This window comes from Gossypium arboreum, chromosome 5 (genome assembly GCF_025698485.1).
Source record: "Gossypium arboreum isolate Shixiya-1 chromosome 5, ASM2569848v2, whole genome shotgun sequence".
NCBI lineage: Eukaryota > Viridiplantae > Streptophyta > Magnoliopsida > Malvales > Malvaceae > Gossypium > Gossypium arboreum.
In genome coordinates this window covers 35,810,821-35,872,321 of record NC_069074.1, presented here as the reverse complement: position 1 = coordinate 35,872,321, position 61,501 = coordinate 35,810,821, and the positions used below count along the sequence as shown (strand labels likewise).

Sequence of the window (61,501 nt, the reverse complement as noted above, 5' to 3'; positions counted from 1 at the left end):
AGTAGGATGATGATATTATTGTTGCAAAGCTTAGTTGTTATTTTAAAAACTAGCAAAACTGAGTGTTGAGATGAAGTGTATATATTTGAAACCCAAATTTGAAAAGTTGGTAGCTGATTACTATCCAGGGATGCAAAGTTTCTTTTTAAATCTTCCACACTACTAATCCGATCTATCACAATGAACCTAGGGTAACTTTTTTGTTGTTTTTCGATCTATATTACTTGAACTCTTTATTTTATTCGAATATGGATATAGGGATATATTTCTTCAGTAACTTTCTAAAGATATTCTAAATACTTAGAAAAACTCAGAAAAAAACCATGAAAACATCTATATAACACACTTTCTATATCTAACACTTGCACCCGAGTTTGAGTAACATAAAATCAGGAATACTTACTACTACATTCCTTCACATTTATTTGGATGTATAACCTCTTTTTTTGTTATTAATTAACTTGTCAAAAGAAATTATGTGATCAAATAAAAAACCTACTCTTAATTTAGTAATTTAGTGACTAATGATGTAATTACTCGATATTTTATTAGAGAATTATATCAATAGCATTGTTGATCTCAAGCTTATGGAGTTGCTCAGGATAATGAAAATCAAATAACAAAAGTTCATTATAAGACATATCCAAATCAGCTTTGGGCTTTATTTTTTAATCTAATTTATTAGGGTTCTTTTGGGTTACATTTTTTCCCATTAACTTTGTATTCGTTAATTATGCCAATGTTACTATTTTTCTTACTTAATCTTAAATAATTTCAATATTAGTCCTAAAGTTTGTATTTATTCTGTTCTAGTTACTCGTTATTAAATTGGAAATGAAAGTATTTTTTAATTAGTATAATAACACATTTAGTCTTTAATACTTACATATTTTTATCAACTTGATTCTAATTTTAAAATTTTAATAAATTTAACCATTCACATTTATAAATTTTATTAATTTGATTCTTAAACTTTTTAACCAAAACTTTCAACTTTTAAAACAAATATAAATTTGTAAAACCTAAAAAGAAAGAAAAAAACATTTTCAATTGTGCAAATATAATATACTTGTAATATAAATGGAGGATGAGGCTGGTGATAAAGTTGATAGAGGGTCTCAAATTGTAGCAAAAAGTTAAAAGTAGGCATGGGCGGCGGAGTAGTTCATGGAAATTGAGGATTGGACTCCTTCACTCTCCTCGAAATGCAAAGCATTTGCACTTCAACATCAATGTAATGCACGTATATAGTACAAAGCATGTGAAGCCTTCTTTTTCTTTACCTGAACCAAAGAAGAAAAAATGCATACGTATGTAGTACGAGTCTAGGAAAGGAAACTACAGAAGACTTAGATCCATTCTTCCGTAACTTGAAGCTACCATCAACAATCAACTAGCCATATCACTCATTTAAAAACCTATAAAACTCCATCGAATTCACTCTTGTTTACCCGTCCCCCGGTCCCGAAAAAGAGCATGATAGTCGAAATAACAGGCCTAAACGAAGTGTCATTAATCAGAAAGCTTACTATGCTATGCTAGTGCATTGAAGAACATATCAACATTAAACTCGAGATATGCAAACAAATAACAATATATGCAGAAAATTGCGTAAGAACTATAAAGAATCATCATTAGTATATATTGAAGTGCAATCGCTAAGCTAATACAATGAAGAACGTATCGACATTAAACTCAAGATATACAAACGAATAACCATAAATGCAACAAATTGTGTAAGAACCGGAAAGAATCATCACTAGTATACATCAAAAGTGCAACCACTATTCTATTGCAATGAAGAATATGTCAACATTAAAATCGAGAAATGGAAATGAATAACAACATATGCAACAAATTGCGTAAGTATGAAAAGAATCATCATTAGTATACATCAAAAGTGCAACCGCTATGCTAGTGCAAATGAAAAGAATCATCATTAATATACATCAAAAGTGCAACTGCTATGCTAGTGCAACGAAAAACAAATCAACATTAAACTTAAGATATGCAAATGAATAACATATGCAGCAAAATCATACGAGAACAAATCAAGTAGACTCATCTCTAAAGGACAAAAGAAAGTAATATAATAAACTCAAGATATGCAAACAAATAACATTCGAGGCAAACAAATAATTTATTATATTATTTCAAATCACTTTCTTTATTTAAAAATATATATAATGCACTATAAAATTAAACACTTTTAGGAGCATGTTAAGGAGACAAGTAATACTGAAAAATAAAATATATTTTTAATAATGGTATAAATATAACATAAAATTAGAAAAAGAAAACTTTTTCTTTTTTCATTAAATTAAAAGAAATATATAGAAAGTGACAATATAAAATAGGCTTTCATGTATGAATATCATTGAAAATTGTCCTTCACATTAATTAAGGGTTCCAATGGTTGGCTTATTTGTGAATAAATTAAAAAGTAGTAAGTTTATTTCAGTGTTAATCAGCTATGTCCGAATTGGGGCTGAGCAGCTGATCCTTTCTACAATTTAAAAATAAAATAAAATATTATAATTTTATTTTACATCAATATTAATATAGTTGTTAACCCGAATTTAACAACTTATTATTCAAGGATAACAGTAGACAACTCAACTTATAAATAAATTTTTATTAGAAAAGTTCCTACTGCCTTGAGTTTTGCAGAAAACACCCCAGAAATTACAAGAGATTATTAAAACATTAAAGTTGGCATTAGTTAGTAATTAATTAAGTTAAAAATCAGATTGTTCGGTTTATTTTATTGTTTCTGTTGGCCTGAGTGATTGGTTCCGTTTATTTTACTGTAATTACCACCAGGAGTACTAGCCCGACCTGAACAAGGAGTAGGTGCTCCATATGCCCTTGAAGGAGGACTTCTTGGCTGATACTGCGGACTAGTTCCCCAAGAGGCAGGATTTCCTTCTTCCCAATTATCCTGGGTGGACTCATTGGTGCATAAGGATTCCATGCCCTGTCACGCATAGGTGTTCTCATGCCATCATGGAATGGTGTTGCTCCAGGATCTCTCATAGGAGTCATGTATGGATGTAAAGGAGTTCGTGAAGGGTGCATAGGTGTTTCACTTCCCATAACATATTGAGATGTATCACGAGTGGGTGTTGAAATAACCACATTATCAGATATAAAATTGCGATCAATTGTAGCAATCTTCATTTGAGACTGCAACTCAACTCATAACTGATTGACCTTTAATATCTACAACACGTCCACGGTAACCCTTAAAAGGACCCTGTCGAATTTTCACAGTAGTACCGATCAAAGCATCATGCCCTCCTCTTCCCCCTCCGTGTCTCCCGCCGGAATCAAATGGAGGATCTCCCCTAGCAAATCTCCTTGGTGATGGTGGTACACGTGGTGGAGTCTTGAAGCTACTAAATCTTGAGAAAGAATCACCATTTCTGTTCCCATTGGAACGTGATCCTCCCACTATACAACAAGAATCAGCTTTAACACATATAAACCCAGCATTCTCAAGGTGATGTCGATCATACACGAACACAACTCCCTTGTATATGTGCTCTACAGGACCTTGTTTCCCTTTACAAGGACCCTCAAGGATCCTAACTACGTCTTTCACAGAAACAGGATTCCTATATCTGTCTTGCAAATTAAATTTTTTGTGAAGCTTGCATTTGATTTCCCTCAATTTGACAAGAGAAGCCTCTGGCCGCTCTGGAACACCCTGAAGAACCTGAAATGCTTCACTTTCTACACGTATAATTACTCCAAAGCTATTGTTATCTAATAGCACAAGGTCATGAAGCTCATAGTCTCCAATTTTTGTAACACCAGTAGCTACTTCAGAGCTCTCAACAACATCATCAGCAAAAACACGGATATGTTCTTTGGTTGTCTCAGATAAAATGATGAGAACATGCTACTCAACCTTGACAACCATACCGGTTGCACCTTCCTTCGTCCCAGAAACAACCTTCACGTGATTCCCGGGCTCAAAGGACTTACACAACTCTTTGTCGTTAACAGCAAGAGTTTTAGGAAGGCCTTTCATTTCTGGTCTAATATGGACATTCTCTTCCTCAACCTTTTCAACCCATCCCTTTAAATTTTTCAGATCCCCTTGACAACAATCACTGCATCACCCTTCATGAAATGGGTTTTCTTTCTGTTTGCAAACAAAGTTGATAAACCAACGATTTCACCTTCTCCATTATTGCTAGGTGACCGAAACTTTTCGAGTTCATCAAACGTTGTTTTTATGTCCTGAGCACTAATTGACTTCATCGACACCGTTTTGTATAAGAACCCATCTTTAAACAACATGCCTCCAATATTCTCAAAGTAATCACCAGTGATCGAATTTCGTTTGCGCTCTACACGAATATGAAGAGCCCTAGCTTCATCAACATTCATAAAACGAGGAGGAGGGACGAAAGCTTTCTTCTTTGCAACTTCTCTTCCTTCCAATTTATTAGCAAGTGCCTGTAAGTCAATCCTAGGAATCAATTTCACAGTGACTCTCTGCCGCACATTATCCACATCAACCACTTGAGCAAGATCCCCCTTGTATGTCCCAACCTTCATTCTGACCCAGGTATCTCTAGAAAGATGAACCGCTTTGCTTTCCGCTGATAAAACATCAGTCATTTCTCTTATTGGAACAAGCATAATCTTTGCTGCAAATAGGGTACACAGACCTTTGACAGCCTCTCTCACATGGGCTTCCTTGTCTGCTTCGACATAAATATAATTTTTAAGGTGATCAAGGGCAATCACAGACCTGATTTGTAGTTCAGATCCTTTATCAATGTATTTCTGCATGAGGCAAGCTGCAGTTTCTCGTTCACGACAACTCGCACATTTCACCATCCACAGCTTTGGATCTCTTACTGAAGGCAAAAGTGCTTGCTGCTCCACGTCAGTTGTCTCCTCATCATATTCTGTGTGACTTGATCTTGCATACCTAGCATGAATGCTTCTCTCAAGAGCTTCAATATCTTCTTGTTCGTCCTCCCGGACTAGTAATGAGTGACGGTGCATCCTTCTACCAGCGTCTTCTTCTGGTAGATCAGCTCCAGTCTCAACTATGAAATCGTCCTCTCCCTCATCTTCTTCCTCTTCCTCATCGCTATCGACTTGAGCTTCAAGATCAAAAAACTGAGAGGCAACACGAGGAGCCTTGCTATTCTTTTTCCCACAACCGCCATAAAGCTCATCGTCATCCTCTTCGTCGTCCTCATCGTCCTCCTCTGCCACGTCATCGATGAAAACAGATCTCCGCCGCTTCTTACTTGAAGTGCCACGGCCTCTCCCTACGTCTTCGTCCTTGTCGTAATCCTCATCGTCCAAAAATTGGTCCTCATCTTCGTACTCTTCGTCTTCAATGTCGTCATCTTCCTCACCTCTTCCTCTGGACATTGCAGCAACTAGATTGAGGCTCTAAAAGTCTTTTTTATTCGTCAACAAATTTTTCCCTCCACAACTTTTAATTCGTTGAATTAAGTGTATTATATGGTTGATATTTAATCAAATTTGTTGAGGAATTATATAGTAGTATGTACTTTGAATTAGATCATGATTCTAATTATTGAGTATCAAGAATTTATATTTATTATTTTATATTAATTATTTGTAAAATTTAATTTAAATATATAATTTATATTTTAAGTATTATTAAAATATAATCATTACAATTTTAAATATATAATGTTTTTATTTGAAATAAATTAAAAAAAAAAACTTAAGAGTCAACCAAGATATAGAAAAAATAGGAATGTTTTTTATAGAATTTTTTTCTATCACGACCACTATCTAAACCAACATTTCATTATATTTAAAGTGATAGCTTATCAGTTAGAAATTTATACACCAATGATGGTCTAGAGATTTACAAGTTTAAAGTGTAGAGGAGAAAGTTGAGAAGCATGCCCAACTTAAAAACAAAATGCAAATTACATAAATATATTTAAATAGGTGTATAATTTTGAAATTTATTTTATTTAAATTGAGATATGTAATTGACTTACTAAAGTATTAAGAGTTATTTTATTGGTTCTAACAATATTAGAAGCAATAAAATTACACGATACTGATTAATCTGAATATGATATAAAAAATAATTAAAATATTATGTAACTCACAACATGAATATATGTATTTATCAATGGAAATAGTTAATATTATCCTTAATTATTTTTATTTGCTCAATTTTAAATATTACAGATGCTAAATAAATATTAATTATATAGAAATTTATATAAATATGTAAAATTTGGATTTATCATATATATATTAGTATTTTTTTTACTTATGTGATACACATTTAATAATATGTATAATTAAATTACATTTATTTAATTTTTAAAATATTTTTAAATTTTGTAATGTTTCACTGAAAGTATAATTATGAAATTAAAACATATAATTGATATTATAATGAATATAAAAATGCTAGTTTTAATTTATCAAGCTTGTAATGAAATAATATTTAAGATAAATTTTACATATTTATTCCTAAATCATTTAATGAAAATCTCATTGAAAATCTTATTAAACATTTTCAAGACTTTAAAAATACTCACATGTTCTACATGTTTTTGAGATTATCTAAAGTTAATTTAAAGTGTTTTAAGATTATTTTAAAGCAATTCAATGATTGAGAATCGATACTCATCACTAAAGTACCAATACCTTGGGAAGCTAGTAGCCATAAGTAATTCTAAAGGGTTAAAGTATTGATACCTATTGTTAAGGTACCGATACTTGACCCAAAAATATTGATATATTGTTTCATGGTATTGAAACCATAGTGTTTCTAATGGTTACTAACCTCTATATTTCTCAAAAGTATCGATACTCCCTTTAGTGGTATTGATAATACAAGTTGCAAGACATATTTACAATAAGAATTTTCACATTACAATGGCTATATTGTGTCCCTAACAACTAAAAATAGCTACAAATCAATTTCTTGATATATAAAAAACTCAAGAACACTACAAGGGATAAGAGATGAACATCTAAGTAACAAATCAAGTGAATAAACGTTAGTTCTTCATTCTCTTGTACATATATTTGTGAGAGCTTTTATTATTAGATCTTTGTATTACTTTTATTCCATCTTTTAGAGAGCTAAACTCATAAAAATTAAATAAGTTTTAGTTTATCCTTTAAAACTACGTAGAAGAGGTATCTATCTTATCATGAGTAAGAAAAAAATAGGGATTATAAAGGTTATACATTGTCCTTGAAAGGTAATCATTCAAAATAGTGAATTGGAAAAATCCTCTGCAAGTGGGAGTATGATAGTGGAGGTTAGCAATTAAGATTAAATCACTATAGACCATTGTGTGAAGTTATTTTAAATTTCTCCCATCTTTTTTTGAGATTTTTTTTATATGTCAATTCACCCTCTCCTTTTGGTATCTTTTATCTTAACAATTGGTTCCTTCAAAAGTTTTATCATGAGGAGAAAAGATTTTTAACCACCCAAATATTGTTTTCAAAATAGTTTTTGATGGGCTAAACAAGCTAGGGAGAACGTCAATCTATTGTGAGACCTCCATTTTTCAATGGTCAGATCTACTATTATTAAAAGACAATTATGAAGCTCTTCATTTAAGCAAATGATTATTTTGCTTGAAAAATAATCCTTAATGGTGATTTGGAAGTGCCCAAGGATAAAGATGATTAGGATGCAAATGGCAAGAAGAAGGTTTTACTTAATGCAAAGGTCATACACACTCTTTTATGTATTGGATCCAAATAAGTACAATTGAGAATCCCAATGTCAAAGTGCAATGGAAGTTTAGGATAAGTTCGCCACCACGAACTAGCCTAATCAAGGAATCAAAGTTTGATTTATCTACTTTTAACTATGAGAAGAAGTTAAAGAATGGAAAACAAAAATAAAAAAATGTAAGTGTTGCTTTGAAATCCTCCATCTATGATGATGATGATAGTCAAGAAATTCAATAAGTTCACTAAGACGAAACATGACAAAAGGCTTCAAAAGGGAAAGAGTAACAAAGTTGTGTACTACATTTGTAAAAAGTTGGGTCATACCAAACATAATTGTCCAATGATAAAGAAAAAAACCAAGATGAATGTAACACCCCAAACCCGGCCCAGAAGTTATGGCCGGATCCGACGTGTCACATTGAAGTTTTTAAGAAAACCCATGCCTCTTTCAACGTCCTTCTTAGTGTTTTAAAAGATAGTCTTTGCTAAGTTAATAAAGTGAATGGAAGCTGTGCACCAGGTAGGTATCCGAAACAGAGGAGGTGATCCTAGAAGGCTGCTTAAGTACCAAGCTCTTGATTGGATCCAATCCTAGACATGCCCACAACCATTGCCACACTTTGGTGCTGGGTTAGGTTTTGAGAAAAATGAGTTGGAATTCATTTAAGTAGATATTTTTGATAAACCGATTAATTGTATCGTTGCGTTATTTTGAAAACAATTATCATTTTGGAAGCGCGCCCTAGGTCTAACTCATATTATTATCAGAAAAATATAGGGTATAAGATAAAATAATCCTAGAAAATAATTAAAATGGCCTTATTACAACCCAAAACCAAATAATAATATTAATAAGATAAAACTTATAAAGAAATAAATCGGCTACTTATTGCAATTAAAAGAAATAGAAACAGTAGTGTGGCCATTTCCGAGTCCCTCGCAGCTCCAAACCATCTAAGCTTAGGGATTACCTGCACAATTAGAAACGGGGTGAGTTTACGAAAACTTAGTGTGTAACCCCAATAACAAACGAACAGTAAATAACACGGTAGCAGTACAATCTGGGCCAAAACCCTATTTAGTCTTGACATATACTGGGCCGAAGCCTTTCCATAAATCATATCACTGGCTGAAGCCTTTACTGTAAGCGGTATGGCCCATAGGCCCATTTCAATATCACATGTAATATCAATGAATGAATGCAAGCCCATTTGGGGAGACTACTCAGCCCACCATCCGCTACTCTCCACCCGTACCAACCAACACACCATGTGGGGAATAACTCAACCCACCCAACCAAACTCTCCAATCGGCAAAGATAGTCATGATCATATAACTGGAGGCCTAGCCTCTTTTACTAACTGGGGCAAAGCCCTTTTTGATAAACTAGGGCAAAGCCCTTTTCGGTAAACTGGGGCATAACCCTTTTAGCACCTCCTCCATTTATAAAACCCAACCCATGCAACATGTCATGTATGCAGAATGTCATGCCCATATTTGAATCAAACAATCACAGTCAAGTCATTCATATCACCAACATATATTTACAATCAAATCCATCAACCACACAGTCCAAGTCAGTCACTTGCCCACAAGGGCAAAACAATCATTTTTCATATTATAAGGGTAATTTCGTAATTTTACCAAATATCATGGTTTTCCATGTTCATTAACAATTATCAATATTTTCGAGTGTTTAAACAATGATCTTTAACCCACTTTATCAAATTCGGGCTTTTGGGCCCAAAACCCCTAATGGGCCATACGAATGCTGATTTAGCCCACTAAGCCTGCTTAATCCAAATTTTACAACAGTACTAACCGTGTTAACATGCAACTTTTCCAAATTCCATTTTCTATCAATTTTACCCGAATAGGCCCAAAAGCCCATTTGGCCCAATTCCTGCCCATTGAGGCCCAACTCACCATCATGCACAAAATTGAGTTCTTACCCGTTCCATCGATCCAAACACCGATCTTATCGTATTATCGCATCTATACCCACACGCAACATTACGAGTTCCCGAAATGCCGATATTTTAGCATTTCGGCTTCTCAGCAGATATTAATCTAAGCTACTACGATGGTTAGTACACACCTGTTATGGGTTGAAGTTGAAAAGTTTCCATAATCAATCACCTACGATAACCACCACCTGTCACTCAAACTTAACTAACCCAATATCAATATATGTAAATCCTAAGCACATCAGTCATACGGAACATAAGGGCATATTCGTCATTTTACCATACAAGGGTATTACGGTCACTTTACCCTACAGGGCTTTACTGGTCTTTTTACCTATTAGGGTATTTTAGTCATTTCATCCTACAAGGGTGTTTTGGTAAATCTACAAACCAAGGGTATTTCAGTAATTTTGTAAACCAATGGTATTTTTATAATTTTTAGAAAGTCAAGGGTATTTCTGTAATTTTGTAAATCAGGGGTATTTTAGTAATTTTACAAATTGAGGGTATTTCGGTAATTTCACAAACCAGTGGTATTTCGGTAATTTTACAAACTAGGGGTATTTTGGTAATTTTACAAACTAGGGGTATTTTGGTAATTCTATCCTACAGGGGTATTTCAATAATTTCACAATCGAGGGTAAAACGATAATTTTGTAAACTGAGGGTAAAATGGTAATTTTGTAAATCGAGGGTAAAACGGTAATTCTGTAATTCGAGGGTAAAATGGTAATTCTATAAATCAAGGGTAAAACGATAATTTTGTAAATCGAGGGTGAAACGGTAATTCTATATGTAACAGCCTAATTTTCAGTGGTGTCGGAACAGTGATTCGAGATCAATAAATCCGACAAATGAGTAGGAAATATTATTAATTTAGTGAGTATAAGTTAAATGTGAAGTTAGGAAAAATTTTGAAATAGTGAAATGTACAAAAAATATATATATTAAAATAATTAGAATTGAAAACGAGGTATCGAGACCTCAGGAATTTTAATCGAGCCATAAATATTTATAAAAATATTTATGGAGTGTTAATAAGTTAGTATTAAAGTTTCACAAGAAATTTTAAAGTCTTGATAGCTAATTGAACAAAAAGGACTAAATTGTATCAAATGCAAAATTGTAGGAAATGATTAAATAGCTTAAATGATAAAAGAAAGAGGGTTTAAAAGGAAAATAGACCCAAGGCCTATTTGGGCTGGACGGAAAGAGCATGAAATCACCAAGAAAATAAGGGCAAAATTGGAAATTTGCAAAATTTACTTAATAAAGCTAGGACTAAAGTGGAATTATCTAGATTTCTCTTTATTTTTCTGCATTCTCATCAGAAAAAACACCATGGAAGAGTTCCCTTAAGCTGGTTTTTCATATTTTTACTGCAAGTAAGTTCAATTCTTGATTATTTCTTGAAATTTTTGTGTTTTTGTGACTTTTACAACTAGGTCCATTTGTTGAATTCATTAGTTCTTGATTCTATGAAAGAAATTGAAAGTTTCTATGAATATGTTCTGGAAGTATATGATGATTTGATATAGAATTAGAGCTTTAAATTGTTTATATGCTGATTTTATTGAAAGAATTGAATAGAAAGTGAATGTTTGGGACCTAAATTGTAAAAGAGTTTGAAGTTAGAGTTTTATGTGGAAATTCTGAATTTCAATAGTTATGAAAAAACTTATAGTATCTAGGAAAAGTATTAATTGAGAAAATTAGTTTAATTGAGGGGTTAATTAAGTAAGGACTGAATTGTATGAACTGTGAAATTTGGGGCAAAATGAAAATCAACATTTTGCACTAAAACAGTTTTGGACAGTAGTAATAGTCTAACTTTGAAAAATCTCCAAAAATTTTATAAATCTAATTAGAGGATGAATAAAATATGAAATTAAAGCTTATTGAGTCTAGTTTCTTATAGAAGAAACAGTGTAAGCAATGGAATTGTAAATTATGAGATATAATAAGTTTTGTGAGACAATATCAGAATGATTTCGGGTTCCTCTGTTCTGACTTTGGAAAATCATCAAAATTTAGATAAAAATAATTAAGGGATTAAATTTATATGTTTAAAATTCTTAAAGAGTCTATTTTCAATAGAAATAAGCGAGAACATCATCCGAATCTCATACGATGTGATAATTAATTCTTAGTGAAGAAGGGTCGGAACTGTTGGACAGCAGAACAGGGGTAAATTTAAAGAATAAACTGTACTTATTGGCTAAACCAAAAATTCTGAAAATTTTATGGTAATAAGATAAGTAAGTCTAGTTTTAGGAAAAATTATTGGATCTTAATTTCAAGTTCTGTAGCTTAAGATATAAATAATTTAGTGACTATGACGCAAATGGATAGTTTTGAATATACATAAGTAAATAGTGAAATTATTGATAATGTTACTTGTTGCATGTTATATAAATTAAGGATGTGGAATGGAGAGGAGGAGGAGGAAAATATGTATGAATATTCAGCTAGCATGGCTAATTTGTATGTTTTAGGCTCATGGACTAAATTGAATAAAAGTAAAATTTTATGGGTAATTTTGTAAAAAAAATGTTAGAAATGACTAATTTGCATGAAATGGATTATTTTATTATTTAAATTACAAAATTGAATGAAATTATTAATTTAGCTCAAGATCGTGGAAAAACATGTTTTAAGGATTAAATTGAAAAGTGTTGAAATTATGGAAAATTCTGACATTTTATAGAATTCATAGGTTGTTATCAATTTGTGTGAGAATAACGGCTGAAAATAAGAATTAAATTGCAATAATTTTATTTTATTTTAACCTAAGGATGAAATCGTCATTAATTAAAAGTTTAGGGGTAAAATGATAATTTTGTTTAGAGCATTAGTTGAATGTATTATAACATGAAATAAATGAAAACGACGATCAAATTTCTTTATAAAGATCCGGATGACTTGAATACGAGACTTGAACGTGGAAAAGAAAATATATCGGATTAATGAAATATCTGATAAATGAATCGGTAACTCCGGTAATGCTCTGTAACTCTATTCCAGTAGAGGCATTACATTATAAATCGAGGGTAAAATGGTAATTCTACAAATCAAGGGCATTTCAGTAATTTGGTAAACTAAAGTATTCTAAACAAGGATAATAATACGAATGGGCCTAAAGCCTATTCTCGGCCCAAATGGGCCTACATGCTCGTGTGGCCTTTTTTGCCCAAATCTAGCCACAAATATAAGATTCACCTAGCCTAGTCCAATATTTACTACACAATCAAACAACTTATCCAATTGAGCCCGTAGGCCAATTAGGCCCACATGACCCATTTCGGCCCATCGCGGCCCGAAGTAGCCATCCTACAGCTAAAGTAGCGAGAAAATACACACCTGATAGGAGACTGGAGTTAATCCACGCTCCGAGCACTCTTAGCCGACGCCCAACCCAAACGAGCACGCTTATACAAATGAAGGGATCACCAAGAAAAGGTACCTTTACTCTTCTCATGGTTCCCTCTATTTAAAGCCAGCTTCGCAACCACTCTTATGTTAGCTTCCCGATGTGGGATCCCTCGAACATCAGAGTTTAAATTCAACACCAACTATTGCCGCCCCCTGTTAGCAAAACTTGCCATGGGATTCGAACCCATGCCTCCCCTCAGATGCTCCACACGCTACTTGCCACTAAGCCACAAGGCTTTTTGTGTCATATTTTATCCCCAATTAATTATAAGGTCTAAAGGCCAAAGTCCAGGTTCCCTTAAAAAAAACCAAAATAAATTACAAGAGTCAAGGCTTGAACCCAGGCTCCCATACAACCTTAATGACGCCACAACCACTAGACTACAAGCTTTCTTGTGTCATTTATTTAACACAATAATTTAAAAACCCTTATCCAAGCATCCAGGTTTTTTTTTTCACTTAATACCAAAAGTTTTGCTAAAGCCCAAGTTTGAACCCAAGATTTCTCTAACACTTCTCAGGGCCATTAACCACCAAAGCAGATATTTAATTGTGTTATTTCATTGCACAATTAAATACCTATATACAACCTCCTTACGGACCCGCATTCAAGGCCCAATACTTCTAGGCCCAAATTCGGGGTGTTACAATTCTACCCCCTTAAAGAAATTTCGTCCTCGAAATTTTCCACTCTCAGACTACACCACCACACTTCATTGCAAGACTCGATACTAATAATACTAACATACACCCAAAACATTTGTCCATCGGAGCGGATAGATTTCACATGCAACTAATTTCTACATTTCCAAAACACACACCAAATAAATACTAAATCTAAATTCAAGCGTTACAGTTTACTCTAACTAGAAAGTTCCAGTATAGTGCTACTATCTATAGTGGTTTCTCAATATAGCATTTCAATCTATAACAGTAAAAGAGTTAGAGAACTTACAGATTTGGTGCCGGAGACTCGGTGTGCCACACTTCCAATAACATCTTTCCAGAAAAAAGTCAAGTTTTGTTGATAAATTTCAAAACAAAATTTTTAGAAAAACCCTTTTCAAACCTTAATTTCGGAAAAAGAAAAAAAAACAACAATAATTTTCTGCTACCCATACCCCAGTCGAGTTTTGTAACCTGGCTCTGATACCACTAAATGTAACACCCCAAATCTGGCCCAGACATTATGGCCGGATCCGACTGTCACATTAAAGTTTTTAAGAAAACCCATGCCTCTTTCAACGTCCTTCTTAGTGTTCTAAAAGATAGTCTTTGCTAAGTTAATAAAGTGAATGGAAGCTGTGCACTAGGTAGGTATCCGAAACAGAGGAGGTGAGCCTAGAAGGCTGGTTAAGTACCAAGCTTTTGATTGGATCCAATCCTAGACATGCCCACAACCATTGCCACACTTTGGTGCTAGGTTAGGTTTTGAGAAAAACGAGTTGGAATTCATTTAAGTAGATATTTTTGATAAACCGATTAATTGTATCGTTGCGTTATTTTGAAAACAATTATCATTTTGGAAACGCGCCTTAGGTCTAACTCATATTGTTATCAGAAAAATATAGGGTATAAGATAAAATAATCCCAGAAAAATAATTAAAATGGCATTATTACAACCCAAAACCAAATAATAATATTAATAAGATAAAACTTATAAAGAAATAAATCGGCTACTTATTGCAATTAAAAGAAACAGAAACAGTAGTGTGGCCATCTCCGAGTCCCTCGCAGCTCCAAACCATCTAAGCTTAGGAATTACCTGCACAGTTAGAAACGGGGTGAGTTTACGAAAACTTAGTGTGTAACCCCAATAACAAACGAACAGTAAATAACATGGTATCAATACAATCTAGGCCAAAGCCCTATTTAGTCTTGACATATACTGGGCTGAAGCCTTTCCATAAATCATATCACTGGACCGAAGCCTTTTCATAAATCATATCACTGGGCCGAAGCCTTTTCATAAATCATATAACTGGGCCGAAGCCTTTTCATAAATCATATAACTGGCCGAAGCCTTTACTGCAAGCGGTATGGGCCATAGGCCCATTTCAATATCACGTGTAATATCAATGAATGCATGCAAGCCCATTTGGGGAGACTACTCAACCCACCATCCGCTACTCTCCACTCGTACCAACCAACACACCATGTGGGGAATAACTCCACCCACCCAACCAAACTCTCCACTGGTAGCATAGCTGCTTTATCATATAACTGGGGCCTAGCCTCTTTTAATAACTGGGGCAAAGCCCTTTTTGATAAACTGGGGCAAAGCCCTTTTCGGTAAACTGGGGCATAGCCCTTTTAGCACTTCCTCCATTTATAAAACCCAACCCATGCAACATGTCATGTATGCAGAATGTCATGCCCATATTTGAATCAAACAATCATAGTCAAGTCATTCATATCACCAACATATATTTACAATCAAATCCATCAACCACACAGTCCAAGTCAGTCACTTGCCCACAAGGGCAAAACAGTTATTTTTCATATTATAAGGGTAATTTCGTAATTTTACCAAATATCAGGGTTTTCCATGTTCATTAACAATTATCAATATTTCCGAGTGTTTAAACAATGATCTTTAACCCACTTTATCAAATTCGGGCTTTTGGGCCCAAAACCCCTAATGGGCCTTACGAATGCTGATTTAGCCCACTAAGCCTGCTTAATCCAAATTTTACAACAGTATTAACCGTGTTAACATGCAACATTTCCAAATTCCATTTTCTATCAATTTTACCCAAATGGGCCCAAAAGCCCATTTGGCCCAATTCCTGCCCATTGAGGCCCAACTTACCATCGTGCACAAAATTGAGTTCTTACCCGTTCCATCGATCCAAACACCGATCTTATCGTATTATCGCATCTATACCCACACGCAACATTACAAGTTCCCAAATACCCAGTATTTTAGCATTTCGCTTCTCGCCAGATATTAATCTAAGCTACTACGAGGTTAGTACACACCGTTATGGGTTGAAGTTGAAATGTTTCCATAATCAATCACCTACAATAACCACCACCTGTCACTCAAACTTAACTAACCCAATATCAATATATGTAAATCCTAAGCACATCACCATACTGAACATAAGGGCATATTCGTCATTTTACCATACAAGGGTATTACGGTCACTTTACCCTACAGGGCTTTACTATCTTTTTACCTATTAGGGGTATTTTAGTCATTTCATCCTACAAGGGTGCTTTGGTAAATCTACAAACCAAGGGTATTTCAGTAATTTTGTAAACCAATGATATTTTTATAATTTTTAAAAAGTCAAAGGTATTTCTGTAATTTTGTAAATCAGGGGTATTTTGGTAATTTTACAAATTGAGGGTATTTCGGTAATTTCACAAACCAGTGGTATTTCGGTAATTTTACAAACTAGGGGTATTTTGGTAATTTTACAAACTAGGGGCATTTTGGTAATCCTATCCTACAGGGGTATTTCAGTAATTTCACAATTGAGGGTAAAACGGTAATTTTGTAAATTGAGGGTAAAATGGTAATTTTGTAAATCGAGGGTAAAACGGTAATTCTGTAATTCGAGGGTAAAATGGTAATTCTATAAATCGAGGGTAAAATGGTAATTTTGTAAATCGAGAGTGAAACGGTAATTCTATAAATCGAGGGTAAAATGGTAATTCTACAAATTAAGGGTATTTTAGTAATTTGGTAAACTAAAGTATTCTAAACAGGGATAATAATACGAATGGGCCTAAAGCCTATACTCGGCCCAAATGGGCCCACACGCTCGTGTGGCCCTTTTAGCCCAAATCTAGCCACAAATATGAGATTCACCTAGTCTAGTCCAATATTTACTACACAATCAAACAACTTATCCAATTGGGCCCGTAGGCCCATTAGGCCCACATGACCCATTTCGGCCCATCGCAGCCCGAAGTAGCAATCCTACAGCTAGAGTAGCGAGAAAATACACACCTGATAGGAGACTGGAGTTAATCCACGCTCCGAGCACTCTTAGTCGACGCCCAACCCAAACGAGCACGCCATACAGCGAAAGGGATCAGCCAAGAAAAGGTACCTTTACTCTTCTCATGGTTCCTCTATTTAAAGCCACCAAGAACCACTCTTATGTTAGCTTCCGATGTGGGATCCTCGAACATCGAGTTTAAATTCAACACCAACTATTGCCGCCTCGTTAGCAAAATAAATGCTCCTTGCTTGCCATGGGATTCAACCCATGCCTCCCTCGATGCTCCACACGCTACTTGCCACTAAGCCACAAGGCTTTTTGTGTCATATTTTATCCCCAATTAATTATAAGGTCTAAAGGCCAAAGTCCAGGTTCCCTTAAAAAAAACCAAAATAAATTGCAAGAGCCAAGGCTTGAACCCAGGCTCCCATACAACCTTAATGACGCCACAACCACTAGACTACAAGCTTCCTTGTGTCATTTATTTACATCCAGTTTTTTTTTTTCACTTAATACAAAAATTTTTGCTAAAGCCCAAGTTTGAACCCAAGATTTCTCTAACACTTCTCAAGGCCATTAACCACAAAAGCAGACATTTAATTGTGTTATTTCATTGCACAATTAAATACCTATATACAACCTCCTTACGGACCCGCATTCAAGGCCCAATACTTCTAGGCCCAAATTCGGGGTGTTACAATGAAGGCCATAGTAGTCACTTGGAGTGAGAGTGATACTTTCAATGATGAGGATTCTAATGGTGAAGTCTTTGGCAACCTTTACTTCACGGCTCTTAAAAGAGCCCAATGTATCTTCTAACTCAATGAACTAAATTCTTGTCATTTTTATGTGTCACAAGATGCATTTGATAAGTTGGTTTTGGAATTTGAGATCATGAATTCCAAGATACAAGAAAATGATTGTTTCTTATGGAACTCAGTCTGAAAGAAGTGCCAGGTCACCCGTTCTTTCGAAACCACCGATACTAGTGTATTCCACAAATGATATGCGGTGTCTCGTAGCAAAAATATGGCACATTTTAAACACTCATCAGGGGTACAAGATAGCTCATCAAACACGCAGATAGTATTATCAAGCCAAAATTTTGCTCGATCAGCATCATCATCATCAGTAGCTATAAATTTTTCAGCCCCGTGTTTTCTAATTTTATCAACAGGGGGCTTATGCAATCTCAACGAATCAATTACTTGAGGTATAGCAGGTATCAGAGAAGGATTAGTCAAGGGTAGAGGTTGTTGTGCAGCCAGATTAGTCCGGATATACTGAGTAAACCAGTCATTCATCGTTTGGAAGAAGGCTTGTTTAGCCTCTCCCTCGTGGCTACTTGTAATAGGTCTAGTATCAGATTGCACTGCGCCTTGTGCGGGAGCGGATGCATTACTTTTCACGTCATCTGCTACGGCTCGATCGGGATCAATTTACTATACGAAAACACATTTTAATTGTCATGAATCATCACACTATCGTAGTAATCAATATGGCATGTATAGATAGACTCACGTGCGCTATGTTAGTCCTAGAATTGACTAAACTGTAGCTCTGATACCAATAAAATGTAACACCCTTAACTCGTATCCGTCGTTGGATTAGGGTTACGAGGCATTACCAATCCCTACACAACTTAATAGAGTCAAACATTACTATATTGCCAAATATAACTTTAATACTATATATAAATAATACACATTTTATCATACCAATATGAATCATTAAATAAAAACAAAATATAACTCATAGTACACCACATTTGATGCTAGATATCATATATAATTAACTCATACGTAATTCAGTACATGTGCTCATACCATTGGTGAATACATTTATTTTACTCATGACTATCCAAATATAAGCATTAACTTAACATTTCTTTTACTAAACAGATGGTCAAAATTTCAATTATCAAATATATATATATATATACATTCACAAAAATAATAAACTAATCCATCACATAATATATATGCCAATAAAACACTTACAAAATAATTGTTTACTATAGCCGAATATACATTATACTTAACTTTACCCATTTTACCGAATCCTATAACAAACATGATATACATATAATCCTTGAATTAAATTTATTAATTTAAACTAATTCATAATACAAATCATATATTCCAAATAAGAAAATTCTAAGCCACAATCGAAATATATATATGGCATACATATTACTAACTAATGCATTACATTTTATAACTCAATAACATCTATCTTTTACTCCATTATTAAAACACATAACCAAACACCATTATGTATATATATATATATACCCTTAGATAGTATATATATATATATCATACAAATACATCACGTGCATAAATATATTTATATGTACAAATGCCGAATCATCAATCAAGTATTTTCCTTACTTAATTTCAACAATTCAAATCATAATCATTTACCTAATACGTATATCCCACTTTTTGATCATGTAATTCGCTCAACAAAAACATATAACCATAATTTCACTTTAAACCAAATATACCATACACATATACTTTGGCATAACCTCCTCACCATTAGAACATATCAACCATGATTCACATATATAAACACATATTGACCAAAACATTAAAACCACAACCAAACATACTCATAGGTTGTTCAAACCTTGAAACCGATTCTAACAAAATAAACAAGCCATTTTCGCATGGCTTATATATATACATAAACCAAAAATCCAGCATTTCAAACTATAATCTAGCCTATACATGCCATAAGTTCAAAATTCAACTTATAATGTACCAAAACAGTCGATAGTGTGATAAGCTTCGCTGACGATCCCCGAGCTCGTAACTAGATCTCGAATCTATAAGACAGAGGCAAACATAACACACAGTAAGCTATTAAAGCTTAGTAAGTCATAAGCAAATAAATAACTAAATATCAATATCAACTCAATTTAATCAAACTAGTTTACACCATCATGATTACATTTATATTCAAGCTCAAAAATTCATATAACATATACTTCCATATACAATTTTACCTTGGCCGAATATCTATTATTCAAGTATCATTAAATTTCAAAACCATGGTACCATTGTATGATATAATATACATAGATTCATATTCACATATTCATAAGACCGAATGTAATTACTTATTTATGTTTGCATATAAATCACCATTATAATATCACTGTATAAACCTTTAGCCGAATACACATTTCATATATATATATATATATATATACACACATACCTTATTTGCAACACAAATAAAGTAACCAACTTACCTTATTTCAAATAAGAAATAGGTTATTACATACCTGATCACCTTTACTCTTTTTACACATTCCATCACAACTTATTGTTGCCCGTTGAACCATTCAGAATTGGATATGACACTCAGATAATCACATATATCATGCAATGCCAATGTCCTAGACATGGTCTTACATGTAATCACATATCAATGCCACTGTCCCAGACAGGGTCTTACTCGCACACATATATCGGAATCACATATCGGTTCCAACGTATTAAACGTGGTCTTAATCGCACACATATATCGATGCCATGGTTTTACTCGCACATCACATATCTGAATCCTATGTCATGACATATGTATCCTAGCTATTCCTAAGGTTCACACAGGTCTTTTAGACGTCGTAACTCAGTCGAAACGAATTCGTAAACATAGCTCCCAAGCTTATTTACATTTGGCTAACACATATATTTTCACATATTTCATTTCAACATATAAAACTCATATTTATTTAAAATAAGAAACATTTATTTGCTTATAAACTTACCTCGGGCGATGAAAATCAGAACAGGACGGCTAATCGACAACTTTAGTTTTTTCCCGATCCAAATCCGATTTCTTTGGTTCTTGATCTAAACATATTTAAATTAAACTCATCCAAACATATTTTCACTCATTTTGGTCTAAAAACACATAAATGGGTAAATTACAATTTTACCCCTGACATTTTATACTTTTTACAATTTAGTCCAAATTGCACAAAACACCAAACATACAAAATTTGCATATACCATGCTTAGGTCGAATGTTCCATGTGTTCATAAAAATCCATACATTTCATTTATTTCACATTTTAGTCCCTCAATTTATTATTTTTTCAATATAGTCCTAATTACTCAAAATCATCAAAAATTCCAATACAAAACATGTTAATCTAAAACATTTCTTTTATTTTCCATCATCAAATAAAAAAAATCACAAGCTTTCAAAAATGGCAAAATACAAAATCATCATCAAATTCAAAAATTGAGACGTGGGCTTGATAGATAACATAGCAACAATATCAAAAACGTAAAAATTATCAAAAATCGAGCTAGTTACATACCTTGATTAAGCTCCAACAATGGCCGAACCTATAGAACCCTTATTTCTTTTTTTCTTTTCTTTTATATTCGGCCATGCAAAGAATATGAACACTTATGGCTTTTAATTTTTTAATGTTTTATAATAACATAACTTAATATTCATTTTACAATTATAACATTTACAAATTAATATGATATCTTTAATATGGTTGTCCACAACTTTCCATCACTTATAATTATGGCCTAATTGCATTATAAATGTTTCATATTATAAAGACAACAACAATTTGGCCCTTACACATTAAACTATCGAATTTTAATTTTACGTGATTAAGCCCTTTTATTTAATCGAGCACTCAAACGACAAAATTAAAACACGAAAATTTCACAAATATAAATTCACACATAATAAACATAGAAAATAATTTTTTAAATATTTTTTTGACTCAGATTCGTGGTTCCGAAACCATCATTCCGAATAGGGTCTAAATCGGGCTGTTACAACTCTCCCCTCTTAGGGATTTTCGTCCCCGAAAATCTTACCGGTGAATAAGTTCAGATAACGTTCTTTCATTGCATCCTAGGCTCCCACGTTGCCTCTTCAACTCCGTATTTATGCCATAGTACTTTCACTAACGGAATTTTCTTATTTCGCAATTCTTTAACTTCGCGAGCCGGAATACGAATCAGTTCTTCCTCATATGTCATATCTGACTTAATCTCAACCTCTGACGGATTAATCACATGTGAAGGGTCGGATCTATACCGTTGAAGCATCGAAACATGAAATACATTATGGATCTTTTTTAACTCAGGTGACAAAAACAGTCTATACGCAACCGACCCGATACCCTCAATAATCTCATACGGCCCAATAAATCTTAGACTCAATTTGCCTTTACGACCGAATCTGAGTATTTTCTTCCACGACGAGACTTTTAGAAATACTTTGTCCCCGATCTGAAACTCTATATCTTTTCATTTTAAGTCCGCATATGATTTCTGACGATCTGACGCTGTTTTCAGACTTTCGCGGATCACTTTTACTTTCTGTTCAGTCTCTCTAATCAAATCGACCCCGTGTATCTTATTTTCGCTGAGCTCAGTCCAATACAATGGTGTATAACATTTACAACCGTACAAAGCCTCGTAAGGTGTCATTTTGATACTCGATTGATAGCTATTATTGTACACAAATTCAATTAGAGGTAAGTATCGTTCCCACGTACCTTCAAACTCGAGAATGCAACATCTCAACATATCCTCAAGTATCTGAATGATTCGTTCAAACTGACCATCTATTTGCGGATGGAAAGTGGTGCTGAAATGTAATTTCGTACCTAATGTATCTTGCAGTTTCTTCCAAAACCATAATGTAAATTGGTTGATTTGATAGTTTAACTAGTTAAAGGACTAAATTGTAAAAGTTGTAGAAGCTGGGGAAATTGTGTAAATTCAAAAAATTGAAGGGTATAAATTGTGAAATGAATTGGAACTGAAATATATGCTAATGAATGAGTAACTTTATATTTTAGATCAAGATTCCGTTGATACTCGTGAAAAAGAAAAAATAGCGGAATAGTCTCTGAACTCCTGCAATTATTACAATTTAATTCAGGTAAGTTCGTATGGTTTAAGTTTAATAATTATATTGAAATGATGAATGATATTATGTATTTAGTATAGTGTTGAAAAATAGAATATTGTTAAATTATTATGTATATAGCATGTTGTTGAAAAATGGAATATTGTTAAATTATGAAATTGAATTGAATGTTCAAAACGAGTGGAATGTGGGATTGAGTACAATGGTTCTATGGCAAAAGATGAATTGACGGTAAATGCAAAGGATGAATTGACGGCAAATTACCAAAGTAAACCGAGGTTTAGCATTTGTTGCAAACTTTCGTGTTTACTTTCCGTTTAGCTCTCACGAACTTCTTTTTAACTCACATGAGTTTCTGTTTAACCCTTATGGGCTTCTGTTCAGCTCTTATGAGCTTCTTTTCAACCCTTACGGGTTTTTATTTAGCACTTATGTGCTTCAATTTAGCCTTCGGACTTCTGAAAACGATTGTACTCATATCCATAAGTTGTTCTTCGAATCGCGAATTGTCTTGGATGATATATGAATATGAAGAAACAGTAAAAGATGATATGTATCATGAGATGAATATATATATATATCAATATCTTGATATGTTGAAACACGAAAATTATGTAAGTTGAGACGAGTAATAAATTCAAGTGTGACATGTTGAGATAATAAGGTTATTGATGTTGAAATTATATGAAATATGTTCAAGTACACTAACAAGTGTTTTTGTTTGATGCATAGGCAAGTGCCAAATTACTGGTTGAATGGTAATATGTTTAATTATAAGATGCATTAAAATAGTAAGTACTCAAATGAAAATATGTTTATGCTCATGAAAGAGTGGTAAGGTTTAAGTTATGCAATTTCTTATGAAATGAGTTATCATGTGATTAATTCAAAAAAAAAGGGTCCATGTTTAAATGCATTAGCTTGTAGCTATGGTTGAATCATATACTTATGATCGGTGTGTAATGCATATGGAATGAGTGTGGAAAATAAAGATATGCAAATGAAAATAAAGAAATTTTGGAAGAGTTAAAGTTGTTTAAAATCTTACTATGCTAGGAATTATATGTATAAGTGATACTGTAGATTTATTCACTATCTTACTATGCTAGGAATTATATGTATAAGTGATGCTGTAGATTTATTCACTTAATGAGTTGTTAAATATAACTTCATGAGTATTGTGGTATCGATATTAAATTATTATTGATATGTTTAAATTTCATATTTGAAAAGAATTATTATGATTAAAGTTATACGAGCTTACTAAGCATTCATTGCTTATGTATTTGTTTTCCTTTACTTTTCAGATTATCGGAAGCTCAATTAGGTTGGAAGCTTGTCGGAGTTGTATCACACTACCCATCGATTCTATCGGTACTTTCAAATGTTTTGATTTTAGTTATAATGGCATGTATAGATTGACATAGAATTGGGTGAGAAATATGGCTTGTAAAATGGCCTATTTTCGAAAAAATTTCTGAGTTTTTGATTTAGTCACTATTTGTTTCTAATGTGCAATTTGGGCCTCGAGGGCTCGTTTAAGGGACAATATGTATGATTTTGATTTGTTTCTAATATGAATGCTAGATGAAATGAAATGTTTGAAAATTAATTTATAAACTTCGGTAACGCTCCGTAACCCAACTCCGGCAGGGGTGTTACACCAGGAATACTCCTATACTCAGTAGGATAGTCAAGTAGAACTCATTCATTCTTAGATAACATAGAAGAACTAACCATGGGAGTGTGTACAAACTTCGCATTTGCTAAATAACATCTGTCAAGGAAATTAAAAATATACTTTCATTGACAGAGATAAAGACTCCCAGTCGCCAACCGAGTGATCTCGATTCCCAAAAAATAATGAAGAGCTCTCATGTCTTTAAAAGAAAACTTAATGTGTAACTGTTTGACAAATACATTAATACTCTCAGATACGTCTCCCATAATGACGACGTCGTCCACATACACTAATGCATATATACTCGACTCATCAGTAACCCGAACAAACAGTAAAGCATCAAATTTTGAGAGAACAAAACCCAACGAGAGAAGAAAATGTTTCAATTTATCGAACCATGCTCAAGGAGCCCGACGTAGCCCATACAATGCTTTCATCAATCGACACACAAAAGATTCTACATTCACACCATGTTGTACATATCTAAGAGGTTGTTGCATGTACATTTCTTCAGTAAGATCACCATTTAGAAACGCATTGTTAACATCAACCTGATGCAACTGCCAATTCTTGGACACAGCAACAAACAAAATAGTCTGAATGGTAGCGGGTTTAACAACTGGACTAAATGTCTGTTCAAAATCACACCTTGGCACCTGAGAGCAACCTTTTCCACTAATCGACCTTTACAGCAAGCCACGGTACCATCAGAATTATTTTTTACTTTGAATAACCATTTACAACCAATTGTCTTTCTTCCCGGTGACAAATGAACTAACTCCCATGTAGCACCCCAAACCCGGCCTAGAAGTTATGGCCGGATCCAGCATGCCACATCAAAAACGTTAAAAAAAAATTTTCCATTCTAAGTCCAGAAAATCGTACTTGATGTTCAAAAGATTAATTCATTAAGGGTTAAAGTGAATGGAAGTCATGCACCGTAGGAAACCGGAAAAGAGGTGGTGAGTCCATCGGACTGCTTAAGTACCAAGCTCCCTTCGGATCCAATCCTAGACATGCATACCGCCATTGCCACACCTTAACGTCATGGATATTTTTAGGAAACCGATTCGATTAAGTCATTTTTTTGGGAAAAGTGATTAATTTTGGAAAATACTTTCATTGCGGAAGCTTTGCTTGTTGTCGTGTTATTTTGAAATCAACTGTTGTTTTTGAAAACGCGCTCTAAAGCTATCCAATTTCAACAGTTAAAATAAGTATTACCTATCTTAGTAATACATATTAAAAACCATCAAAAATAAATAAGCGGCCCTATTACATTTAAAAACCCAAAACTTCAAACGTAATTAAAAGGATGTCCAGTTCACCAGAAGAAAATCAAACTTTCAGAACGGGTGGCCACTCCGAATTCCCTCACAGCTCCAAGCCCACTATGGTTGGGGATTTCCTACGTGGATGAAAATAAAAGAGGTGAGTTTGGGGAAACTCAGTGTGTAAGGAAAACCCATTCAAAGCCCAAGTCAGCTCAAGCCTATTGGGCCTAAGCCTATTCAGGTAATAGTGGTACTGGGCCAGAGCCATTTTTAGATTACAATAAACTGGGCCTTAGCCCCTTATTCAGATAACAGTATGGCCCATAGGCCCATTTCAAAATACATGCAACATCAATAAACATATGCAAGCCCATTTGGGGAGACTACTCAACCCACCAACCACTACACTCCACCCGTACCAGCCATACACTCCATGTGGGGAATAGCTCAACCCACCCAAATTTAACACTCCACAGATTCTTGACCTTGCTGCTCTCGATTATCGATAAATTGAGGCAAAGCCTCCAAGACGTGGACAAGCCACTTTCAGACTTCCTCCATCAATATCCCAGTCCCATGCATCGATAATAACAACATGGCATGCAGAAATAACAACAGTCAAACATGCATTTAGGTCAATTTAACCCTAGGGGTATTTCGGTAATTTTGCACCTAGGGGTATAACAGTAATTTTCCATACATAGGGGTATTATAGTAAGTTAACTGCTTTTAGGGTTTTTCATGCATATTCCTATTTTTCACGTACTAACAGAATCACGTACCGAGGGTTCTTACCGAATTGGGCCCGTTGGCTCATCATTCCAATTTTGGCCTATTAAGCCCAAAAATATCGAGGGCACAGAAATCATGCACTTTGCAGTCCAAACATTGCAGCTTACCAAAAACATTAATCGATTTACCTCACGAGCATTCGTTTTCTCAAAATCTACAAAATACCGATTTTCGGCATTTCGGCATTTCGGCTTTTGCCGATCTAGACTAAGAAAGAGGGTGTTAGTTACACACCTGTTTGCGACGATATGCTGACGAGATCCACACACGAACCGCCTACAATTGGATTACTAACACGTTAATCTAACTATTCAAATACGAACTACGTATTAATCCCTTACAATATTCGGCCAACCACACCTACAGATCATAGTAAGCTTATAAGAAATCAATAAGCAACCCATTAACAAATTTTTGTCAATGTTTACCACATAATCATAATTTCACTGCAAGCTGTCTTCCTGAGCAACAGTCACTAAATCATTTATAACTGGAGCTACGAAACTCCAAATCAAGTTCCGTTAATTTTCCTGAAAATAGACTCATATATCTTCTATCCATAAAATTTTCAGAATTTTAGTTTATCCAATCAATACCAGATTTTTCTCAAAGTTTCCCATGTTTCACTGTTTGACTAATCTGACCACTCTTCATTACGAATCAAATTTCTCATTGTACAGAATTCAAAATATGTTCTTGTTTATTTCATTAGAAACTAGACTCAATAAGCTTTAATTACATAATTTATTCAGCTTCTAATTCATCTCCCACAATTTATGGTGATTTTCCAAAGTCACGTTACTGCTGCTGTCCCAAGCAGATTTATTACCAAATCACTCTTTCATACACCTATCTTGCATGCATGTTATTTAAACATGTATATCACCAATCAATCATCACATATCTATGATTTTTACTTAAGCATAATCTCCATTTCATCATTTTAAAGCACAACATGTTAGCCGATTTTTCCCTTTAGCATCTAAGGCACATGCATGCTCATTTGTTTGGCTCAACTTCACCTATCTTCCATTTTTCATCAAAAGAACATCAAACAACAACCATTTCCTTCATTTTAATTCATGACTAAATGCTCACAACACAACTAAAAATCAAAATATGCTTCAAGAGTTAAGATAGAATCAAGAAGAACTCATGAACATCAAGATAGAAGCAAACTACCATGAACTTACCTTCAATTTTCTTCCCCAAGTGACCGAACATTTAAGAGCTTTCTCCTCTCCTTTCTCTTCTCTAACTTTAGGCTAGGATGAACAAAGATGGACAAAACTTTGTTCTTTTCACCCCTTTTTCTTTTAATAAAACTTCATATTTCATCCATTTAATTCTTTAATACAAAAGACATGAATTTCTTATCATGAAACATTTACCTAAACCATTATCATGAAACATTTACCTAATCCATTATCATGTAATATTTACCTAATCCATTATCATGAAACATTTACCTAACCCATTATCATGGAACATTTACCTAACCTATTATCAATTTGTATCAATTTGTATCATAAATTATGGATATCAAGTACTCATATTGTCTACAACAACATGATGGCTAGCCACTTCATGTAAAATGGGAGGTTTGTCATGCAAATCCTCCTATTTTGCACTCCTATTTATTTGGCCACTTCAATTTAGCCTATAGCATTTTCAAACATTTTCACATAAGTCCTATTTCATAATTTCACTCCCTTTTTCTTATGGAACAAAAATTAACTAAAATTACCGGGTTCTATCTTAAGCTTGGGCTTTTTAGAGGCCCACTAACATAATTAAACCTATGCTAACATTCATAGGATTCCCAAAAATTGGGGCGTTACATCCCAAGTACAATTTTAATCAATGCATCAAACTCAGCTTGTACTGCTAATCATTATTCTTCATGAGCAAAGGTTTCATCAATCGTGCGTGGCTCATGTTCAACAACTTCAACAAATAGAGCTTTGGGTTTAAAAACACATGTTTTGGATCGTGTAACCATGTGATGTGTATTACCCATAGGTGGAGGTATGGAAAAAAGAGATGGAGTGGTATGACTGGAATCCTCCAACATAGTAGACATAGTGCCTTGACTACAACCTACGACACCCAAATCAATCGGTTAATTAGTTAGTTCTATTATAGCACGAGAATCAGTGTTACTATAACAATCTAAATCTTCTACTGTGGTCGCTAGATACGACGAGTCATGGGACAGAAGAACAGGACTTGGGAACTCAGCCAGCCTATCAATCAGAGACTTCAAAATAGGAACATACATGGAGATATACCCACTGGACTCGTGAGGAACCACAGAATTTTCGAGATACAAAAACTAACGTTAATCAAATACAACGTGTCGAGAAATAATAACCTTACCATACGATGTAAGACATTGATACCCTTTATGCTGAGGACTGTGTCCTAAAAACGTGTATGGTTGAGATCGAAACCTCAGCTTATGATTATGAAAAGGCTGAAGATAAGGAAAACAAAATCCAAAAACACACAAATGATGAAAAGGCTGAAGATAAGGAAAACAAAATCCAAAAACACACAAATGATTATAAGTTGGGTCATTGCCGTAGAGGATCATGTACGGAGACTTATCTTTTAAGACTGAGGTGGGTAGTCTATTTATTAAATGCACAGCACAAGTAAAACCATAACCCCAAAATTTTATAAGCATATTTGCCTAAGCAAGAAGTGTAAAACCCATTTCAGCAATATGTTTTCATTCGGCCACACCATTCTGCTCCGATGTATGTGGGCACGAGACCCCATGAACAATACCATACTGTGCTAGTACTAACGTGAACGCCCAAAACTTGCCACCCTAATCACTTTGAAATTGTTTAATGTCTTTTCGAAATTGAATTTTAACCATCTTCTAAAATTGAGTAAAATAATTAATGGCCTAAGGCTTTCGCTGAATGAGAAATAACCAAGTAAAGCGACTAAACATATCAAAAAACGAGATGTAGTACTAATTACTACCACATGCAATAGACGTGGGTCCCCATAAATTGGACACAGCCAAATTAAAAGAGTAAGTATATTAAGTAATAGACTTCGAAAATGGAAACTTATGAGATTTTCCTTTTTGACTAGCAGTACAAATATGATCAAGAGAACCTTTATTTGAAATAATATGACATTTATCTAAAACCGAATGAACTATACGGGCAGAGGGATGACCAAGTTGACGATACCAAAGTTCAAACACATCACAGCTGGCGAAGCTCGACTAAAGTCCAGTATTATGAATAGACGAAAAAACACTGCCACTGACAAGAGCAACTGGTGAAAACTGACAAAGCCTATCACAAGTGTGGCCTCGCAAAAAAAATGCCCCAAGTCTAAATATCCTTAACCAGACAATGAAATAAGTGAAATTCAAAGAAGACATTATTTTCTCTAGCAAACTGTGAAATAGACAACAAGTTTTTACGTACATTTGGCACATATAAAATATTAGACAAATGAAGCTGCTTATTATTTGTAGCCAATGTAAAATGCCCGACACATTTAATTTTTGCATGCGTCCCATCACCTATTAAAAGATGAGTTGTACCTAAATATGATATGGATTCATTCAGAATAGAGGTCTCCTTATAGACATGATGTGTAACTCCCGACTTAGAATACCAAGACAAATTTCCTACAAGCATAGGGACATAAGAATCGACGTTATCAAAATTGGACCCATACTTCACATTTGACCCAGTGCTATTAAAATTGGACCCATACTGAGTTGTATGTACATTTAACCCAGTGTGATTCGAGAATTTCGACCTAGGCGCACCAGGGACCCGTGGAAGCCCAACACATGATGAAGATTCAAAAACAAAATTCAAAACCAAGCCCCTAACCCCAGTATTTGGCCCATGATGGACACATGCCCTAGGCTTCGCTAGCTATGGGACTACTGGCCCACTGTTCAGCCTATTAATGCCCATGTTGTTTATAGTTGGCCCAACACCTAATCACCATTCAGGCTCTCAAAACTCACAAAATTATCATTGGACCCAATGCTTTGACCATCACCGTTCGGCCTATTAAGGCCCAAGTGGGGCGCATTTGGTCCAACACCAACATAAGGACCATTAGGGAAATTATTGAGAAAAACCTTAATGTTGTCACCATTAGGAACAGCTGCTTCTGCTGCCTCAAACCCCACCATCGGCCATGAGAAAACCAAGTCGGAGCCGCCGTCGGAGAAGCACCAAATTGGCCTGGCATGTTTGGGTGAGGGAAAAACCCACCATGCACTGTAACATTGCGCTGAATCGAAGCACCAGAAATAGCCAAATCGTGCGGCCCTCGTCCATCTGTCACACCCACAGCCCATGCAGGCAAAGCCTAAAATACCAACGACTAAGAGGGGTCGTCATACTCCCTGTTAAAACGATAGTAAAAGCGTTATGCCAAGTGACCAAACCAACCACAAATCTAACATTGAACGCAAGCTTTGAAACCTCTCCCACGGCCACAAGCCGAAGAGTGACCACCGTGCAATAAGTCTATCACCACCGAAGGAGGATTCATTTCTACCAGATTAACCTGATACGACGTCTCCTGCACCACTCGTTGTTGTTGACTTTCATACTCTAACAGTACATCTAGTAATTTTTGTATGGGAAGGGGCTTCGATGAGAAAGACGCAAGGGTGAGAACGACATCATACTCTAGCGATAACCCTGCAAAAACAATCTCAACCTTCTTAGCCTCTGAGATCCAATGCCCTGAAGCTTCATTCACAGTACAGGTATTCTGAATTTTAAAAAGATATTCTTTAATAGTAAGATTACTTTTTTTAATCAAATGCAATTCATGATTGATGCGAGACAATTTGGCTCCAATCATAGCAGCGAACAAGCGATTCGCAGTATTCCACACATCGCAAGAAGTTTTCGCATTTGTGAAACAAGAAATAAGAGAACCACTAATCATGGACAATAACCATGACGCAAGCAATTTGTCTTGTTGATGAAACAACGAAGCCTCTAGATTCAGCACCAGTTGACCTTCTGGAGATGGCACAAAACGTGGTGGAGTAGGTAAAGTTTTCTCAATAAATCCAATAAGCTCGTATCCTTCGACAATAAGCTTTATGTGTTGTTGCCATTGAATGAAGTTTCCCTCATCAAGCTTTACTATATGATGTCTAGGAAAGCACTGGATTAACCGAGCCTTACCAGAGTCAGAGTTGATAGAGTTGGCTAGATCACACCTTGGTGGAACGGTAGAGGGATTACAATTATTAGCATATATGGATTCGGTGGAGTTAGCCATGAATGCGCAGAAAGAATAAGGCTCCAGGACCTAGGCGAAAGATACCATATAAGTATATAGAATTACAACTAGTAAAATGAGAATGAATGTGACTGATTATTGCTTGAATCTTTACTACTATTTAACAAATGTATTTATACACAATTACTAAAAAACAATTGCGACTAACTGAATGAGTAACAGCTTACTAACAGCTTAACAAACTCATTTTACACAAGTGATGTACTCTAACAAGCTGCCTATAAGAATATTGATAAAAAAAAAAACAAGTACCAAATATTTTCGATAATTTATATTTAAGGATAGCTTACTGGATCATATTCGTTAGCACTAGCCATTTTGCACATGTAAACACCTGTAAAAACAAACCAAATATAAATAAGAGACTAATATTTTACGACTAAAACTTTTTTAAAAAAAAGGAAGAATACATTATCATTTGTTTGTAACCTTGAGTGTGCAGGAGGGCTTCGTAATAGATCCCTCCAACGTCGACATTCTGAAGGTAGCATGTCTAGAGGATACAAACTAGTTTTTTCAAAAACTTGTAAATTAAGGAAAAATAAGGGTAATTGTGTAAAAACCAAGAACAGCTTCTTGGTTAGCTTCCAACAATGTATGATCGTATAAGCAACTTGCTGGGAGAAATTCTACATTAACGGGTAAGATTATTTTTTAGTTTATTTTATATATTATACTTTACATTGTTTTTTGTAAAACAAACACAACACAAGTTATAAACTATTATATTACAATTTCCTTTTAGCAATCGAAATTTATTTTATAATAAAAAAATGATTTGTAATAATAAAGAAAAGGGAAAAAATATACTCGCAAGAATGAACTTTCACCACCTTCAAGAGTTTCTTGAGATTGTTAATTAATGTAACCCTTACATTGAACACATCGTAGGCAAGGGGTACTAGGCTTTTAACAGTTAAGCCATTGTTTGGAGGTGAAATTGGTGTTTTAGGCTGGCCTCTGCTTTTCTTGAACCTCTCCCTAGTGGCTCACCTCAGCTGTACTATATGTACACGTAAAAAAAGGGCGCATTACTAAATAGGGGCACTTAGCTTTCCCACGGAGGTCAAATTGAGATTTTCAGTCTTGATGCCTAAGCACAGATGAAATTGAGAAAAAGAAGATTGTGGATTTTCTAGATAGGGTTTTATTTGGTGTTAGGGAACTCACAAAATCTATAAGGTTTTCTTGATAAAAAGAATGAACTAAGAATAGTCTTGATAAAAAGAATTAATAGAAATGTTAAGATTGATATAAAGATATTTATATAGTTTTTTAATAGGTAAACCATAAAAATAATCACTTTTGTTTGCTTCAGGTTACATTTTAGTCATTATGTTTGAAATGTTATTTTTAGTCACTTACGTTATCATTTTGTTACAAAGTGATCACTCTGCCGTTAAGCTTCGTTACCTCCCTAACAACAATCATACATGGCAATCCAAATGGGGTTTAAATGCCAACTTGGATATCCAACTGGGATGAGAATAGGTTTTCAATTAAAAAAAATTAATTAATTAAAAATTTTAAATTATTTATACCTTGAACTGGAAAAGAAAAATTGTTCGTCTCCTTTTTCTTTTAGTTTTCTTTTCCATTTTGATTGAAAAAACTATTCTCATCCTAGTTGGACATCTAAGTTGACATTTAAAACACATTTGGACTATCACGTAGAATTGTCGCTAGGGAGGTAACGGAACTTAATGGCAGAATGACTACTTCGTAACAAAATGATAACGTAAGTGACTAAAACGTAACATTTCAAACATAAGTGATTAAAATGTAATCTGAGGCAAACAAAAGTGACTATTTTATGGTTTACCTTAAAATATTAATATCTAACTGGATTTAATATATTTTTATTAGAAATTGGATTTGAAATTAATTAATTAATTAATTAAGTGGATTCAATATTGTAATAGTTTGCTAATATTCGTTTATTTTATATTGTTTAAATACTAGTTTAACATAAATAGTATTTTAACAATATGTTAAACAAACATTATAGTGAATTTTTTACAATATATTAAAAATTGTTGGCAAGCAGTTTTAACTAGTATTTAATTTTTATTTCTATTTTTAAACACTATTAAATTATCTATTAGTATTTATAAAAAAATTAACACGTGTTTAAATAATTTAAATTTCATATATATTTTTAAAGTTAAATTGTGTTTTTAAACAAATATCAATTATGTTTATTATTAGTTTTAAACAGTATTTGTTTAAAAGATTTCCAAATTTTATTTAAATATATAATTTTTAATAAATACAATACATTTTAAAAAGTTTATTTATTGTATTTAATAATTAAAAGAATATAAATTTTAAAGATAGGAAAATATATTTACATTTGAATTGTTTCAAAATCAGAATTTCAGTTTTTAAATATTATATTTTAGTATTCGTAAAAATAGATTTTAAAATATTTAAATTTGTTGCAAGATTTCAAAGAATTATTAAATCTATAATTAAATATTTTTTATTTTCTTAGATTGTAAAATATTGATTTTAACTTAAATGCAAATGGAAAAATAGGAACTTTTTACTTTAAGAAAATTCAAAGCCCTTTTTACTTTAGCTCTCCAACTTGTAATTTTAATTATTGAACTACAATCCTACATTTTTCAATTTCTGTTTAAAATTATTTGGGATAATTTTCGTTTAAAAATAAAGTATATTGGGATAAATTTTAATTTTTAAAAATTATATTTATAATTGTGAACATTTTATTAATTTTTCAAAAAGATAAATATATATATATATATCTACAATAGTAACACATGCATTTAACAAAATTAAATATTTTGAAATTCACATGAAAAAATTTAAACAGGTATTCCAAATTTTGAAATGGTTCACAAAGATGTGGGGAAAAAGTTACCTTATTTTTGTTTAATAAAAATATTATTTTTATTTTATAACGTTTCAAAATGTTTAAAAAAATGAGATTACATTTCTTAAAATTATATAGATGTTAACCTTATTTTTGTTTAATAAAATAATATAGATGTTAACTTCAAAATTCTCGTAAAAGAAGGATTGCATTTCTGTCAATTATTATTGACTTAGAGAATTTTTACCTTTCAAAAAGTATCAATAGTTTAATTTCTTGTAATATTCGCACCGCTAAAAATTTCTCTTTTTCTCGATGTGCATTTTTTCTTTTCAGTTTCCAAACATTTTTTTGTGAATATTTTTGTTAACTTCACAAGTTGTAACTGAATTTTCATCAACCACCAATTGTTCCTCTTAGAAAATGAGTTGGCCTTAAATACTTAAACTATGGCTTTTTGTTGATATCTTAATTTATTTTTGTTTTTGTTTTGGAAGTATTTCAGAATGATAAATCATTTCAAGATTTGATTTGGACCCGTGTTATTTAAGTTTTCTCAATGTTTAATAAGTTTTCACTTCTAGAAGTTTTTGTCTTGTCTTGTACAAATTTTTTAGTCTTGCTTTTACAAGTGATTTTAGATATAGTTTTGTCATTGTCTTCTCCAGTTTAATGGATGCTCGATTCTCTTGTCGATTATGTCCGTCACTTTAGATCATTTGAGACCAGTTTCCTTATTGTGATCGTGTTTGCAATCACTTCAAATATGTTGTGCTTAAGTTATGACAAAGTCAATTGTCAACATGCTGTTATGTTTTATTAATGTTGGGGGCTAAGGCCTTTGTCGTGTTGATGGAACTTGTCATTCACCGCGATGATGAGTGTTTGTTTTTTTTTTCTCTCGAATTATATAATCTTATTCATAGAATAATGAATAAATTTTCACTTTAAAAGAAATGTTTATTTGTAAATAAATTAAAATGTCGAAAAATGAAAAAGTATATTTAAATACAAATTAAAGATTAAGAATTAATTTTGATGCAATAAAAATATAGAAGGCTTACCTAAAACAAAATTTACTTTTACTAAATCTCTATATTTTCATTGAATATATATAACCAAATAAAATTATTTGAAAATTTAAAAGCATTGAGAGAGTTGAGAAGCATACCAAAGTTAAAATAAATTACATAAATATAATTAAACAGATACAATTACTTTTGGGCTTTATTTTATTTAAATTGAGATTTGTAATCCCCTTAACTTATTTAAAACTAATTTGACAAACTATAATAACAAACTAATGACTTGTTAGTCAAGTAAAAGCCCTTTTACAGTTTTTGACAATATTGCACCATACAAATACAATATAAAAAAAGAATAACTAAAACACAACATGAATTATTAGATTTATTTTTAACCAACTATCGGAACTTAGGTTACGATCCCTGTTACAGGCCAATTTTGGCCCAGATACAAAACAACCAACCCATTACACCTTAAACAAATCCCTTAACCCATTTTACAAAACCTAAACCCACTACCCAAACCTACCCTCAGCCCAATACTAACCCACACCCACTAACCTAAACCGACCTAGCCCAAAACAACCCAAGACTCAAATCAGAAAAACACCCAACAACCTTAACCCCTATTCCCATTTGCGCCAAACCTACCCCCACCTGCCCTCTGACACCAGCATCGGCCACCTGCTCCACCGTGCCCATCCCCTGCAAGATGAAAGGAAGCACGCAAATAGCAAATTTAGAAAAAAAAAAAAAACAAACAGTGAAAACAAGCTATAAAAGCCATGAAACAAAATGTAAAAGGGTTCTTTTTTTTCGATTGGCAGTTTCAAAAACACAAAATAAGACAAGATTCAATCTCATAACAACAGTCTAATCAGTATTCAAACACAAGCATAGCATACAAGCAAATCGGATACCAAGATCAAAGAATCAGAAGCTAAGAAAAACTAAAGGTTATTTCTTTTTATTATTATTTTATTTTCGTTTTAAAACCCATTTTATCGCACATACATATAAGAATATAACAAAAATAATAAGATAAACAAGCGAAATAAAAAAGGAGAAAAAAATTTGAAATTTTACCTTTTCCGGCCACCGTACACAATGGCCGGCGCCGGCGACGGAAGGTGGTCCGATGACCGACCGGTGACCGGCATTGCTACCGGAAATCGCTCCCTCCCTTCTCTCCCTCCTTTTTTTTCTTCTTATCAGCACAAATGAAATTTTTTTAAAGGATTTGGGCCTTTTATAGCCCCCTAAAACGACGTCGTTTTGGGGGCTGCCATTTAACCCCAAAATGACGTCGTTTCACCATAGTCCGACCCGATCCGACCCAACCCGACCTAGGATCCGCGTGTTTTCTAACGGAAGGGCTAATTGCACTTCCAGCCCTTCCGCTTTTCTGGGGTTTTACAATCAAGTTTTCTCATTTTCAATTTGGCCCCATAATTTGTTTCACTTTGCAATTTGACCCCTCTTATTGCGCAGCGTTTTGGAAAGTGGGAAATATTGCGTTTTTAATTCCCCTTAGTTTTGCCCGTGTTCAAATAGGTCCTTCTCTGTTGTTTTTATTTTAGAATTTATCTCGTGTTCTATAGTTTGTTTTCAATTTAGTCCCGTTTAATGCGGTGTGTTTTAAAGATTTGGGAAAATTTCCTATCTGGTCCTCCATAGTTTCACGCGTATTCTAAAAAGTCCTCCCCTCCCTTATTTTCTTTTAAATTAGCCCCAAACTTTGTTTTTTTAATTCGATTGAGTCCTCTTTGTTAGATTAATGCTTTACTTTCAAATTATTTATTTTTTCATTTTCTGTTGTTTATTATTATTCATTATAATCTTTATATTTTTATTATCTTTGTTATATTTTGTATATGTGGTAGTATATATTTTATTACGTACATGTATGTATGTATATGTACTTAATATATTTATGTACTTGGGAAATATTATTATTAGTTATTTTAACATGCATATATTATGTAAATATTTTAATATTATATTATACATGTATATATTCTTTCATATGTATTATATATATATATATGCTTTTAATATTTTATGTGTATTATTATGTATATGTTTTAATATTGTTAGTTATATATCTTTTGAACTATTATATGTATATTTCTAACATTACTATATATATTTCTAATACCATTATATATATTTATATATATGTACGTATCTATATCGCGTCACGGATAGTCCTTTTTATTATCATTTCTAATATAAATATATATATCATATAGGTTTATATACATATCATACATGTTTCTTTATTTTTATTTTTATTAGTTATATATATATTATTACTATTTTATGTATATATTTTTATCTTTATCACTATTGTTGTCAATCTTAGTATATGTTTTATGTATATATGTATATATCTCTAGTATATATATATAGGTATATATTTATGTAGTATCGTAATAAGTTTTTATTATTATTCCCAATGTGTATATACTATGTAAATATTTTAGTACTATAATATATATATGTTTTCATTGTGTATATACATTACGTATAATGTATCTTTTAATATTATATCTTCATATCGTCATATATATTTTTCAAGCTATATTACATTTTACATTTTATCTTATAAATACATGTATATATATTATTTTTAACTATCTTATGCACATTATTTTTAACTTTACATTATATATGTATCTCTCATATCATTAGTTGTATATATTTTTATGTTACCTTATGTACATATTATCTTATATTATTATTACTAAGTGTATTTTGTATTTGTTCATGATTTGTCTTTATTTTTATTTCTTTTGTAAATATCATTGTTATTGTTTTTCTAATGCTCTAGTGTCTCATGTTAACATTTTTCATTAATAATGTTATTGTTTGCTTCGTTGATTTATTTTAAACTCTTGTTTTATAAATATTTTTTCCCATGTTTTAATTAATTTTAATAAATAAGGCTACGTACCGATTTTAACATTAAGTCATCGAATTTCACCGCTATGTTGGGTGAACATCAATTGACTCGTGTTAAAACGGTATGTCCTTCACAAAAACCAAAAAACTAAAATTTCTTGTCTTTTCAATTGGATCGCGATTAAATCTTATATTGAACTTGCATTTTTGAAAATCAAGACAACACATGTTTATGAGATACCAATTTTGGGCGTCGCGAGAGTGCTAATACCTTCCTCGTGCGTAACCGACTCCCGAGCCCTACTTTTTCTCTGGATTTCGACGTAGACCCAAACTCTGCCTTTTTTTGTTTTAAAAAATAGATCTATTAGGTGTCCGATCACATCTATAAAAAGGATCGGTGGCGACTCCCTGTTTACTTCAAAATCAAACTTCAGTTTTTTAAACTTTAACTAAATCGCCACAATTAGCGACCCCTCCAAAATTTTTAATTTTTTTTTTTACGTCGCTACAATCCCATCAGTATTAACCCTAACCCAAACCCTAGTGCAATTAACAACTGGGAGAACAACTGCTTGATCCGATATTATCTGAGCATTCACATTAACATTCTCCCTCTCTATTGTTGCCTCCGCCGTCTCCCCATTGGTTCCTAACAACTCCGGCCACGAACTTTTCCCTACATACACAAGATTTTGTGTTAGTTGTTAGTAAGTACTTTTTTATCGCATTGGATTAGAAGATGTTATCACAATTGATTGTGATATAAGTAGTTACCGTAAAATAACAACCGGTAACATCAAGTTATTGCTGTTATTTAAATCATAAGAAACATTCCATTGTTAAATACCTTGGCATTCATCAGAGGCCATCTTTTTCTCTTCCTTTCAGTATTTGATGCACAATCTTTTCTGCTTTTGGTTTGTTTATGATATTTGAATGGAGGATGGATATATAATTGTTGGTATTTATAGATGAGGATTGAGGTATCTAAATCTTTTAACTTGTTTGCCATTATTGACTTTTGAGGGGACTTTTGTTAAAAGTTTGAATTCATATATCTTCATTGGATTCATACTGTATTTAGTTACGTAGATCCAATAATTGTAGACATAATTAAAACACGATACAAAAATATTTTAAAAAATGAAGTATGAATAACCTGTCGACCGATAAAAGATATGCATGAAAGTTGGTGGATATTAAGCTTTTCTTCACACGTAACTTTTCTTTTCCTTTTTTTCAGATTGAATTAAACAGTCATCGGATATATATATATATATATATATATATATATATATATGATGAAGAAAAGCTTGTTTGATTTGAATAGTTCCAAGTCTTTACACGCAGAAATTGGGTTAGGGCAGGCTGATATAAACTGCAGCCGTAATGAAGTTTCAGTCCGTAATATTTATAGTGGTTGTGAATGTTATGGATATTATTGTAAACTTTCAATCAATTTTTAAAAGGGTATATTATCATAATAGTTACTTTTGTTTGCTTTAGGTTACATTTTAGTTATTTATGTATGAAATTTTACGTTTTCGTCACTTACGTTATTATTTTGTTACGAAATTGTCACTCTACCGTTAAGATAGATCTGTTACCTCCCAAACGGTAGTCCGACATGCCAGTTAAAATTTATTTTAAATTCCAACGTGGATATCTAGCCAAGTAAATTAATTGATTTTTTAATTAATTACAGGAAAATGTTAATTTAGTTTCCCAAAATAATCAAAACCCAATGCATCAAATTAATCCTTGAATTGGAAAAAAAAAAAGAACCATTGATCTCCTTTTTCTTTTAGTTTTTGTTTCCATTTTTACTGAAAAAACCATTCATTTTCATAGTCATCTTTGTTGCATCAAAATAGTAGAAATCAAATTGAGTGTTCCATCAATCTGTTGGATTTTTTTATTCAAAATGAAAGAATAAAATATCGATTCCATGGAGGGTCTAAGCATAGATTACAGTAAATAATGAGTTTTTTGGTTCTTTACCTCAATTTTGAGTTAAGATATTATGGTTTTTTTTTTTTTTGAAAAAAGATGGTCCATCTTTTCATGTTTTTATGTATACGTAGCATACAAAAAGGATATGATTTATCTTTGTTTACTTGTGTATTGTGAACAACCACAATAGCAAGCAAGTTTAGAGTTTGGTGCATCCATTTCTTCTTCTTCTACTTCTTTATCGTTCTGCACTTCTCTTCTTTGATGGTTGAAAAAAAATTTCAACCGTTGCTTCTTTTTAAACTGGAGAAAATTGGATTTTAGGGCAAGATTTTGTATTCTATTTTCATAAAAAAATTAACTCTTCTCATCTTTGCTGACATCTACGTTGGCATTTAAAACTCATTTTAACTGTCACGTCGAACCTCCATTTGGGAGGTAATATATCTTAATAGCAGAGTGACCATTTCGTAACAAAAAGATAACGTAAATGACTAAAACGTAACATTTCAAACATAAGTGACTAAAATGTAACCTAAGGCAAACAAAAGTGTTTATTTTGATAATTTACCCTTTTTTTTAAAAATAGTTTATAATATTTTATGGTTGTTTTAGGAAACTATTATTCCCAAATAACAAGTGGACATTGAAAATATATCTGATTGGGGTTAGGCCTAAAACTTATATATCACTGTTTAAAATAAAAATTGTTTTTACATTTTTCAATTTAAATAAACAATAAATTCAGTTAAGCTGAATATTCTTTTTTAAAAAATCATTGTCGGCTTCTATTCAAAAATTGTTAATTGAAGTTATATTTGTGATTTATAGTAATGAAATCAATTACTACAAATTACTAACTCTAATTGAAATTGAAATGAATCATGAGTAGGTTAAATTATCATAGTTAATTTCGCTTTCATTTAAGATTTTTATTTAGTTTTTTTATAATTTATAAAATTTTAACTTAATAATAATAAAATTATATTTTGGCTCTAAAATTATAAAAATTTGATTTAATCGATTAAAATTATTAAAATAGTAAAATTATATTTTTACTATCGTAAAAATATAAAATTTAATTTTGACCCTAAAAAATTTTCTAACTTTACTCTTCTTAACAAAGATCGAACTAAGATAAATATTAGGAGCTAAATGTAAATAGAATACACAATTTGTTATATCTTATTTACTCAACAATCAATATTTATGGAGTTTAACATTTGTTTTCAATCGAGAGGTTTTTATTTTCTTTTGTTAATGGAAAATCTGAAATTTTAGGTTTGTTTGTTTTTCTATAAGAATGTTTAGATTTTGCATCTAGGCTGGATTTAAAAAGTGCTAAATGTAGATTTTTGGGTAAAAAGAATTTTTTTTTTAGTTTTTTTAATTTCAAAATTGAGTAAATTGATTTTTTTAAATCGAAATAATATAATCTTTATCAATTTTGAAAGTGAACAACTAAGATAATTAATCACAAGTTAATGTTTTCTGTCAATTTGCTTAAAGTTTGATGGGTATAATTGTAATGGCCTAAATTCAAGGTTATCGGAACAGTGGTTTCGTAGCCACAAATCCGATTTAAAGAGAAATTTATTTCAATATTTTTGCATGGAAATTGATATGATAGGAAAATCGTATGAAAATATTGATAGAAAAATTTTACCAATTTAGTGGTTAGTTAGAAAAGGAAATTATTGAAGAAATTGGGTAAAAATAACGTATCGAGACCTCGATCTCATAAAACCAAATCGAAAATAATTTTATAAATATTTATGAATTGTTAGTAATGTGGTATTAAAATTTCGTTAGAAAAATTTTAATGTTTGGGTAGTTAATTAAATGAAAAGGACTAAATTGTAAAAGGTGTAAAAGTGGATAGGATGATTAAATAGCTTAAGTGTCTAATGAGAGAGGATTTAAAAGGAATTAGACCCAAAAATTATTTGGGCTGGACGGAAAGGGCATGAAATCAGCAGGAAAATTGATAAGTTAAGGGTAAAATTAGAATATTGCAAAATTAACTAAATAAAGCTAGGACTAAATAGGAAATATCTAGATTTCTCTTCATTTCTCTTCAATTCCAGCAGCTAAAAACGCCATAGGAGGGCTCTTTAAGCTTGTATTCCATAATTTTTGCACCAAGTGAGTTAATCCTTACCTTTTTCTTGTAATTTTTGTGTTTCTAAGACTTTTACAACTAGGTCCTACTATTAAATTCATTTGTTTTTTATTTCATGGATAAAATTCAAAGTCACCATGGTTGAATACTGTAATTTTATGATGAAATAGCATGAAATTAAAGCTTTAATTTGTTTATTAGATGATTTTATTAGGTAATTTCAATAGAAATTGATTTTTAGGACCTAATTGTGAAAATGTTTGGAATTAAAGTCTATTGCTGAAATTATGATTCCTAAAGGTTGTAAACTAGTTTAAGGTGATAGAATAAAGTGTTAATTGAGAAAAATAAGCTCAATTAAGAGGCTAATTGAGTAGGGACGAAATTATTATTTATTAAAAGATTAGGGGAAAATGGTAATAAACAGCTTGCACTAAAACAATATTAGACAGCAGCAGTAGACTAACTTTGAAAAATCACCATAAATTTTAGAAATCGAATTAGAAGATGAACAAAATATGAAATTAAATATTATTGAGTCTAGTTTCACATAGAAGAAATGGTGTAAGAAATGGATTTGTAAATCATGAGATATAATGAATTTTGTGAGACAAGGTTAGAATGAATTCGGGTTCCCCTATTCTGATTTTGAAAAATCATAAAAAATTGAATAAAAATAATTATGGGCTTAAATTTATATGTATAGAATTATGAATGAGTCTATTTTTAATATAAATAAACAAGAACGCCATTTGAATCCTGTATGAAGAGATAATTAATTTTTAGTGAAGAAGGGTCAGAACTGTCAGACAGCAGAACAGGGGTGACTTTAAAGAATAAAATGTTCTTATTGGCTAAACCAAAAATTCTTAAAATTTTATGGTAAGAATATATATGAGTCTAGTTTCATGGAAAATTAATGGATCTTAATTTGGAGTTCCGTAGCTCGAGTTATAAATAATTTAGTGACTATGACTCAAATAGACAGCTTTGAATAAACTATAAATAATAATAATGAAATTATAGAAATTGTTGCATATGAACATGAAATGTATTAAATTGATAATTAAATTTATTTATTTAGATCCAGAAGATTCAAATACGAAGCTAGATCGAGGAAAGGAAAAAGTTCAGGATTAGTAGATTTTTGTACATGAACAAGTATCAAGGTAAGCTCGTGTAACTTGAATTATATTCTTAAATGCTTGAAATGTATGTTATTGATGTGAATATGATTTGAATGTTCATTATATGAAAATTGATGAAACATTGATATATTTGATAAAAATGGGAAAAAATCCCGGTTGAATGGAAGGAAAATTCGATGGATCTCTGAGAAGGAATTGACGGTGAAAAGGATCTAGCACAGACGGATGATCCTATCTGATATAGCCCTCCAAGAAGAATATGTGTAAAATAGATTTAGCCGGACGGGTAATTGAATTAGGTTCAATTTAGCTTTGACTGGTAATTCAGATCCAAGCTCATTAGAGTAATTGTCGTTCTGCAGGATTTAGCTCGACTGGTAATCCATTGCAAGGTTGAGGTTCATGAGTGTGCTCTCTGAAATGGAAATGTCGCACATGAATATGATTTGACGGACCTGGAATTGTACACTAAAAGTGTACCTCTGAAAAATCCATCAAAAATTCCAAGAAATTCAACAAGATAAATATGAAAAAATTTATATATAAGGAAATGAAAATCATGGTATTGACGAGCTCATCAATCATAGTATATATTATTGGTACATGGAAATTATTGTACTAACTTGAATGTTGAGTTTGTGCATATTAGGGTAATAATGCATTGAATGGATATATGAATGTTTATTGTATTGTATTGAAAATATTAGGTAAGTATAATTCTTATTACATGAGCTTACTAAGCACAAAGTGCTTACCCTGTTTCCTTTTCTCCTATTTTGTAGTGTTAAGAGCTCGGAGGTCGGATTGGGTCGGAGACACATCACACTATCAACCTCAGGATTTTGGTATATAAAGAAACTTTATTTTGGAAATCAATGGCATGTATAAGCTAATAAAGTAAATGATTCTATGAAATGAATGTAAAGTTAGCCATTGGTATGGTTAACAAACCTGGTTTTGGGTATGTGATGACGTTATCTTATAAATATGCATGAATTTATCTTGAAAATATGTTGAATTGGTTTGGTTGATTTGGATGAGTTTCGGTTTAAAAAAATCGTAAACTTCGGTAATGCCTCGTACCCTATTCCGGCAATGAGTACGGGTAGGGGGTGTTACAATAATAACAAATTTAGACCTCAAAGTTTATATATTTTATCAATTTGCCCCTAATTCAACATATTTAGCCTCGATATTTGCTAAATTTGTTGAAATTTTTAGAATAAATGGCAAAATGACAAAATATGTAAACACCAAAATTAAATTTGCTATAATACCAATCAAATTTATGTACATTTAACAGAAGACATTAACATCATGATTAATTATCTTTAGTTACTTGCTTTCAAAATTGGTAGAGATTAAATTACTTCAATTTTTTAGAGGATCAATTTGCTCAATTTCAAAATTCGGAGGGATTGAAAAGTATTTTTACCATTTTTCCATCTATAAAAATATCAAAGAAAAATATCTAAATAAATCATTTAAAATATATATAAAAATTTAAATAATATTCACAAAAATGTACCACCACCTAGATTCATTGATCATTCACATACGATAAATAAAAAGGATAAATATTAAAATTATATATTAATTTTAATTTAATGTACAATTTGTTACATGAACTTTAATTGGGTGCAATTATATACATGAAATTTTGAACTTTAATTGGATGCAATTATATATATGAAACTTTGATTTTGATTCAATCGTACACATCTAAAAAATAATACCAGCAATTTATTTTTACATTGGATAAGTATAATTATTTAGGCATACAATATGTAAATGTAAAGTAATGGTATATTGATAACAATGTTAGTTGCATGTGAAAATTGAATCAAGTCATTTCATATATAAAATTATATAAGATCAAAGTTCATGTATAACATTGCATATTAGACCAAAATTAATATATAATTTTAAATTTTATCCCAAATAAAAAAAAAATATTGTTTACAAACCTCTTTGAGAAATTAAAATCACAATTTGTCATTGCCTTGTTGCCGCTCAAATCTCAATACCAAATAGTTGTAGAGTTTGGTGTTTGTTTAAATGATTGCCATGTCAGATTTTTGTAATGATAAAATCGACTGGGGCATGGAGCGGACTAAATTGATGGGAAAAAAGTCTTTAGATGTCAATATCATCAAAATTATTCTTTCTAGAGTAAACTATAAAAATAATTATTTTTATTTACCTCAAATTATATTTTAGTCATTTATATTTAAAATGTTACGCTTTAGTCACTTATATTATCGTTTTGCTACAGAATGATCACATAACAACTTGGATGTCTAGTTGTTGAGTTGAAAATAAATTTTTAATTAAATAAATCTAATTTGTACTACCACGTAAGACATTCAAATTGACGTTTAAAACTCATTTGAACTGCCACGTAGGACTACCGTTAGGGAGCTAACAGAGTTTAACGGTAGAGTGACCACTTTATAACAAAACGATAACGCGAATAAAACATATCATTTCAAGCATAAGTGACTAAAATATAAAAATAACTATTTTTTAGTTTACCTTCTTTATATATCTATAGATAAGAATCCAATCTACCTATTTAAGTCCTTTTAAAATGTCAAAACAGGCCCTCCTATTTTATCATTTTCAGTTTAAAAACTTGAAAGATTTTATGAAACCAAAAGGGTTTAAAAGAACCAGGTAATGTATTATGTTATTCACTATGTGGTTATATGCTAATCGAGTTTGTTGTTAAAACAATTTAAAACACATGAATTCAAATGCGTAACATCTTTTACTTTATATGGTCTAGATTTTACATATGTATATAATATTTCTATACATTTCGGTACTTTCAGATCACAACATCAACATTTTCTCCTATCCGAGTTGCATAATAATAATAAAAGAATTGAGTTTTAGATCCACATATGTATCCTCAATCAATAATCAACAAGATTATGCCTCTTAAATCATTGCTTTCATATAGAAACTTACCAAAAATTGAATATATGTATACATACACATATAATCTGGGGTTGTACAAAAGTTGAAGGTTTTCCTTTTACATGATCCAACTTCAAGCGTGTGAGCTGTGACACTTCCGTTATCCAAAATCCCAAGCTTCTTCAATGCTGCTTATCTCATTTTCATGGCTGCCCCAAATTTCCAGACCTACATTCGTTTTTTAAATGAACCTGCCATAACTATCAGATTGCACAACAGCTATGTTACTCTGATTCCGATCCTAGTATTGGATACGGATACGAGTCCAGCTCAGATATGTTCATTTTTAACAAGGCTACTATAAGAAATTTTAATAATAAAACTAATATATATTTTAAAATTTCTTCAACAGTTTTTGCATTGATAAAAGGAAGTTCAGAAGAGAGGATTACCTTTATGATGGCTTATTTCCAAACAATGTCACCCATAAATTTAAGTGCTGGAACACCTCTAATCTCCATGTCAACTAAGGGTGACTGGATCAACTTCAAGCTCGATAGCTCTGGATCACTCTGGATCACATCAAGAGCACGCATCTGATCCTGAAATATTTGACCAACAATGAGTAATTTGAGGGAATAGTAAGCCAAAATGAAGGATGCCGATGCTAATATTCCCAGTTCTAGCATTCAATAATTTATAGAACATCGGTCACCCCTGTCACAATACTAATGAAGGCTTATAAATTTTCAGGTTTGCAACAAGGCAGACAGCGCGTTATTTTGCTTACCCCAACCTGACCTCTACATATATGTACCCGAAACTTGTCCAGAACCAGATTTTATTTAACATTATCACCCCAGCCCCAATTCCAAGACTAAATCAACCCCATATGAACAAGTATCATAAAAAAAATTTAAATAAAAAAACCCTAACTAAAACATATAAAATTAGTCACAAAATTTAAAGAGAGGTATTTTAGTAAATATACCAGGTCAGGACAAAGTTTTATTTAAAAGACTAAACCACACCCACTCCAATCCCAAAACTTTTAATAATAATAATACAACCCGAAACCGATATTCAAAAGAAAACCTGTCACTATAAGGTCAAGTCAAATAGAAACCCAACTGAAACCCAAACCTGATTTTGAAAAAAATAATCATCCTTTTAACATAGGGTCAGCTTAAAATCCGATGAATTCTGCTTATTTTGCCAACTCTACTTATAACCTTCCTATGAAAGTAAAAGATGAATACCTTCCTTTTCACTGCACAAAACTTGCAGTCAGAGACAGATGGAGGAAGAATCTGATTAACAATAAGTCTCTTCACAGGAACATTTTCCTTCTTCAAGGAGGCACTTAACCTCGACGACTCACTAACTGCCATCACCTAAGCAAAAGTACATAAATGTAAGCAACTTAATTGCAATGAACAATCACCATAACCACAATGGAGTGGAGTGGGATGTGGCAAGGGTTGAATTATCTACATCAGACTCACGCTTGCATGAATGTTGGAAAACTTTATCTCCATGAATATCAGTTACAACTGAAGCAGCTCCACTATGCCCTACCTCAGTTTTAATTAATTATTTTACTTAATCTTGTAAAAAATTAACTTACAGTTTATTCATGAATGTAACTTTTGATATATAAAATTGTTTAACATACTTGGTATGCAGATGATTGAACCCAAAAAAAAAAAAAGTACTTGGTATGTAGATAAAATGTTGTAATATATATTATTTTAGTTTATAAATCTAATATTTATACTAAAAATGTAAAATGTAAGAAGAAATGCAGAATATTTTAAAGGGGTAAGAGTAATTTCAAAAGGCAAAGTGTGAAATATAACAAGCATTTACCAAAACAACTCCATTCCACCACACCCTTGCTTTTCAAAAAAAAAAAAAAAGGAAAAAAGGAGGCCCTCTCTATTCGGAAAGGATCAATGAAAAATCCATTAGGCAGATTGAGCTTTTGCCATCCTTATGTATAATGGAAGGAAAGGCCTATGTAAACAATGCTAAATAATGGAATACTGAAATACAATTGTAAATGGCAATACCGTTGGGATTGTGACGATTACAAACTCTGTAGAATCCGCATCACGGAAAAGGTCTCTCACTTTTACCATCCTCTCCCTCAATCGCTCCAACTTGTCAGCCTGCATGAATAATATATGGATAAATAGTATCAAAATAAAATTAATTAATTAAAAAAAAAAAACAAACCAACAAACAAGATGCCAATCTTAATCTATAGTCTTACAGCATTCTGTTTGGTTTCTTCTTGGCCGAAAACAGATTTTATGGCGGAGGTGGCTGAAGCAATCTTCTGTCTAAGCTGTATATGGTAATGACAGTGAAGGGAAAAAAAATGTAGAAGGAAATTAGTTCGTTCAGAACTAGATAAGAAAACACACAACACATATATACTCAAATATAAAGCTAGTTCTGGATTCATATAAATGATCAATTTGATTCATGATGATTCGATTTATGAGGCATCTATAAGTACAACTATGTCAAACAAGGACAACCATTTGCTTATATTGCCAACCAACTCAACCTCACAGGTCTTGAGGAATGGAAGGCTTTACATCTATGTTGTTACGAGCCTACAGCTCTACATTTTTCTTAAAGTACCTAAGCCCAATACATACAAGGCCGTGGGTATGAAGACATGACCCTCTAAAGACTCTTCTAAATACATGGGAAAAACTTAAAAAGAAATAAATATATACCCATGTCAGATATACACTCAGATTCAACATTCACGTCCAAGACCAGTAATTTAGCTTCACATGCAAAATTTGTTAGACATGCCATCTGTGTGTCACAATCACATGAAACATCATCTATCTTAAATTGAAAAGCATCTCTAAGTATGATAAGAATGAAGCAAAAAAATACGATAAGCTCATTTCTTTTACAAGGAAGATGTTACTTGTCTGTCATTTTTTATACTCATGTTAAACACATTTGTATCAGACACTCGCACTTGAGTCTGTTGGCATTCTCACCTTTAAAATCTTGCCTATTGATGCATCCAAGAAGTCCGGCAATGACAAAAGTCGCAATGTATGTCCCTGAAAAGAACTCCCCATCATTTAGAGCTCATTGGGTTGATTTCGAATGTGAAGTGCCACAAAATAGGAAGAAACTCATCACTCACCGTTGGTGCAGTGTCAAAAACTATTCGAGTAAACATGTTATATTGCGGTGATTCAAGAAATTGCATCACCTAGCAAAAGCTTCTGCAATCAGTATACAGCCTAAGATACAAAAGCTGAGATAAAACAAGGAAATAAGCAGGGAACATAATGTTACCTTTGAAATAGCAATAGCTTCATCTAAACCGGGAGGTGGAGTGTCAAGTAGCTCTCCCAATTTCAGCTCTCCTAACTTCCACAGATAGAAGAAACATCAGAAGCAGAAATCATAAATTTATAAAACCGGAAAACTAAAAGGAATAAACAAGCCAAGACCTCAAGACTCAAGAAAGGCGGCTTAAGGAAAGGATTAGGACAAAACTTAAGCAGTGAGGTCATCCATGGCACTACACAGAACAAATTTATAAATAAAGCTTCACCTGTTCTACAAGCATCCCAAGGCCCATGCCATCCATGAATTCTTTGACCCCGGTTCCACCGTTGTTCTTAGTTGCATCTCGAAACTCTTCCCTAGCGTTGTCTGGGTTTATCTGTGACAAAGCTATAAATTTAACATACAAACTACCAAGCATACAAGGCAATAAAAACCCATCAAAACAATAACTTGCAGATGGTTATCTCCTACAAAATACATAACTCAAGGATTATGTACAACAAATGCAAAAGAATGTCCTAAAGAAAATTAACGGACACTTGATTAGGAAGTTTATTCTGCATACCTCCAGAGCAAACAATGGAAAGTCAGGTCCTTCAACCGGTACTAGCATCCCTCCGGTCAAATCCTAAATTGAAGATAAACACATAGACCGAGCTCAAACGAAGATAATTGCAGGAACAAAAGCATCAGAATAAAAAAATTGAGGGAGTGGGTTAAACCTGCGCAAAAGAATCACTCAAGGAATGAGCTGGATCAGTAGAAACCACCAGAGTGTGGTGTCCATTATTTGCGAATTTAACTGCTAGTGAAGCAGCACAACTTGTTTTCCCTACACCTCCCTTGCCGCCTAGCATGTAATACTTACGTTCTGTCCCAGAAACCATTTCGTCAAACCCGGCAATATCTTCTGCAGGAGCAGCCACAGATCTCACTGCCACAAAAGTATAGAGATGAATCCTTCAGCAGCCATAAACTAGGTTTCATAGAAAGAATATGCCCTGATGGCCTAAAACTATGTTTCTCAGACTCAAGGGGAGTGTGTGTTGGATACAGGTATATGTCTGACATTGGTATGCTCAATTTTTTCTAAGTTTTTCCACATATTTGGAGGATCTGAGCTCATAACCATGTCAGAATATGTGTTATGCATTGATACTTCATGAAAATGAAGAGTCGGAGTAACATAAGCCTGAAGCACTACTCCATTGAACACAATTCTCGAAAACACTAAGCTCAACTATGTCATCTTATTACCTCCTATAAAATTTCAGAAAAGAAAAGCCTTCTAGCTACAAAAACTTCATCACCAAAATTATTCCAGCAAGAACTAACTTTCACTTTCTATCTATATTGCTCCAACTCTTCACTTTTTTGAATTACTCGTGTCTTGACACATTTCTAACATGAGCACAGGATTATTACCCTCAAAGGATCCTCCAAATAAGTGAAAAACTTAGAACAAAATTGAAGATACCAATCTAGAGCACATGCTTGAATCTGATACCAAAATTATTCCAGCAAGAACGAACTTTCACTTTCTATCTATGCTGCTCCCAACTTAGACATGAACTCGAGGATATGAGCCCCTAAGAATCCAAATATGTGAAAGAATTTCAGAAGGTAATATATGTTGGATAACTCTAGACTCATACCCAAATCCGTATAACATGGCATAATTGCTGAATGAGTATACTACTGGGCCTGAAACAGGAAGGAAAAAAAACGTGGGGGAGTGCTATCACAATTTTCAATTTCCAGTAATTTTCTTCAGTCATCCATTAAAACTAGCATATTTCTTTTCTTGCACCGTCACTAATTTATTAAAAAAATTTCACCTAACAATTTCAATACTTATAAATTAAAAGTTTAAAACCCAAAAATTCATTACAGTAAACAAAATAGTGAATAAACTAACAAGAACTTCAAACACACATTAATCCTTTTTCCTGACAAATAAGAGTAAGACCCAAGAAAGATACAATCAATCCAGGAACGAAGAAAAAAAAAAGGTATGGAATTACCTTCAAAAGAGCTGTTGGGCCTTTTTGGTTTGATGGAAAGTGAAGGAAAAGCTGAAGATAAAGTATGAATTCTGGGTGAAAGTGAAAGAGAAAAACCAACTGGTACCATGGGATTTCTTGGAAATGGAGACGATGATGATGAAGAAGAATATGAAGTAAATGAAGCATGCCAAGCTACAGCTTTCGCCATTTTTGACTATTCTTTCTTTTCCCCCTTCAATCTGGTCTAAGTAGTTAAAAATCGTAAATGAGGTGCTTTGTATTGAAACAGAGAAAACTTGGATTGAATAGACAATCACCGTCGCTCACTTCGCCTACCAATTTTTCTGGACCGGACCAGCACGTTAAACCACAGACCGGCTGTTCGAATCAGGAGTGTTCAAATTCGATTATATCTGAAAAAGTAACAAATTAAAAATATATAATATGTGATATATTGCTGGTAGCCGCAGGGGTATGAGGATTAGAAAAGTGCCATATATGTATTTAATTTAATTTTATTTTTAAAATATTAATTAAAGTTTTTACATTTTTAGAATAATTATGAAAATTGATAAAAGAAAAACAGATTATTTATAAGAATGAATTATTTTGAACAGTAAAAACGGTGTCATAAGTGATACTATTTATAAAAATGATATTTTAATAAAATAAATAAAATAATAATATTTGAATTTAAAAGGGTGTCCCAAGGCACCCTTTTAAGTTGTTTTACTCTTTTTAATTTAATTATATACTTTTTAAAATAAATTTTATATTTTATTATTTTTATATTTATATTTTATAGTTTTTATTTATTTAATAAAAAAGGTTCTGTTGTTTAAATTTCATTATTTTAATTTTTTTAACATTTTATAATTATAATTTTCTTAATATTTAGAATAATGACTTGATAATTTTTGGTAAAATTGACATAAAAATATTAGTGTAAATTACTTAAACAATCACTCAAGTTTTTAGCGAATTTTTGTTTTGGTCACCAAAACTTTTAATATATATTTAAAAAATGGTTGAGTTGTTTTATTTTTTAATTTTATATTTTATCTTTTTTAATATTTTATAATTATAAATTTTGAATATTTAGAGTAATGGTCGAGTTGGTTATGTGCAAACATTGAAGGTAAATAATACTGATTTTTTTACAAATAAAATAAACTTGATAGGATGTGTAAAATATTAGGGTTCAATTTGTTATTATACCAATTAAAAGAAAGCTATATCGGTATTCTATTTGGTGACCAAATACAATGTTTAATGTTGGAGGGACTAGAATTAAAATTCATCTAAAGGGAGTGACAAAATTAACAAAAAATATTTTATGACAAAAATTTGAATTAGCTAAAATTTTTGAGTGACTATTTAAGTAGTTTACCTTAATATTTTTTATGTCAAATTTATCAATTTGGTCATTATTCTAAATATTTAAAATTTATAATTATTAAATATTAAAATTTTATAAAATTAATGAAAATAAAAAATTTAAATATTTTTATTAAATAAAATAAAACTATAAAACTAAAAAATATAAATATAAAACTAAAAATATAAAATATATTTAAAAATTAAAAAAAAAAGGTAAAAAGTGGCTTGGAGAAAAGGTGTTGCCCTTTGGTTGGCAACACCCTTTTAAATTCAAATATAATTGTTGTTATTTTTAGCACTTTTTAACTCATGTCACATAATTATTTAAAATGTAAAACTCAATTTGGAACTTAATAAAATTCTTTTTTTTTCCTTTTTGGATGAGATGAAATCTGACATTTAATTGACATAGTCAACATCATATCGTGAGGGAATCATTTTATTCTGCTAATGTATTCATATCAACTTTTTAATATAACAATTTGAATTTATTGATATTTTTAAATATTTTCATATGTATATAATTTAATTTCTAGTTATTTTAATAAAATATATTTTTATATATATGCAATAGATCTCATTAAATATAATTATTTTTATTTTTATTTGTAAATAAAAATTTAAAATTATTAATCAGGTTAAATAAGTTAATTTAATGATTATATTTTATTTTTAGTGTAATTATAATAGAATAAAAATATAAGATAAAAGAAATTAATAATTGAATTAAAATATCAAAATCCTATGTCAATAGTACCAATAAAGGTTGATATTGACATAAATTTCAAACACGTTGTTATTTTAAATAAGATATATTTATCAAGATAAATTTGAAAGAGTATGTATCAATCAATATGGTCGATATTGATATAATGCTAATTATTACTGTCGACTCAAACTCGAAAAATTTATCATTTAATAGAATTAGGTACATAATTAAAGATAAATTAATCAATTATAATTAGGGATATTTAAACGATTAATCAGTCCGAACTAGTATTAATCAAATTAACCAAACTTTTAATTCTTTAATCGTTAACCGAATTAATTTTTTCAAAAAATATTAACCTAACTGAAATATTTCGATTAATTTCATCGGTTAACCGAATTAACAAATTTGTATGTTTTTTATTTAAACAAGCATAAAACATATCAAAAATAAATAAATCCATAGTGTTCATTTACCCAAATTAACAGAATTAGTAATAACCTAACACATACAATATATAATATTATTTATTAAATTCAATTAATTATCCAATTTCGAACCGAATTAACCGTTAACCAAAATTTTAAAAAAATCTTTAACTGACCTTCGACCAAACTAAATCGGTTAACCGACCAATTAACCGAATTAGATCACTTCAATCGGTTAATTCGATTTTAACCAAAATTTAAACTCTTTTTCAAATTCATTGTTATTATAAATAAATAATAAATAAACATATTCATGAAAATAAATCACACCTCATTAAAAAAAATCAAAATCTCATCTAAAATCAATTATTTAAATTGATAAACACCAAAAAGGAAAATCTAACCATTTATATATGAACTATGTTTGTTTACAAGAGCCACGAAATTTCAGTTAAAGGGCTCCCTTTCCAGCTAAATCTTCAAGAGTGAGATTCAGGGTTTCAACTGAGCCTCTCTTCACTTCCTCCCCACGAGCAGCTAGATACTCTTCTATGCTTCCTGGTTCACCGAACCAACCGAGCCGGTCTGCAATCAGATGTAAATTATTACATCCTCCACATCTCACCACAACCACACCTTTCTCGTATGATTCACGGCAAGCTGTCTTAACTGATCGCGTTTCACAGACTTTGCACGTGAATATCATGGCAAGATCGTGCCTTGCAGATGTTTTCAAGTTAGATATAGCAGTATGCTTCATGGCAGAATCGTTTGTCTCCGAAGGTACATTAGCTGAGCAAGAAGCAGGCTTTAAACTGTCGGCTTCTTGGTTTTCGGTGTTGTCAATAGCCAGGCCGGAAGGATCAGGTTGAGTTTGGAGCCATCTTCTATAAAAGTCATATCTACTGTTGAAGGATACACTTGCAGAAGAGATGGCTGGTGAAAGAGGTTCTGCAAGCAAAGAGTTAACATTCATAAATAGAAAAGCAAACGGAATTGCAATCTATGTTGCTCCGACTCAATATTTTTCTTAAAGTACCTATGGACAACACATTTTCAGACAAGAATATGGAGATAGGACCCTCCAAATACCCTCTAAATATAAGGAAAAAGTAGAAAACAGTCAATTGTATCCATATCTGACACACCTAAGTTTGAGTAACATAGATTGCAATGATACCATGACCAAAGCATGTCTAACTATTAATGCAATGATCTTGTGCTGAGTTCATTATTACAAAAATGGAAAAGTCATGTAAGTTGCTACTCGGCAACCATCGAGTGAAATCTAACCAACTCTGAAATTTTACAGACATTCGATGTTTGCATGAGAATCGAAGTGATACATGCATGTACATATATATATAAATGAGCTCAAATTTCTATTCCAATATTTTCCTTTTCATATATTGTGGGCGAAAGTGGGAAGGGAAGGGGTTATAAGCCAATGTTACTCAGACTAGTGTGTGAGTGTTGAACACCCATGTCCGAAATGGATATGTTAATTTCTTCCAAGATTTCTAAGTATTTGGAGATTCCATGGATTTGTCAGCATGAGTGTCGAACATGGGTACAAAAAGATAAGAATAAGAATATCAAAGGTTATAGGCTATGGTCAATGTGTGTAACCTTTTTGCCATATCTAACGTGTGTAACCTTTTTGCCATATCTAACGACAAAAGAAAATAAGGCCTAAAGTCTTGGTGATCAGAAGATTTCAAACATGACAACCACTACTAAATCATAAACTTGTTTCAATTATCAGTTGGCATGTCCTCAAAAGAATCTGCTACATGCCTAGGTTAGAAAAAACTACGGAAAGTTAACCCCTTTAATTCAACTAGAAAACATACTTTCGAAGAAAACATCAACCCATTTCACTAAAATAGTTATTACTGTCTCAAAACGGACACGAAAATTCTAACATTGACAAACTAAACCTTAACCCCTGTAACAGCTAGTTTTCACCAAAACCCTCAACATTTCGATCTTTGAATGGAAGTCCCGGCAAAAATTTCTAAATAACAGATTTCTGCTTCTTCTTCTTTTTTGGATAAGGATTCTATTAACAAGACTAGGCAACAAGCTAAAAACTATGAAGGAAACTAATAATGCGGAACTATTTAAGCCCCAAGCTGTAGAGATGAGCCGAAGTACAATATCTGCATTCATACAATTCAGAACTACTAAATATATTCAAACTATTTCCTTGACAACGAAGGCTTTCACATTTGCATAAATTTCTATTTTTCATAAACCAAACATAGATTCATTAGAATCTCGCTCGTGTTCACAATTTCCTGGTATTAAACTATTAAAACATTCAATTTGTCTATCCAGCTATGCTATTATATTACAAGACATGATTCCTACAGATATCCTAAGAATACAACAAATTTTCACAAGCATAGCAATAATGGATTCTAATACACTTAACATCAAAATAATCAGCTAGCTACAGGAATACTACAACCTGCTCCAACAGTTCATCTTTCTTGAAATATATGACCCGCTGAGGATCCCTATCTAAATAAATGGGAAAACTTACCCAACATTCACACCCGAATTCGAATAATATAGCTGTGAGCCGTCATATCATACTGTTTTAGAAACATAGTATCAATATTTTCTATTTCACTTCCTTTCGTTTCAAAACATGCTCAAAAATGCAAGGCAAGAAAAACCCAAAGTTTATGATAAGGGCCTATCAGTTTATTCCAAAAAAAAAATAAAAACCCAAATTTTCTAATAATTGAAAAAGCTGAAACGAAACCAAAGAAACCACAAATTGCGAAGTCCCGCGTCAGAGTTTCAGGTCGTATAAAGAAAACCTGAGTAATAGAAACAGAGGAAGATTAAGAAAAAAGTAGAGAGAGAAAAAAAATTACCTTTGAAAAGAGAGGCTTGAGGTTGATTTCGAGCAAGAAGAGAAAGAAGCCGCCGAAAGTGAGACATCCTTAGCCGACAGAAGCCAAATGAATGGTTTGAACCTGAGGAACCGAGTTCGGAATTTGGACACGGTGTATTTATATATTTGTAGATTTCTTGGGTAAAATTTTTCTTTCCTTTATGAATTGAGTTATTTATTTAACTCTACATTATATATATATATATATATATTTTTTTTTTTCTTTTATGATTTTGGTTTATTTGTTGTTGTTTTTCTAATTGAGTTTCTGCCAAATTCAGCAGATTATGGAACATCAGGTAAAAAATTATGTTTGAAATATATTTATAAAATATGTATATATATATATAAATTGAATCATATATGGTTGAAATTTCAAATTTGAGGCTTAAGTGATTTTGATGTATTAGATTTAAGTTTTATCATTTGTTTTAAATTCATAGATTTAATATAAAAAATATAAAAATTTGTTATTGTTTTATATGAAATGATTTTTAATTTTTCAATTGAGTTGATATCTTTATCGTGCTAGCAATTTCGCTAAGCATTAAGTTAGTAAAGATATATACAATTTATTAATATATGATTAAATTCAATTATTATTTCTTCTATTTTGAGAAAATTATAGATTTATTTCATGTACTTTAATTTGATTTTTTTATACTTTTTGAATTTGGAAAATTTAGTCTTGGCTAAAATAGTAACAATTAAATTTGTTAAATTAAATTCAATTATCAATCATATAATATCTGCATTTATTATGGATTCGGTTTATATTCTTTAATTGGATCATTTTAAGTCTTTATATTTTTTACAAGTGCGTAATTTCTCAATTATTTGTGATATTTTTCCTCATAATTATTTTTATATTTGATTTAATGACTAATGAGAGAAAAGTGAGGTTAAAGTTTATTTTAACAAATTTTTATAGATTGAACTTTCAACACAAGTGTAGCTTCAATATTTTAGATATAACTTAAAGCTATAAAACTCTATTTTGGGCTCATAATTTACAAATTCAAAGAGAGTTAAAAGGTCTAGCTAAAGTTATTTAAAGGCTTCAGCCCCTAAAAAATATTAGGAATGTGTATAAAAATGACTTGGAAGTTTGTCGCAAAATTGTTAAGAAACATAAAAAAATTCTGCATATTTAATTAAGGGTACTTTTGTATTTTTTTCTCATATATTATTTTTGTCCTATAAATAGATATTATTAAATTAAGACATGGAGGGATGAGACATAGCCATTCTTAATTTTCTAAACCCTCTTTTTTAGTTGAAAGTTAATCGAAATTTAATTCAATAGATTTGTGAGACTTAATTTGCACTTTAATTCTTCTTTGTTATTTGGTATTCATACATTTTCTGTTTTAATTATAATTGCTCACGTTTATTGAATATCTAGTTAATATTTGATAGCTTGGAATAATTGACTTGTCAATTAGAATAATTAAAGCTATAAATGTTTAATTCATTCTAATATTAGTGACAAATTGTATAACTCGTTTATGTCGTAGTTTACAATTATGTGATATGGATGTGTGGTCTAGCTTAAATGAACCATGTTGAGGTGAGTTTGTTGGTTCAAATTAGGTCTTTTTAGTTCTTAATGTTGTCTTTAAGTTAAATCTAAGGTGTTGTTACGAGGTAATTTATTAGTTAGAGAAGTAACTTCAAATAAATTGCCTCTTGGTTACCGAATAAGTACAGAGAAATTGATTACTTAGTTTTAATGAATAATTTACTTTTGTTTAAAGTTTTTCCCATTTATTTTTCCAAAACCTTTAATTATTATTTTTTCCTTTAAAGCTTTGAAATTAAGTTTAGTTTTTAATTTAGTTTTCAATCTTATAACCCTCCTCCAAATTTACTTTTCTTTTTAAGCTTAATAAATAAAATTATTACCAATCTTTGTGAATACAACTTTACTTGTCGCTTTCTATTAATTCATCTATTTCAAGTAGGTTTTGTTTTTGTAGGTCTCAACAACTTTACATTTTTCAAAAATTAAAATTTTAATCTTGATGCAGATAACCGTCATTAATCCATTAAAATTTTTAGAAAATAATACGTGAAAATAACAAGTTGAAATAACATTATACATATATTAATATATTTAGCTCATCAAATTTTAGAAATAATAGAATTTAATAAATTTAATGATTATTATTTCACGAAGATTAAAATTTTAAAATTTGACAAGTAGATGAACTAAAATAACTAAATTAAAGTACATAAATTAAATTAGCAACTTTAACAAAGGTCAAAGACTAATAACATAATTTAACATTAAAATAGTAATGTTATTTTCTACTTTTGTTGCCAAGAATTGAAATATTGTCCAGAGATAGATAGAAAGATTTTGTATTGGAAATATATTATTATTGTTTGAAATTATAAATTAGAAAAATTAGATGGATGAAATTGCAGATTCTATTTGTTAAGATGGGCTGAAAAAAGAAGAAGATAAAAGTGGTTTAATTATGCGAGGGACTATCTCAACAAGAGAAGTATTCCAAGAGAGATCAACAGAACCCGTGTCACTCTCATATTACGGGCCCATCATCAGCCTTCGCTATACAATTTTTAAGATTATTTCAAAGGTCTTTCTAAACTTACACCAATGCTTGATTGTGTTCTAACTTCCTTCCGGAATACTGTTGTAAGAGGCAAGAAAATATTAATTTAATTAATATTATTTATAAGTTTTATAGAATTTATCATTTTATTAATAAGAATTTTGGTGGATTTTATTAAATGAATTTATATAACAATAAATCATACAACTTTAATTTTATATATAATTAAATTATATTTAAATCATTATATTTCTGTTAACTAAAAATGAAAAGAAAAAATATATCACTCTAATCTTGAGTAAATTTTCTAATTATTTATATAATAAGGATTTTATATTTCATATATAAAAATTTAGGGTAAATTATCAAAATAATCACTTATATTTAAAACGTTACGTTTTAGTCATTTGCGTTATCGTGTTGTAACATTTTAGTCACTGAACGTTGTCATTAATGGTGTAATGACAAGCTAACGTGGTATGTTAAATCATCATTCCAAATGAAAAATTTAGGTTAAATTATACAATTGTTCCCTGTATTTTTATCATTTTGAGTAATTTAATTTTTTTTTATGTTCTTTGAACTTTCCTTCTTCTTTTTTTCCTTTTTTTTTTTCATTCTCTTCTCCTTATGCACCATTTTCCATTTCTTTTAACGTAGTTTTTCTGTATTTTCCAAACTTTACAAAATCGTGTAGGTTATTCCTTTCCTTTCTTTTATTTTTTTACGAATAAAATTGATCTAAACATTCTTGGATATTCCCAAGCAAGCTTGATAGGAAGTCGAGCATGGATGAACAGAAGATAGAAAGAGAGCATGGAACCAAACTAGTTTGGGTAAAGTTGAGGGTAAGTTTCGTACGGTGGTCGTTTTAGTTATTGAGAGTGCAGAGCTCGTTTGAAGAATCTGTGAAATAATGTAGTTTCAAGAGGGTGAGAATGTTGTAGGTAAATAGATAAGATCGTTGTGGAGGTTGGTTAGGAGGTTAAAGGAACGAGCTCGGGAAACTTTGTTGAGGGTGGATTGCCATAAGTCACGACTGGCGAGGTCTTCGAGTGAGGTGAGCTTATGCACTAGGTCATTGAAAGATCCAAATTAATTAATTAAAGCGATGATAGACGATGAGGATTTGTAATTATGGGGTGAGAATATGCGAAGCAAGTTTTATTTTGATTTC

At 31.8% G+C, this 61,501-nt stretch overlaps 3 protein-coding genes, 1 long non-coding RNA gene and 1 pseudogene across 4 annotated transcripts; all 5 read right to left on the bottom strand.

Moving 5' to 3' along the window:
* Positions 1-2,764: 2,764 nt before the first annotated feature.
* LOC108452608 (putative transcription elongation factor SPT5 homolog 1) lies at positions 2,765-5,553 on the bottom strand (annotated as a pseudogene).
* Positions 5,554-25,878: 20,325 nt separating this feature from the next.
* LOC128293074 (uncharacterized) lies at positions 25,879-28,126 on the bottom strand. Its single transcript, XR_008283116.1, has 3 exons — positions 27,946-28,126; positions 26,987-27,028; positions 25,879-26,094 (listed from the first exon to the last, which is right to left on the bottom strand). It is a non-coding gene; the product is annotated as an uncharacterized LOC128293074 (long non-coding RNA).
* Positions 28,127-38,993: 10,867 nt separating this feature from the next.
* LOC108452799 (proteinase inhibitor-like) lies at positions 38,994-39,705 on the bottom strand. The gene is made up of 2 exons (XM_017750590.2): positions 39,684-39,705; positions 38,994-39,512 (listed from the first exon to the last, which is right to left on the bottom strand). The coding sequence occupies exons 1-2, from the start codon at positions 39,703-39,705 to the stop codon at positions 39,334-39,336; spliced, it is 201 nt and encodes a 66-aa protein (XP_017606079.1). The 3' UTR covers positions 38,994-39,333.
* A 7,203-nt stretch (positions 39,706-46,908) lies between these two features.
* Positions 46,909-52,788, bottom strand: LOC108450310 (ATPase GET3B-like). The gene is made up of 12 exons (XM_017747874.2): positions 52,339-52,788; positions 51,037-51,248; positions 50,880-50,942; positions 50,580-50,690; positions 50,318-50,392; positions 50,163-50,231; positions 50,011-50,076; positions 49,257-49,331; positions 49,054-49,152; positions 48,241-48,375; positions 47,434-47,583; positions 46,909-47,209 (listed from the first exon to the last, which is right to left on the bottom strand). Exons 1-11 carry the CDS (start codon positions 52,526-52,528, stop codon positions 47,446-47,448), a joined length of 1,233 nt encoding a protein of 410 aa, XP_017603363.1. The 5' UTR covers positions 52,529-52,788; the 3' UTR covers positions 46,909-47,209; positions 47,434-47,445.
* A 2,314-nt stretch (positions 52,789-55,102) lies between these two features.
* On the bottom strand, positions 55,103-57,872 carry LOC108450570 (uncharacterized). The gene is made up of 2 exons (XM_017748251.2): positions 57,726-57,872; positions 55,103-55,788 (listed from the first exon to the last, which is right to left on the bottom strand). Exons 1-2 carry the CDS (start codon positions 57,790-57,792, stop codon positions 55,289-55,291), a joined length of 567 nt encoding a protein of 188 aa, XP_017603740.1. The 5' UTR covers positions 57,793-57,872; the 3' UTR covers positions 55,103-55,288.
* Between the last annotated feature and the right edge of the window lie 3,629 nt (positions 57,873-61,501).

What these genes read in the sequence shown, in the direction of transcription:
- LOC108452799 (XM_017750590.2), bottom strand. Translation starts at nt 39,705, where the DNA reads ATGGCCTCTGATGAATGCCAAG. An exon ending in GGCCTCTGATGAATGCCAAG is followed by an intron (nt 39,513 to 39,683) that starts GTATTTAACAAT and finishes TTGTGTATGTAG; the next exon opens with GGAAAAGTTCGTGGCCGGAG.
- LOC108450310 (XM_017747874.2), bottom strand. Translation starts at nt 52,528, where the DNA reads ATGGCGAAAGCTGTAGCTTGGCATGCTTCATTTACTTCATATTCTTCT. An exon ending in TTCCATTGTTTGCTCTGGAG is followed by an intron (nt 50,691 to 50,879) that starts GTATGCAGAATA and finishes GCTTTGTCACAG; the next exon opens with ATAAACCCAGACAACGCTAG. An exon ending in CAATAGGCAAGATTTTAAAG is followed by an intron (nt 49,332 to 50,010) that starts GTGAGAATGCCA and finishes TACCATATACAG; the next exon opens with CTTAGACAGAAGATTGCTTC.
- LOC108450570 (XM_017748251.2), bottom strand. Translation starts at nt 57,792, where the DNA reads ATGTCTCACTTTCGGCGGCTTCTTTCTCTTCTTGCTCGAAATCAACCT. An exon ending in TCAAGCCTCTCTTTTCAAAG is followed by an intron (nt 55,789 to 57,725) that starts GTAATTTTTTTT and finishes CTTTGCTTGCAG; the next exon opens with AACCTCTTTCACCAGCCATC.